Source organism: Protopterus annectens, chromosome 8.part0, assembly GCF_019279795.1.
Source record: "Protopterus annectens isolate FY-2018-M chromosome 8.part0, PAN1.0, whole genome shotgun sequence".
Taxonomy (NCBI): Eukaryota; Metazoa; Chordata; order Ceratodontiformes; family Protopteridae; genus Protopterus; species Protopterus annectens.
In genome coordinates, this window is record NC_056741.1 from 1544648677 (window position 1) to 1544720765 (window position 72089).

A 72089-nucleotide genomic window follows, 5' to 3' on the forward strand; every position below is an offset into this window, starting at 1 on the left:
GTGGGGCACAAGCAGGTAATTAGAGAAGAAATGTCCTACCAAATGTGAGAACAGCTGATACTTGCTCAGTGGAAGAAGATTCTATACTGGATCATAAACAGTGAAAGGAAACACATACAAGTAGATGCATAAGAAAGTTAAAAGATAATATTGAATGGGTAGTTACACTTCCGGAGGGCATCATATTTAAGTTGGAGGCAAACACAAAGATGAAGGATGATTTAAGTATGTAAAAATATGATAACATACAATGTAAAACTGATGAAATTCTAGGAGGGAAAGCACATATTGCTAGCCATGCAGACTTACCATTTGTCTCTGCTCCAATGAAGGCATGATGGAGGTTGCAGCAAGCTGTCCAGATATTGTATATCCCCTCAGGATTCTCCTGCATATTAGACTTAGATGCATTCATTCTGATACACTAGGCCATTTACCGTATTGAAATGTTCTGTAGGGTAGTGGGCTGCTTGGCAAGGAGCAATGTGTTATGTCCTAGCAGTCAGAGCTGAGCATTAAGGCTATCAGCTGTTAATTTGCTGCTTCTTGTGTTCCAGGATTCAATTGCCTGAACCTCATATCACTCTGTGCAATTTACTTAACCCCTCTACAATCAGATTGAGTCCGAAAATGGTCCCTGTGCATTATTGCTTGACCTAATTAACAAGTACAAATTAAGTAACTAATTAATTTATTAGATAATGTCACCTTCCCAACCCCTCTCCAGCCATGTTACATGATATCCCATCAGGAAAATCTAGTGTAAGCTGGACGATGAGCAGAAATATCATCACATGGCTCTAAGGAAGCCAAATGCAGTTCTACAGCATCCATCACTTTGTCCAATGCAGTTGCTGTGACAGCAATTCCTGAGATATTGTGTTGCCCATGGGGCAGGTGTGCATATGTATAGAAAGTCTTCAACAGGTCAGCCTGTATTATATCACATAGTGATAATTTACTGTATCTGTACGTCATTAATGGAATAATACCAAGCAGAAAACTTTCCTTAATAAACAGGCAGACAGACAAAAACACAATATTTTTTAACATCAGTTATATGAACACCCAGTCTGGCTGTGTAGTGCAAAAGAAAGGAGCCCTGACCATATGACTGGGGGAGCCATGCCAGTAGAGAGATTAGTGAAGAGATGTATTGCTTTCATCTCTCTCTCTGGGGGAAGTGTGGTGGCATACATTCAGAGAGCACATAGGGAGGACAGATCCCCCTCGTGGAGACTGAAGATACTGCCTTCTGTGTTCATGGCTGGTGGAGAGGTTTGTTTTCTGGTGTGTGTCCCTTTCAAGAACTGAGGAGCCACCCAGTACTTTCAACTCATTGCATGCACCTCCCATCACATGCCCCCTTTTCTTTGCATAACTGAACATATGCAGGAGGTAGAACATAAGAAAAAAATCATATCTCACCTTTGATGGCTACCTAGATAATGGTTCCCCTCATTGGTCATCACCCCAGTGATGAGGAGCAAATAGGGTAATTGACTGGGATAGGGGGAACTGATGGCCAACAGGCAGCAGAGGCAACACAGTATGACAAAAATCTCTCAGTATAACCAAGAATAAAAAGAAAGACAATTCATTGTGCTAGTGCATAATAATACATACATTTGATTATGATCTGAACACTGGCATTTCATACATATTAAAATATATTGAAGAGGCTCTAGTCTGTTACTCCAAAAATGAACAGTTTTGTAATGACTACCTTCTCTGTAGGTTGTGGATTTATCTGAATACTGTATGAGGGACACCTGTTCTGTGGGTTTGTGGAGGCTTTTGGTGAGAATGCTAAAGAGGAGGGCACCAAGAATTGAGCCTTGTAGTACTGTGGTGGTAGTGACTGAGAGGAATGGGGAGGGGGTGGAGTGCCATTTTTTACTCACTGATACCTATTGGAGAGGTAGCTTTTGAACCACAGAAGTGTGTGCTGAGAAAGACCTAATAAGGACAATCAACACAGAAGTTTAATGTGATAAACTGTGTTGAAGTCTTCAGACAAGTCTAGAAATAAGGAGGAAACTAGTTTGCCATTATCTTTAGCTATATTGAGAGTATCTATATAGGTTAAAAGTGCAGTGTTAATAGTATGGGAAAGACAAAAGCCATGCAGAAGATAATTTAGCAATTTTTTTGAATGCATTTTTCAAGTATTTTGAGTGGAGAGCTGTAGATCTAAAATTGGTAATGTCTGTAGAATTTCCTCCTTAGTGCAGAGTGATAATGTGTGACTTTTTCTAGAGAGACAGATCGTAGGATTCCTGGACTAACTTATTTATAAGGATTGAGACAGGGTAGGCAATGCTATCAGCTGTTATTCCAAGGTATTTACTTTGAAGTATTCACTTGAGATAGAGCATGGTTTGAGTTTGTTGTAGTGTTATATAGGATTTCTAGACAGGTTTGAAAATGAAAGTTGATGTGGTGATATGTGGCTGCCAGGCAGGGTTAGGATTAGATGCTGGGGAATCCTTAGTTAAAGTTTTTATATATCTATGAAACAAGAGTTGAACTGTGTTGTGGTTTTGAGTGATGACTTGATAGCAGAGAGTTTAGGGTTGAATTTATGCCTGTATTGCAAGATTTCTTTAATAATTCAAAAAATAATCAATAAATAAAACATAACAACATTCAGTCATGACAAATGAGCAAAATGACTACAGAATTTTCATAAGTGATGACACAATGAACATCAGATGACATTTTTATACACTAAAGAAAGCTAGTATAGTTTTGCAGTACATGTAGACAAGGTTGAATAAAAAGCAGAGTAAAAGTGATTGTGATGATATGGTGTAGGCAGTTGATGAAGACTCACTTATGCTACTTACCACTTCTGAAAGTCGCAAGTCAGTACAATTATAAACACTGTATTGGCAGTGCAAACATACCTGACAAAATTATTTTAAGTTATATCATGTATATGCAAATGTTTTGTGTGTGTGTGTGTGTGTGTGTGTGTGTGTGTGTGTGTGTGTGTGTGTGTGTGTGTGTGTGTGTGTGTGTGTATGCCTCTGTGTGGTTTTGTATGTCTATGTGTGTCTGGGTACATTTGCATACTTTTGCTGATGGTTTAATCCCACAAGATTTGTGATGTATTTTTAGATTGGCATGCCATGCAAAACTTTGGCAAAAATATTACCAGGTGTCCTGCTGTGAGGAAAAGTCCTACCATATCTATATACTGCATCAAGCAAGCAGAACTTGCTAAGTTGTATGTTAAAAAAATTGTTCATCAAACAGTGAGATGAAAAAAAGTGGACTGAAAAAAATATGTCACACACACAAACATACACACACACACACACACACACACACACACATATATATATATATATATATATATATATATATATATATATATATATATATATATATATATTTGAATTTGTGCAAATAATGTTAAATTTATCATGAATTATTTCTAGATAGGTGCCATAGACAATATCACATATTGTCTAACTGCAACGCCTTTAATGAGAGAAACTACCGTTTTCTATTATGTTTTACATATAGCTTCTTGCGTAGGTCGAGACAGTATAAAGTAAAATGTATTGCTGCTAAAAATGGACCTTACACACACATACACACACAGACACACACACACACACACACACACACACACACACACACACACACACACACACACACACATGCACACATTCTGGAAGAGATTAGAGTTATCTTGGTGCAATAAGCACTTTTTGTCATTTATATAATGTGGCCTAGATAATTCAACGTATTTTCCTGTGATCATAGTTTTGACACAACCAACTCTAGGAGGATGTGAAGGAGAAAGATTAAAGGCAGCTTCTAGAACTAATCTTTACCCATTACCTTTCCTTCAGCAATGTGCTGTGCAGGCTGTACATTAGTAAGTTCCTAAAATGAATGGAGTCAATTGGTGACCTTTGATAACGAATAATTAATCAAATGAGTAGGGAAGTGGACCAGAGCATTCATCTTGTTAGCATTACAAAGTAATTCATTAGCAAACGGACAAAGGCAGGAGGAAGGAGAAGAAGGGGACAACCTGTTCAAGTTATAGCTATTAGAAATAGCTTACACACAGTGGGGCATGTGATTAATTGTCACATAGAAAAGAAGATATGGACTATAAAGTGACAAGGGATGAAAAATTAATCTGCACTTAAAAACCACAGTGTCATTCAAAAGAATCCTGAACAGAAAATTTAATGAGCTCCATGAAGAGTAAAATATAGCATAAATGAATATATTCAGAGCTGTGAATTTCTACTAATAATTTTAAATGTATCATGAACTATTAAATGACAAAGGATACTGTAAATCAGCGGTCGCCAACCTTTTTTGCACCAAGTGCTGGTTTCATGTAAGACAATTTTTCATGGACCAGCTATCGCACAAGCATAATAAAACATGATAAAGTGCATATCTATTTATTTATTTATTTATTTATTTCACATTTGGTTACCAGGAGGTCCGACTTGACTAGAAGTACATTTCCAGCCAAGACCTGGGGAGAAAAGCTCCAAAGAACAATAAAAAGACAATCGGCAATAATTACAAAAAAAAGTGTACATTCTGATTAACAGCATAACATTGATCCACTATGGTCGAGAGGTACGTAAACCTAATGGCAACCTTATTGACTTTCTAAGTTTCTAGGAGCAATATTTAAAATCTGTCCCTATTATTTGTGGCTCTGTCCATATTTGTTGTGTGAGAGGCTGAGTGCATACCTCTCAATCTCTTAGAGTAGACCAAGAAATCTGGACAAAAATATAAATAATGGGTGGACAAAGGCCCCAAAATAGGGAAAAATTGTAAACATTGCTGTTACAAAGTTACAAAGTTGATAAAATAACAGGTTGTTTGTTAGCATGAATTTTCTGAAGGGTATGGCATTATTTTCTGACTTCAATTTTTAATGATTTGCCAATGATTTGCCAGAAAACGACAATTTTATGAAAAACAGATCCAAATATATGAGGCAAAAATCTGCACTTTTTGTGAAAATCTGTACAGTTGAGAGGTTTGGTTGAGTAGTATGGTCGAGGGCAAGTAAACCTAATGGCAATCTTACTGACTTTTTAAATAATGCTCTTAGAATCTGTTCCTATTATTTTGTTCTGTCCGGATTTATTGTGTGAGAGGCAGAATGGTATGCTCAAGGGGGGACTCAAACCTCATTGCTGCTGCTGCTACTGCCAGAGATCACTCTCACTCTTCACTGTCTCTCTCTCTCACACACACACACACACACACACACACACACACACACACACACACACACACACACACACAGTCTCCTCTGCTTTTATACACACATTCACTCACACAAGATCGCTCTCACTCTTTCTCTCTCAATCTCTCACATACAGTCTCTTTTGCTTTCATGCATGCATTCACTCACACACGCAGACAGAAACATAGACACACACACACCCACAGACAGACACACAGTCTCCTCTGCTTTCATACACACATTCACTCACACAAGATCGCTCTCACTCTTTCTCTCTCAATCTCTCACATACAGTCTCTTTTGCTTTCATGCATGCATTCACTCACACACACAGACAGAAACATACACACACACACACACACACACACACACACACACACACACACACACACACACACAAACACACTTTTTCGGTTTCCTTGACTTTTAATTTACACTCGCTATAGAGCAAAAGCGCTGCTTAGTGAGTACAAAATAACGGCTCACTTGATCACACTGCTCACTCTCTCTCTCATACATACACATGCAGTCTCTTCTTTCACACACATGCATTCTGCTTTCATCCACACATTCACTCACACACACAGGCAGACACATAAACACACTCATACACATACATACACACATTCATTTTTTTTTTGTTTCACTCTGTGCCTGGCAACCCTGTACCAAATGATCTACATCCGAGTACAGGTCCATGGCCCAGTGGTTGGGGACCGTTGTTGTAAGCAATAGCTCACATTTTGTCTTACTATGAAAACTTAATTTGAGAAACTGCACTTTTCTAGCATGTTTTACATATAGCTGCTTCAGTAGACTTCAACTGCTATGCCTGCAGAGCACCAAAAAAGGAAAAATCACTGTCACTAAACATGGACCTCAGACAGGTTTCTCTTTAATTTGTTTGTTTTGTGATATCTGCCATCTTCACCTTTGGTCTACTACTAGCTGTACTTTGTACTGTTTCTGGCAACAAGCCCAACACTAACCCATGGGGAACAAAATTGTAATCATGGTTGAGTGGGTAAGATGATTGACCCAAAATATATTGGGATTTCCCTGCACAGGTTTGAATCCTATAAGTTATGAGGTTACAGGTTTTTTCATCAAAAAGGAAAAAAAAAACACATCTTGGCATGATGCTGCTGTTGGACTTGCTCTGTAGTGCACCAACCTAGCTGCTCATTAATAGGTTTACCTAAACTAACGACAAAATCCCAAAACCAAACTAACTCAAACAGTTATAGTTTCCCCATTCCATTAAATCATTCCTTTTTAAACCATGGACCATAACTTCCAGCAACTTCTGTAGCTAGTTAAATTGCAACGGATATCTTAAGACAAACTAAACATTGTCTCATGCTTTCTGATGATCATCTGTTACTCAAACACCATAACAGAATGTGTGCGAGATGTACATATATATAATGGCACTGGAGGCTAAAATCCCATACACAGACAATTTGGGAATCAGGATCATCAGCAGTCACCATACACCACACCTCACTACACACTGCACACCACATCTTACCACACACCACTTATCACACACCCTACACCACATCCTACCACATAGCGCATACCACTCACCACACCACACACTGCACACCACACCTCACTACACCTGACCACATACTGCACACCTCACCTCACCATGACCCTCATACTACCCATACTCTTTCATATGTTGTGGTTCTAAAGATTGACTTGCCTAAACATTAAAGACCTCTAATATGAAACACAGGCAGAAAGCAACCCTCAGGGATACTGTCTACCTGTTAAACCTACCACCTCACATAGTGCAAGGAATCCCAAAATCATGGATGCTATTCTCATAAGGGAAGCTTCCTCTGAACCAAACATTCTAGTTATAGGTGACTTGATTGTAATACATACAGATATACCCTATTACCAAGCTGAGCAATGAAAGAGTGATGGTTATTTGTCTGACTGGTGACAGCATCAGTCACACTGCACATACACTCAAGCTGTTGCACAATAAGTACTGGCATGACTCTGTCATAGAACATGTGTGTGTCAGTGGCTTGAGACGTACCTCCTTGGACTATACGAACAGAGACATGATGGAGCTCTCAGACTGTGTGTGTCCAAGGCAGGTATGAGCCTAGCACTGAGTAGCTTTCTACCTTCTCATTTGTCATTTGAAGGAGGTTCAATATATGTCAGTCAAGGAGGACACGCTTTACAGACTGTGCTGATTCACTAGGGATGGCTACTGAATATTGGCAACAACATTATCCACTCCCACATGCCAACCAGATATATTACCAATATAATTTATTAAGCAAAGTAAAAGATGAATGTTTTGCTGATCAATGCCAGGTGACTAAACAAGAAACTCCACTTCCTGCAAGCCCTCCACACCCTGGAAGAAGCAGACATCTGTGCAGTGATGAAAAGTGCAGAGAGTACTCTGGTTGTCCAGGGTTATAATGCCTTCTACACTTTTAGACAAGCCAGTACTCAAGAGGGGAAAAAAAGGTAGAGGTGTCTCATACTTCATTCAGAAGAGATGAGCATCAAGGCTGGCTAAACAGCATGATGCAATAGAACTTCTTTGTGTCCAAATCACCATCAGAAAGGTCCCTTACCACAAACTAGATTCCTTTAGAACTCCTTCTGTGACACTGTACTAAGAAACATGTCAATATACCTAGTGAACCCACATTATAAGTTGCTGACTCAGGGTGTTATGGCAGAATCCTCCCATCCCAAGGGACAGTTGTCTGCCAAGAAAAAGGCCAAAAAAGTCAAGCTAGATCTGGCTGCTGTCCAGCCTCACCCAGCCATCTCTCTTGTTTCTGGTGAAAGTTATGAAGATCATCCAGTCCTTGCTTCAGATTCCTCTGCTGCTACCCTTTTGGAGGCCGGTATGGATCTGATTTCTCTCATGTCCTCAGAGGCTTTTCAAATGTCTGCACCTCACATTGAGCGGTAACTTCATCTGATGATATCTGAGGGACTGAGGGGGAATCTTCAAATTTTACTGAGGGAGGAAATTCCTACAATTATTATAGAGTGGTGTCAGGGGTCAGACCTTCTGAAGGTGTTTTGACCAGATGTTCACAGAAGAAGAAACATAAGACAAAGCATATTTCCCCTGTTATGAAAGATCCCCAGCGTGAATAGCAGGATTTTACTCAGTGTTTATTTAATGTATTGATGGCCTTGAAGTCACCTCAAGGGATCTCTGTTCCTGTTCCCCCCTGGTCTTCAACTGCAGTCAAGAGGACTAGGGAATTGGATTCCTCAGATGAGGATCAGCACTCAGGGGAGGAATCCCTGTTCTATTCTTCCCACATCCCTCTCCCCCACCTTGGACTGCAGTTCAGAGGAAGAGGAACAGGATTCCTTAAGTCCAGACTCCCTTTTGGAAGAGCTCCACTTTTTAGATACCACTGCCCTAATATTGGACTAGTTTAAGTGAGATTGTTCTGAGGTCTCTGATATTCTAAAAAGTACTATGAGCTCCTACAGATGGAATCTTCCAAAGCATCTGCTGTTCATCATGTTCTGGCTACCCTTTTAGATACCCTTCCTGCAGATTCTGTAGCCCCTGACTCTCAGCCTCCTGCAGCAAAAAAGTCAGATAAGTTATACAAAGTGCCTGAGGAGTGCATACATTTTATAAATGCCCTTCTGATAACCCTTCTGTAGTGTCAGTCTCTTCTGACTAGCCATCCAAGTTGTTTTCCCCCCTCCACCAAGCTGCTTCCTTCTGACAAGGATAGTAGGGCCATGGAATGGTGTGGCAAGAATGTTTATACTGCTGCCACTTTGCCCTTTAGGGCCATTAACTACCAGCCTCATATAACTAGGTATGTCTTAGCCCTTATTTCTCAGGTTACCAAGGTTGTTTCTGACCTTCCTGACTCTGAGGGGAAGGCTTCAGCTAAGGTGGGGTGCTTCTTGTGGCCCCTTAAAGGTCCAGGGTCTCTGGCTTCCTCATCAACAGTCAGACCATATCAACACAGAACACATAAGGGCTATTCTTCAGGCTTTGCAAGCCTTTCATTCACTCTTTCATCCTGGACAACTCAAAGTTTTTACAGTGATGTGCTATGTCAACAAGCAGTGAGGTATGAGGTCTTATCTTCTTTGCATACTAGATCTTCAGGTCTGGGATCTAACTATCCAGTATCAAGTGACTCTTCAGATGGTTTGCATTCCTTCAGAATCCAATCTAGTGGCAGACTCTTGAGGAGGTCCAGAACACAAGCACATGAATGAATGCTTTACAGAGATGTGTTCCTAGACATCATCCATCGGTGGGGTATTCCTCCAGTAGATCTTTTTGCCTTGCTCTGAACAAAACAACTTCCTCTTTTCTTTACTAGAGTACCAATTCCTCTGACTTGGAATGTGAACACCCTGTCTTTTCCTTGGAAGCAGATATTTCTTTACCCCTTCCTCTGTTATCTTGGATTCTGCACAATATCAGACAGGAGTCTCCCAAAATCATGCTGGTCACTTCCTTCAGGCCCAGACAGCATTATTTCCCTTTTTGCTCTCACTTGGCCAGAGGCAATTTCCTCACCAGTTGGATCTTCTCACAAAAGACAACTGATCTCTTGTCGATCCTTACCTATCTACTCTTTAACTAATACTGTGGGTGATAGTGCTTTGATTCCCTTTTAGGAACCCCCATTCTGAGGATGTGCTTTGTGTTCAGTAGGAGGCAAGGAAACCCACTACTATAAAATTATGTTATGTCTAAATTTAAGTATTGTGCCTCTCTTGCCATCAGGATCCCCTATCCTAGGGTATTCCTCTGGTTTTCTCATATTTCTGTGATCTGCTTCATGCTAGGTTGGCATATTATTCAGTTAAAGCTCACATGTAAGCATTTTCTGATTTTCTGCTCTTAAATCCTCCTCTGGTCTCTAGATTTGAGATCAAGCAATTCCTTAAAGGCATCATTCATGTCATGCCTCACAGGAAGCCTATTCTGTCTTCTTAGGGGCTTAGTTTTCTTCTTGAGAAATTGACCCAGGTTTATTCTGAGCCTGCTTCTTCAGCTACTTTGCAACATTGTACTTGAAAGACTGTTCTGCCTTTGGCTTTTAATTCAGCAAAGAGAGTATTTGAACTTCAGGATGTCATGGCTATTCCTCCTTTTTTGTTTTTCAAAATGACAGGGTATCTCTTTGTACTAATCCTTCTTTTATGCCTCAGGTGGTCAATGAGTTGTCCTTTAATCAGTCTGTTCATCTTCCTTCCATTTTTTCATTTTCTGCAGTCTGCAAGTGAGAATGTTCTTCACACCATGGATCTGCATAGGCAGCTCAGATATTAGTTAGATAAAACTAAAGTTTTTCACAAATCTGAGAAACTCTTTCTTTCTTCATCCCAGGAATTTGGAGTTGCTCTTTCTAAGCAAACCATCTCCTCCTGGATTTCTAAAGCCATTTTTCTTTTACTATTCTTTTCATGGCAAATGTCCTTCCTTGTCTGTAAAGCCACATCCTACTATGACAGTTGCCTCCTCTGGTGCCTTTTTTAAAGGGTCTGAACACCAATTATATCCTTGCGGCTGGTACTTAATCCTCTATTAATACTTTTGCTAAACATTAGAAGTTGGATATTGTTTCAAGGGTCAGAGCAGGCTTTAACAGGCCTATCCTGCATGGGTTTGGTTCATGGAAGGTTCTTTTCTGTCTTCCTTTAGAGCTCATGCACTGTCCCTCAGGTAAAGACTACTGCAACAGTGATAGGGAAGGTTTTAGCACAGTTGTGTAAAATCTTACTATAACAGTAGAGGTCCTTCTCTTCACTGTTGCAATATTCTGTGCTTCCATCCTTCCCTCTCTGTCCTTACTCTTTCCCTGTGTTCTGGTTGACCTCCTGGCTGAGAGGCCCTTCTTCCTTTTTCATTTTTACTTGTGGATGCACGTGTTCCTCTTTGCCCTTGAGAGCATTCTGTTCCTCTGGGACCTTTTTGATTTCTGAGCATCTGAATCTGTGGGTCGCCTTTATGCCCTGTGCTGATTGTGGGGATATGTGTGACACACAGCACCTGTAATAGCTGATGGCTTTGGTATCCTAGTCAGATGTTGAGCTATCCCTGGCAGGAGATCTCTAAGGTAAAGAATACTGCAGCAGTGAAGAGAAAGACGTCTACTTTTATGGTAAGAGTTTATCCAGCTGTGCTCTATTCCTAAACAAAAGGAAGGGCCATCCATGTTCCCAGGCAATCACAGACCCATAATACTGAGCAGGCTCTTATGTAAAGCCAAGGAATACATTATCATGGAATTAATCAATAAGGACAAAGGAAACATCCAAACACTGGTACCCATCTCAGTGTGGATGTATCAAAGACATGTCATACTTAGTTAACTTAGTGTAAGTTTTTAAAAAGTTCAGCAAAGCAATGGTCAAATTTAAAATGGTACACCCTGCCTATCTCAACCTGACCAAAACTTTTGATGCAATCTCCCACTCAGGCATAGTAGAAAAGCATAATAAACTAGGAATAAACTCCTTTGTCACCTAATTGATGTCCAACTGGCTCAGTAGTAGAATCAGGAGATCAAAAGAGGGCAAGCTACCTCCACAGAAAGACCAGTTACCTTTAGAGTCCCCCCAGAAGTCAATGCAGGCACCTTTTCTATTCACCATCTACTTCTCAGAAGTAAAAAACAATGCCAAAGGCCTCTGTCAAACTAAATATGCAGATGATTGCAAACGATCAAATCCCACAAAACTCAACCATCCTACAGGAAAGCTTATCCCAAACAAATAACTTGTTGCAGACTCATGCACTAAAGCTAAATGCCAAAAAATATAGTATTTTCTCCTATGGAAAATCAACTACCCCGAGGAACTAACAAATTTTCAAAACACTAAATAATTGAACCAGTAGTTCATGGTTTAAGAGCTAATGAGGACAGTGACCTAACTTTTGATCAGCATGTGTTTTCTGTGGTAAGGAAGTCGTTATATATTGCGCAGCTCATAAACAAGGAGATTTCTTCCAAATCCAGGGAAGTCATCCTCCCCTATTTAATCAGCCCTAATTAGGCTAATCATTGAATTGGGGGGGGTTGGAAAATGTTTAAGGTGTTTACCTTACAGACATAAGGTACAGGATTTGATTCTTGTCTTTTGATAAGCATAGCTGGGCTTAATTATCTATGAACCTATTACCTTAGAAACATACAATGCCACTTTTGGCATGTATCTATCCAGTCACATGCAAAAACAGGAACACCTGCAGAGATAAGTTACAAAAAGGATATAGGACCGAAATGATTTGTCCTGCATGGACTAACTTCACTTTTGAAGTCAAATGATATTAGCAATACTTGATCCACCAACCTAAACCTTATCTGTAATATTAACAGAAGTGCTTGAAGGGCCAGGTATATCTTGCAGATGATACTACTTCTCTGGAACAGACTTCCCACCTGTGTAACACAAAGCTCATACCCAACCACATTCAAGAGTAACTTGGATCAATGGAAAGAAAATAGGAAATTTATCTCAGGACTAATGCTCAGAGTCAACTACTAAATGTTTTATCTCAATGCATGAGCCCCCACCAAATATCTATATTTTGATCTACTAATTATCATTTGAGTAATATATAAATATAGATCTTAGAAAGGATTGTCTGAATTCAAACTCATAAAAGTGACCTCAATGGCGGTTAGCCTAGTATTAAACTATCAACCTTTGAACTTCTATTTTGGCTTCTGGACAATGAGGAATTGTTTTCCAGGAAATGTGGTTTTGTGGCAAATAATATGGTATTTGACAGGAATTCAAAGGATTCCTTTTGACTTTGGATCTAAAAAACTCTTGCAGCAGAGTAAGATATAGCTGAGATTTACATAGAATGACTCAGTATTTCCCTAAATATATATATATATATTTTTTACCAACAACTTTGTGAGTCCACACATTTTGCCCCCTTTGCCTTTCCTCATATTGCCATAAGTGACATGTATATTGCCACAGATCTCCGGGAAAAGATGTACACTTGCTATGCATTTGAAAATTTAGTAAAAAGGAGGACACATTGAATTCACATAACAAGCTATACTTCTGAGTAAAGTATAGTGACAATGGGGTAGTAGGGGGAAGACATATATGTACTGTGGTACATGGCTTGTGATACATTTGAGACTCTCATCATTGTAATAAATTAGCCATGTACATAACTTTTATGAATTTCATGGACTGCATATGTTCAGTAAATGTAGATTTCTCACTGATTATAATAAGAATGTCTCATTTGAGGGACAGAAGGATATCTCTTGGGCTATGACCCAGAAAACACTGGTTTGATTAGTCACCAAGGCAATAGGGCACTTGTCATGTGGAATAGTAACGGAGTGATTATTTTCAGTTCATTTATGCATGTGGAATGGTGTGGGTGGGAGGGACAATGGAACACATTTCCTGCTTTGTGTTTCTCTAATGGAGATTTGAACTGCTACTGGGAGCATTAACTTGCAAAACGAGTACAGCTGCCAGTGCAGGTCAAACACTTGCAGCCCATACCTCTCAACCACTAAGAGCAAGAAATGTGGACAAAGCTATAAATAAAAGTGGGACAAAGGTTCAAAAATAGGGACAGTTTTTTTAAATATTGCTCTTACAAATTTAGAAAGTTGATAGAATAACAAGTGTTGCATTAACTTGGATTTTCTGAAGGGTGTGAAGTCTGAAACTCAAATGTCTGTCATTATTTTCTAACATCAGTCTTTAATGATTTGCCACTAATTAGCCAGAAAACCACAATTTTATGAAAAATGGACCAAAATATGAGGCAAAAATCTGGACATTCTGCAAAAACCTTACAGTTGAGAGATATGTTGCAGCAGACAATGCCACCACATCGCATCTGTTACATGTTATGCCTTCACACGGTTGCTAAAATGCATGAGGGAAAATTATTTACCTATACCAATGAGCACAGTGTCACAGCATAACAGCCTTTCAACACTAGACTCTCACTATATTAGAGACAGCTGTGGCTAACCTACACGCAAGCAAAACAGGGCAATGGGATAGTGGGACAGTATGAATAGCTGTCAGCTGGGAAACCGCTGAAAAAGAAACTAAATGAAATATGTCATAAAATATGGTATCCTGATGGAAACATGGAAACTAATACACAGAAGAATTGAATTTGGCACATAAGTTGAGAAAGAAAACACTGATTAAATGAAACAATAAGCCAGTTGCTTTATTAAAGCTATAAGTGTATAAGGATTCACTTTTCTTTTCAAGCATTTTCCTGCAGAAATGCTAACTACATTTGTAATGTTGATAAAAGCCAACATTAATAGGAACTACACTGTCAGACTAAGAGCAAGTGACACTATTAGGTAAAGCCTACTTAAAGTGAAGCTACTTATCAAAGAAAAAAAAACAAAAAAGGGCTCCATTTTGTTACTGACCACAACTTTCTTCTCATTTTCTCATGCATATATTCTACTGCCTTTATTCCCTTGCATGTGTAACTGGTATCACTGTACCTGCGATAATACTGTTAGGGGTGGGGATTTTACGAATTTACCTCCTTTTTGTAACAATGGACATTCATCTTTAAACAGTCATTTATTTATTTATTTATTGAATTTGTCATTTTTAACCAGGTTGGTCCAACTGAGCCAGGGACCCATTTTCAGTGGAGACCCGAGGAGAAAAGCTCCAAACAAAAATGTATCCAACACACTTTACATAGATTCATAAAAGTACAGAATAATAAATTTAAAGCAAGAGCTGTGCACCTAAGATGCGTAGTTGTAGACACATATAAACACATTGTAAGAAGCAGTAATTTTATAAAGATATACAAATGACTGAGAAGTAAATACATACAATAATTAGATATATATTAAAATAGATAAACACGAGCAGTCATTGCAGGCTTTTTGACCAAGATGTAATGTTACTAAGGTTTGAAGAAGATAGAAGGGAGGATAAAGGATGTTATGTAGGATCTTGGCAGGCTCAGTAGTTTTGGGTGGCAAGGTAGGATTTCAGTTCTTTTTTGAAAAGATTTGAGTTTTTGATATTTTGAATGTTTTGCAGTAGCTTGTTCCAGGCCTGGGAAACCGTGCTTTTGTAAAGTAGTTTACCTATGCTTTTATTTGGTTTGTAAGTGTTAAGAAGTAGTTGGTCAGACCTGAGAAGCATATGAGTGTGTGTTTATACACTGATTCTAATGAGGAGAGAGACAGATGGGATGAGGGTTCATTTTGTAAGGAGTGTATAGTTTGTGTATAGTTTATAGTTGAGAAAGTAAAAAGAGCTGGGGGAAACTGAGCCACTGGAGTTGTTTTAGAGCATGGCAGTGGTGAGATTTATAAGGGAGATTGCTGGCAAATCTTTCAACTTTGTTATATGTTTGTTCAAGTTTGTTTAATAAGGTGGTTTGAAGATGAATACTATAGCAGAGGCATAGAGTAGGAAGGGGAGGAGGAATGCCTTTGCCTGGGTAGGTTTGCTATCAGCTGACAGGTATTTTCTATTTCGATAAAGAAGGCCTAATTTCTGATGTTTTTTTTTTAATAAATATTGAATATGGAGATCAAATTTTGATTGGTCATCAATAATAGTGCCCCAGTAGTTTAGCATGTGACTCAGGTTTAATAGCAGTGCTATCCAATGATGAAATTATGAAAGAGGTCTTATGCTGGGGAAGAGATTTAGGGAGGAAGAATAGGAGCTTATTTTTTTTAGGATTTGGGATAAGTTGATTGTCATTTAGCCATCGTTCTATGGTGAGAAAAGAGTTTTGGGTAATAGTGTGTAGATCAGAGATGTTGTCAGCAATGGAAATAAGAGTTGAATCTTCGGCATATTGTATAAGGGAGGAGTTGCTACACGAAGAGTGGAGGCTATTGGTAAAAATATTAAAAATATTAAAAAGAAGAGGACCAAGTACAGAGCCTTGAGGGACTTCAGTCTGGATCGGTAAGAAAGGGGAGCATGTGGTTAGCCAGCTGACAGACTGTAGCCTGTTGGTAAGATAGATAGAGAACCAGAGGATGGCAGCGGCAGAGAGGATAGGATGAGAGAGTTTGGTTGGTAGCTTGGTATGAGAAAGAATGTCAAAAGCTTTAGAGAGGTCTAGGAACAGACAGGATACCAGCTGTTTTTTGTCCCTAGTCTCAGAAATAGTATGACTGAAAGACAGAAGGGCAGTAGAAGTACTATGATTGGGCCTAAAACCATGTTGGGTAGGGGTCAAGATGTTTTCCTGAAATTTATATTTGCAGTGAGTAAAAAGGTCACACAGGAAAACCAACGAAGTAGATTTTTGAGAAGCTGTGTATGTATAGCTTTTTTAATGATTTTTGGAGAGGGGAGAGAATGGCTATAGGTCTAAAGTTTGAAGGATCAGTAGAGGTTCCTCCTTTGTGAAGAGGTATAGTATAAAAGGATTTCCAGATGACATGGACAGTTGATTTTTTGGTAGATATATTCACAAGAATTGAGATAGGGTAAGCTATGGAAGTGCTAGCAAGTTTAAGAAGGGGGGTAAGTTGTCAAAGGAAGGGGAACATGACTTTAATTTCAGTGGTTTAAATTTAATATAGGTAGTAGAGAGTGGTTGAAAGGAGAAGATGGTAGTATTGTTGGTTGTAGGAAAGTCTCTGTTGGCGGTGAAAGAGGTAGGGAGAGGATTTAAATTGAGGTAATTGTTTGTTAACTTGCGGATAGATTCAATAAAATAAGAGTTAAGTAGAGCGGCAATCTTTTGAAGTGTAGAGTTGGAGTATGGGTTAGGAGTAGACGGTCTACCAGGGTGGATGATTTTATTGACAGAGCTCTAGAATTTTTTAGGGTTTGAGTGGTGGGAGGATTGAGCCTCATTGTAGTAATTTGTTTTGTTTTTCTTGATTTGTTTTTTTTTTTTTTTGGTGAGATCTCTAAGTTCTTTATATATTTGCAGTTGTATAGGAGACTGAGTATCTTTAGAGAGCCATGGGGTGTGGTTTGTTTTTATCCTGATTTTACATGGTAATGCTAGAGAGTCCAGTATACTGAAGAAGGTATGATTAAATTTAAGGACTGGATCATTCAGGGGAAGATAGTGGAGACAGGACCAGTTAACTAAGGAGAGTGTAGTATTGAAGGCTTGGGCACTAAAACCAGAGAGTTTGCAGCTGTTGTGATATTGTGAGATCTAGGAACTTGGAGTGAGTATCTCTGAATGAAGATGGGGAGATGGTCACTGAGGGAGTCTGGAAGGGTATCCGAACTGTGGTACAGGTTTGGATCAGAAACTAGCATCCAGTCTAGGATGGTGCTATTATTGTTATTTTTGCATAAGTGGGTGGGTGTTGCAATTAGTTGGTTAAATCCATAGAGGTTTATACAATGACTAGGGGAACTGACAGTTTATGCCAATCAATGTTTTTATCTCCTAGGATAATAGTCTCATAGGGTATGTGAGTAACGATTTAGGACAGGATAGGTTTTAGGACTGGTATGTTGTTACCAGGAGGTATATAAATGGCTTCTATGGCAATTGTTTTTGGGAGTTTAAGTGACAATTGAGTATGCATTAGAAGTTCTGCAGGGTGGAAGTCAGGGGTAGGTATGGGTGTGGGAGATAGGTTGAATTGCTCACAGTACATGATTGCAACCCCACCTCTTTTTTTGGAGAGTCTGTCTTAGTAATACATATTTAACTGGGAGGTGATATTTTGGAGCTAGCAATGTGGGGTTTTAACCATATTTCAGATAAAGCTATGATATGTGGAGAGTGATGCACTATCCAGGAGTGTAGCTTAGATATTTTATTTACTAGAATTTGTATATTTATTGAGTAAATAGAGAGGAGTTTGGTAGTAGAGGAGCCAGGGGTGTTGGATGGTGTGGGGTGGAAGAGGAATGGATGGGAAAGAGGAGATGGTATAGGCCCAGGGTTGGGGTGGCAGTCTCTGTCTGTCATGATATTTTGGTTGGCAGGGAGGGCGTAGGAAGGTAGAAGATAGTAGAAGAGTGTTCAAGTTTGAGTTTGGAAGAGGGAGGAGCATAATATGCTAATTTGAATTGGTGAAGGTGAATGTAGGAGCAGTTGTATAGAGAGGGAGAGATAAGGAGGGATTGGAGAGATTTCTTGTAGGTTGTAGGGTTTGTAAGTCTGGGAGAAGGTTGTGGGTAGTTAAAGTTGTATGTGATAGGAGGTTAGGAAAATCAGATGCCAAGTCAGTATTACAATGTGTTTTTCATTTTTTTTACTCCTTTCTTGTTAATCTGAAATTTAGATGTAAGTTTTCCCTAGTTATTTAGCCATATCTGTATTACAATGATGCAAGTTAAGATTTAAGCTAGTAGGCAATTGCACAATGGGTTAGAACACTATGGGGTTCATACTGTTAAAGACTTTTATGTTAAGTCAGGGGGCACAGAGCTTACCTGGACTAAGAATAAGAAACCAAGAGGAAAACAGGTCCTGCAAGTGTGCACACCACTAAAAATTACAAGTAACATCTGCAAATTATGACTAGGAAGTTTAAATGTACTAGGTTGCATGGAGACTGCTATGTACATTTTCTTTCAGCAAGCTCTGCAATGTTGGGACAGTTTATTTTGTTCGCTTGACTTTTAAAGTAGTTGCCAAGACCGCAGGTTCATCTGGGACATGTAGGATGCAACCACTAATGTGAATGGAGTTTCAGGAACTAAGCTGTAAATCAAAAAAAAAGAAAAAAGGAGATATAAGCAGGAACAGAAAATAGATACATTAAGAAAAAAAGAATAAAATAAAAACAAGGGAGGGAAGAGGGGAGTATATGAAGGTAAATGTGGAAAAATGGAATGGGAAATAGAACAATGGACTGAAGACAGTGCAGGATTATCAGTGGACAGGAGTTAATTCAATAGATGGGAACAACAGCAGCTTATTCGGACAACAGTAATACTTAACACAGTTGCACTAAACTAGTTTTATTTTGCCTGTAGAATTATAAGCAATAAATACAGGGACAAGTGAGCTTGTAACAAAACACTTGTGTACATAGCAACAATTTCTAAGCTTCTTTAGTTGTCTTGTAAGTCAGAGGTTACAGAATTAGCATACAGAAGAAGGAAAAAAGAGGAAAACAGTCTCCAAGCATACAATTATCAGATTATTCACTAGAATAACATTAAACAATCATGACATGAGTTTGTTATATGCAGAATCAAGAAGCCACAGAAATAAACCACACTTACTTGGCGTGCACACAATCACTTGATGGGGAGAAAAGGCCTCTCTAGGGGTTGTCTAATTCAACAAAAATACCCATTATTCTCTCCTTTCAAGTCTGCTATTGTGTGGCATCAGCTGACTCCTGCTTTGTGTATATTACTGAGGTGCTAGAAGGTTTGCCGCAGTGCTGATCTTTTTTTATTTTTTTTTTGCTCTAGAGTGCACGTTAGTATGCCTTGTACAACTGGATCCCCTAAGACAGTTTGAGGTTGTACTCTACCTCATTCTGGCAGCTCCTGTGATGACACTGATACCAAGTCGTACTGGCCTTGCCTTTAGCATGGAGTGGAGGAACCTGCTGCTGGCCATCAACTGTTTTCCCAAATTCACTTGCCTAGGCCTGCACCCTGCAGGGGATACTCCAGCTTCCCTCTGTGAATGGTGATACAACACAGGACGTAGCAGTTACCAGTGATAATCTAATGCACTCAATTGGCAGAGAGTGAGGTGCCAGGGCTACTTCTAACAGTGGGAAAGATCCTTTGATATCATTTAGCAGCTATCACCTGCCTTACGCTGGGCAGCCCCTAGCCAAATAGTTGCTGCTTTGCCCTGGACCACTTGCTCCACTGGGTGTGTGGGGCTAGAGAATCCCCACAACAGATGAATCATTAACCATCCACCTAGGAAAACAAAAAAGCAACAAAATAAACCAGCCTTTAGGCTAGGCATATGGAAGATAAGGATGATGACTCCATGCCTTATGGAAGCTCTACAGAACACCAGTGATGCCTGGAATACAGCAGCCATTAACGAGTTGAGCAGATTGCAGATGGACATTGTGGCTCTCCAGGAAACAAGTCTGACATCCATTGGATGTCTCAGCGAGAAAGACTTTACTTTTTTTATGGCATGGGAAGCTTCCATAAGAGACCAGGGAACATGGTGTTGGTATCACAATCAGAAACAACCTCATTGGCTCAGCCATACCACCAAATATGGGAAATGAGGGACTGCTGAAAATTCAGCTCCAAACACCAGCAGCCATGATCAACATCTTCAGCATCTATGCTCCCACTTTAACTTCTACCCAGGAAGTCAAGGACAAGTTCTATGATGATCTCAGTGCTGCCATCGTTAAGGTCCCTTCCCATGAACCATTATTCATTCTTGGTGATTTTAATGCCAAAGTTGGCAATGACCACCACAGCTGGCCATCTTGTCTGGAACATTTCAGAACAGGAAAGATGAATGAAAGTGGACAGCATCTCCTTGAAGTTTGTTCCCAGTATGACCTCTGCATAACTAACACCTTCTTTAGTGTCAAGCCCCAGCACAAAGTTTCATGGCAGCATCCAAAATCAAAACATTGGTATCAACTTGGCCTTGTCCTCATCAAATGTAGCAGTTTAGGTACTGTCAGGGTAATGCACAGTTACCACAGTGCAGACTGTGATACCGACCACTTGCCCACATGTAGTAATGTGAACATCCAGACGTGAAGATTCTTTCACTATAAAAGTGAAGGGAGGCCAGACATTACACAGGCAATATCCATCACCCTTCAAAAGTCCAAAAGTTTGTTCAAGCACTTGATGACACTAACACCAACAAGAGATAGGAAAAACTATGGGATGTTATCTATAATACTGCAATATCTATCTTTGGGAAAAAGACAGTCAAGTGTGCTGATTGGTTTGAAGCCCACATTGAAGTGCTGACACCACTGATTCAGAAATAGTGACAGGCACTGGCTGCATACAAGGCCTTGCTTAATGAGAACAACTTGCAGGCACTCCAGTGTGCTCACAGTCAGCTGCAGCAGGTAGCTCGGTGGTGTACAAATGATTATTGGCCCAAACTTTGCTTCAAGGATCAGCAGGCTGCAGATGTTGGTAATATGCAAGGAGTGTATAATAGGATTAAGCAAACCATTGGTCTATCACAAACGAAGATTGCCCTACTTAATTCAGCCACAGGCAAGGTCTTGAAGGACAGATCCAAGCAGATAGAAAGCTGGGTGGAACACTTCACAACTGTATGCCAGAGAGGCCATAGGTACAGAGAGAGCCCTGAATGCCATTGAGCCTCTGCCACCTATGACTGAACTCAATGCTGAGCCCATCTTGTAGGGACTCAGTGATGCACTAAAAACACTCTCTTCAGGAACCCCCCCTGAAAGATAGTATTCACTCAGAACCCCCTAAATGTGCTAGCATTACTCTAATCTCAGAGCTGCTTGCATTACTTAGCCAATGCTGGAGAGAAGGTAGTGTACTGCAAGATATGACGGATGCTAACATAGTTACTGTCTATAAGCATAAGGGTGACAAAAGTGATTGTAACTACTATCATGGCATCTCCCTTCTCTGTACCATGGGGAAGCTGTTCGCACATGTTCTGCAGAGGCTGTACATTCTTGCAGAGAGAGTTCATGCTGAGTCTCACTGTAGTTTCAGAGCTGGGCAGTCTACTGTAGACATGGTTTTCTCCATTTGGCAAATACAATAAAAGTGCAGGGAGCAAATCAAACCTCTGTATATTGCCTTCATTAATCTGACCAATGCATTCAACTTAATCAGTAGGAAAGGACTGTTTGCAATTCTGGCAAAGATCAGCTGTCCTCTAATACTGCTTAGCATTATTACGGACTTCTATGAAGTCATGAATGGGACGTCATGTACGATGGTTCAACATCTGAACCTTTCAAGATTCTCAGTGGATTAAAGCAGGGGTATTGACTGGCTCCAACATTGTTTGGTATCTTCTTTTCAGTTCTGTTGAAATTTGCTTTTGGAACTGCTAGTGAGGGTATCTTTCTCGTAACCAGAATGGAAAGCAACCTCTAATCAAAAACTAAGGTGCTTAGGAAGCATGTAAGGGAGTTCCTGTTCACTGATGATGCAGCTCTTGTGGCTAACACTCAGCAAGAACTTTAGTCACTTATGACTCACTTTTTGGATGCATGTATAGAATTTGGTCTCATGATCAGCTCAAAGAAGACCCATGTGATGGACCAAAATGTGGGCAGTGAGCCATTAATCATGGTGAGTGACTATGAGCTGGAGGTTGTCCATGAGTTCATGTACCTAGGCTGTACAATCTCTGACAACTTGTCGCTTGACAGAGAGATGAACAAGCTCATTGGAAAAGCCGCCAGAATGTTTTCCAGGCTGACAAACAGATTATGAGCTAATAGCAAGCTCACTGTGTAAACCAAGGTGCAGGTTTACACAGCCTGTGTTTTGAGTACATTACTGTATGCCAGTGAAACATGGACTCTGCACTCAAAACAAGAGCAGTGGTTCAATGTATACCATATGTGCTGCCTTAAGCACATGCTTGGCATCTCATGGCAGGACAAGATACCCAACAGCACAGTGCTTGAGATGACAAGCACCAGCTCCATGTTCGCCCTCCTGAAACAGAGACCTATACATTGGTTGGGAAGGGTTTATATCACAACATCGAACAACCAAAATATCGAAGAAAACAACATCGAACATGTTACATTGAATGCCAATAACCTTGAAAGTTCAAAATTACGAAATCGGAAACCCCGGACTCACATAGTTGGCCCTTGCAGTGTTACACACCCTGATGTCACTGAAAAATGTTTAATGTGAATAATGTTTGCTATGTACCACTGTTTTATAGCAGGATAAGCATTAACGAGCTACTGCCACACAAAAAGTCATACACATAGTAGCAAATGTTCTCATTAAATTGCATAGTAGCTTTAATATGTCCTGTAATTATGAATTATAAATGTAAGGCGAAATGTTACATGTTACCTCCACTGTGGTTTGATCTCAGAGTTGGTATATTTAAGTGGGGAGGATGTGGAGGGGGTGAAGCCCCCCACATAAGAAATAGTTTGTAGCTTGTTTGTGTCTTTCCCGTTGAGAGCAGTAGAGTACTTCATGTATATGTTTGCAGGATACTTGCATTAGGTGGCTGGGCTTGTGTTTTGACAGTTAAGGAGGCATAGTTTGTTTGTTACAGTTAGGTTTCAGGTTGCATGGCTGAGCGGATGGCCAAGTGTTGCTTTTCGTAGATTTCGTTTTTGAAATTTTGTGCTTTCGGGTTTCTTACCATTCGATGTTTTGTGGTAGATGTTGTTTGCTTCGATATTTTGGTCATTCGATGTTGTGATATAAACCCGGTTAGGTCATGTCTCACACATGATGGATGGCCGAATACTGAAAGACTTCCTTTTTGGAGAGCTGGAGTCTGGAAAGAGGCTGAAAGGATGACCCAAATTGCACTACAAGGACATATGCAAGCATGACCTCAGTGCTCTCTCCAAATTGTACTACAAGGACATATGCAAGCATGACCTCAGTGCTCTCTCCATCAGCATGAACACCTGGTAATTGTTCATCTCAGACAAGATTGCCAAGAAACAGGAAGTAAAGGAAGCTTTCACTATATATGAAACCACCTTGGCAATGAGAGCAGAGGATAAGAGAGCCCGCAGGGAGATCCATGTCCATGATACCAGACTGTAATCTGTCTATTGCTGGCCAGATTGTGGAAAGGATTGCCACTCCCAGATTGGATTGCACAGCCACAGTAGACACTGCTCAAATCAGTCCAATACAGGCACAAGCCCATGATTATTTGGGATTGAAGGATGCCTACTACTAAGTTACAACCACACAGGTGCACGTATGTTCTGGTTGAAGTATTTTGTAGTGGGGTAGAAATCTGAGTGGAGTAAATGATATAGAGGAAAAAGTTGATTGGAGCCTTCAACATCGGGAAGGTCAGTCTGCCAATATGTCAACATGACTGATGGAGGTATGAGAAGCTAAAGAAGGCCAAATCAGAATTTTAGGAAAAATTGAGAGATTCTGAAATGTTGCTGAGGAACTTGATAGGGTGGGGGTGGGGGTCAGGGTAATCACAAGAGAAGGAGATTAGAACGCTGCAGACAATATAAGAAAAACTGAGCTAAGAGTGGAAGCAGACGGAATATATACTATTCAATCTGTGGAAATTTGGATGTATAAAGTCACTGAAGGAGTAGACTAGTTTGATAATCAAACTGACAGAACCCATCAGGTAGGATGATTTACCATTAACAGATATCACCTACTGGCAAATGCTATAATTCAGGCTGAGGGACTCGTTAGTTGCAATGGTGGCATTGAGGAAGGGTATGCATATGGCACAGTGCAAAGTTATGGTTCTAGAATATTATGCTCATCAGGTATATGATACAGTGGAAAAGTTGGTGTCTGCAAGTTGCCACATCAGACAGGCTAAGGTAGTGGTTTATTTGGTATATCCAGCTGTTTTGATGAAAAGTTGGGAAGTCAAAATATCGTGGACCTAATAAATAGGATGAAGTTATTCACATCTATTGTGATGTTCTTCAGGAGTCGTGGAGGTAGTGGCTGGAAGAGAGGAGTGATAGTCCAGCCAATAGTGATGGTACAGTGAATATGGAGACCATGATGGTTTTGACACAAGTGACACCCTGTGGAGAGTCTAGAGAAGCTGATGGAGTTCAAAATGGCAAAACAGGTGGAATGTCACCTATGATCAGGATGCAGTGGAGAGTCTCCTCCTCAGCAGATTGAAAGAAGGGTGACTCAAGGAATCAGAGCTCCAAAAGGAGGAAGAGCAATGTGGGTGAGAGGAATGAGAAGGATGGCAGGGTAATGAGAAAGACTTCTTTCCTCAAAGACAGGATGTAAAGAGGGGAGTTGTCAGAGAGAGGTATTGTTATATGATCTTCTAGAGAATTAAAAGGTGGCAGGAGAGATGGAAGGTCAGTGCATGAACATGGAATAATATAATAATTGTGTAAGGTAATTGTTGCAGTGGACAGGAAATAGAAAGGAGTGGATAAAGGTAACAGAAGTGAGGAATCGGTTGGGGGAGGATGAGTCAAACTTTCTGCGCTTATGTTTGTCTTCCTTTTCTCTTTATATTCTCTCTCTGTGTTTCTGTACTTGTGTCTTCATCGGATCATCTTTGGTGGAGTATCGTAAAATCTATGAAGAAGGTAACTAGACCAAACAAGAGACACAGCAGAAGCATCAGGTTAAGAGTGGAGATGAATGACTTAATTAGACTGCCAAAATTATGTAGCATTCAAGAGAGATGTATTTAGCATGAGATCACTATGATTGGAGTATAGCAATATGGACTGGGCCAAAATAGACAGTACTAGCGGCAAGTGAGTGGAAGATATGACCATTGGTTTACTGTGGTAATTATTTCAAGTATGTATAAATTATTATTTTTTAATTCTATATGTCAATTGTTACAAGTTAAATATACCATGGTATGGTGGGGATTATTGGTCTGTTCCTCTTTTAAATTGCTTGGATAAATAAAATGTAATATGAAATTTCATATTTTGCGGGGACATTTTATTATTGCAGTAATAAGGAATTTAACTAAATTAGTGTATCATTTTCTGGGGGTGATTGGGTGATGAACGTTAGGATAATTGTTGACCTTTGGAGTTTATTGGCAAGTATGTGAATAGGTGAAGGGCATTACATTCTTATTTTAAATATACATTTGTTTTTTCCTATTTTAAAAGTATGACTGTTAGTTTGTATTTTGTGATAGGAAAATTATGCTTTTGTTTACACTGATGTGGTAAAGGTGGAAATTATTAGAGGCTGTAAGAGGAAAAAGGGGAGTATTTGTATTTTGAGAAGGTGGTAGGAAGAAGGAAGGGTGTGAGGGGGTAAGAGGATAGTAGGATTGTAAAAGTACTGATTCTTGGAAGTTTTCTGGGAAGAGAGGAAATAATGATTGCAATTATCATGGCACAGGTGAGAAGTACTGGCTGGCATCCAGAGGTGAAGAGGGGATTATAACTCCATAAGGTTCTCCAACACAGTTGTGCTTTGAGCTGAGCTCCACAGGAGTGGCAGGGGATGCAAAATGATGAGAGTGACAGGGATTGGAATCGGGTACTGAAATGTAGGGTGGTTAATAGTCCAAATCTGACGGGCTGGATCTTGGTAAAATGTGATTAGAGTGGATGCTGAAGTATCTTTTATTCAGGAGAAGAAAGTTAAGAAGTAAGTGGTTTCAAGATTTGAGAAAATGGGAATGCACAGTTAGGAGTGCATTGTGTTAAGTTTGGACAAAAATGATGGGTAGACATAACAGTCAAGTAGAAAAAAATGGCAGGAGCAAAGTTTGGAATCTGATAATAATGACAGGTGGGTGGTAGGTAAATGGAAAAGAAGGTAAGAGAGTAACAGTGTCGGGAGACTTTTAAGGACTGAATAGAAATAAGTTCATAAGTACTTACTAGGCCATGGATCGGTGAGGAACTTAAGAAACCTTGACTTGCATTTCCATGGTAAATATTACCACTAATATATTACAATATGAATATTCAGATTGAGCTGGACAAGTTTATATTAAGGAGTTATATATTTTTCCTGTCTATAAAGCTACTGTTGCTAAAGCCAAAGTGAAGTTGTGGTTTCCCATCCATTCGTCCAAATTATGTTAGAGTAAGAGAAGTACTTTGCCTTATGTGGAGAAGACAACGGTTCCGTTAATGTAGTATTCTCTGTGATCCGTGCCTGTCCATCCAGCTTGTTTTGTTAATTTCCAAAAAAGATGGAGGTCACTTGAGTGGGACTTTATGGTGCCTTTGGACATGTAAATGTGTAATAAGTCTGACAGAATGAGGTCTATTGAGACTCTATATGTAAGGCAGAGGTTGTCTTTAAATAGCTTGTATGATACAGAGAAGACAGACAGGACAGTGTAGATCTGTATAGTTTTTTTTTTTTTTTTTTTTTAGTGAGAAAGCATTAGGATCATTCCACTTGTGATGAGCATTGGGACAAGTGCCATACCTCTCAACATCTTAGTGCAAGAAAACTGGAAAAAAACTTAAAATAATGGAGACACAAATGCCCTAAAATAGGAACAGATTTTAAATATTGTTAAATAAAAGGATTATTGTTATCATGCATGTTCTGAAGGATATGAAATCTGAAACATAAATGTATGTCATTATTTAGTACGTTTATCCATCCGTAATTTGCCAGAAACCCACACATTTAATGAGGAACAAATCAAAAATATAAGGCAAAAAATGTGGACATTCTTTTAAATCTGGCAGTTGACAGCTATGGCAAGTACTCTCTGAAGTGGGAAATATATTGTGCATGTATTTAGCAGGCTGTGGAATTGGTGATTCATCACTGGGACTAAGCAACTGCCAAAAGATTCCAAGAACTTATTTCATTGAACTACACATTAACTCTTGTAATTGTGCTATACAACTAATCTACAACACGTTGCACTGTTATAAAGCTTATTTTACAGTTTCACTGTATTTGTGTACTGTTTTATACTGTTCATAGGTTCATACTGTTTAAACTGTATTTTGCAATGCTAGATACTGGTTTTCAATTGCATATTTACTGAATTACTTAACTGTAAAGTGCTTTTTCATATTGAGAGTTCTTAACCGTAAATTGCTTTTTCATATTGAGAGTTCTATTTTCTGTTTGTGAGTTCTCTAGATGTGCTTTTGTGCTTTTTTATGAGGTTTCTGTGTTATAGTCAGGTATCATATAACTGATTTGTTTGCAATTAAAAGCATTCTCTAGAGTCTCCTTGCTATTTTATCTGTCTAAAACTTTCATTTAGTGGCTACAGCTAGTAGCTGTAACAGTGTGCATTACTGTAACTGCATTTTTACAGAATTACAAAACTGTAAACTACGTTTTTATACTGAGACTTGTGTTTTATGTTTGAGAGTGCTCTTTCTATGCATTTATTATGAGGTTTCTGTGTTCTACGCAGGTAATCCTGGTAGAGGCCTGCTGTTGTCTAGACCTGGTAGTTTTGTTTGTTGAGTTTTCTATGTTTCTGGCAGCCATTTTCTGCTGATAGTGTGTTGTCTTCATTATTATTGAAAGTAACAGGGTTTCCAGACCTTCTCTAGAAGAACTTATTGGTGTAACAGCACCTGCTAACAGGACTAAGTAGTAAGTTGAGCTTCTAGATTCTTCCATGCTTTCTGGTATATAAACCCTGTTTCTGTTAGGGGCTGTGCTTGTATTTACCAGGCTGTGGAATTGGTGATTCATCACTGTGACTAATCAGAAATTCCTCAAGATTCCAAGAGCAGAATAAGTTATTTTTTATACTTATTTCATTGAATTGCACTTCAACTCTTATAATTGTGCTATACAGCTAATCTACTACATTTTGCACTGTTATAAAGCTTTTTTACTGTTTCACTGCATTTATGTACCGTTTTATACTGTTTTAAATGCATTTTCCTTGCTAGATACTGTTTCACTACTCTGCATTTTAATTGAATTACTTAACTGTAAACTGCTTTTTCATACTGAGAGTTGAATTTTCTGCTTGTGAGTGCTCTGTGGTTTTGTGCTTTTTATGAGGTCTCTGTGTTCTAGTCAGGTATCATATACCTGATTTGTTTGAAGTTAAAAGCATTCAATAGTCTCCTGGCTCCTTTATCTGTTTAAAACTTTAATTTAGGGCCAACAGCTAGTAGATATAATAGTGTGTATTACTGTAAATGCATTTTTGTTGAATTACTAAACTGCAAACTACATTTTAATATTGAGACTTGTATTTTCTGTTTGTGAGTGCTCTTCCTGGGCATTTATTGTGAGGTTTCCTGCGTTCTACTCAGGTAATCTTGATAGAGGCTTGCTGTTGTCCAGACCTGGTAGTTTTGTTTGTTGAGTTTCCTGTGTTTCTGGCAGCCATTTTCTACTGATAGTGTGATGTCTTCATTATTATTAAGAGTAGCATTGTTTCCTGACCTTCTCTAGCATGAGTGATTGGTGTAACAGCAGAGGCTAGTAGGACTGAGTAGTAATTTGAGCTTCTAGAGTCTTCCATCCTTCCTGGTATGCAAACCCTGTGTCTGCAAAGGGATGTGCTTGTATTTACCAGGCTGTGGAATTGGTGATTCATCACTGTGTCTAATCAGAAATTCCTTAAGATTCCCGGAGTAGAATAAGTTATTATTTTCACTTATTTCATTTAATTGAACTTCTTAACTCTTGTAATTGTGATATACATCTAATCTACAACATTTTGCACTGTTATAAAACTTTTTTACTGTTTCACTGCATTCATGTACTGTATTATACTGTTTTAACTGTATTTTCTATTGCTAGATACTGTTTCACTAGTCTCATTGCATTTTGACTAAACTACTTAACTGTTAACTGCTTTTTCATACTGAGAGTTGTATTTTCTGCTTATGAGTGCTCTATCTCTGCTTTTGCACTTTTTTATGAGGTTTCTGTGTTCTAGTCAGGTATCATATAAGTGATTTGTTGCAGTTAAAAGCATTCTCTAGAGTCTCATTGCTCTTTTATCTGTTTAAAACTCTTATTTAGTGGCTACAAGCTAGTAGCTATAATAGTGTGCATTACTGTAACTGCATTTTCTGAATTACTAAGCTGTAAACTATATTTTCGGTTCGAGGCATGTATTTCTGTTTGTGAGCGCTCTTTCTGTGCATTTATTTTAAGGTTTATGTGTTCTTCTCAGGTAATATTGAAAGAGGCCTGCTTTTGATAAGGCCTGGTAGTTTTGTTTGTTGAGTTTCCTGTGTTTCTGGCAGTCATTTTCTGCTGATAGTGTGTTGTCTTCTTTAATATTGAGAGTAACAGGGTTTCCTAGCCTTCTCTAGCATGAGTGATTGGTGTAACAGCAGAGGCTACTAAGATTGAGTAGTAATTTGAGCTTTTAGATTCTTCCATCCTTTCTGGTATGCAAACCATGTGTCTGTATGAAGCTGTGCTTGTATTTACCAGGCTGTGAAATTGGTAATTTATCAGTGGGACTAATCAGAAATTCCTTAAGACTCCAAGAGCAAAATATGTTATTTTTTAAACTTGTTTCATTGATATACACTTCGTTAACTCATGTAATTGTGCTATACAGCTAATCTACTACATTTTGCCCTGTTTTAAAGCTTTTTTTACTGTTCCACTGCATTTATGTACAGTTTTATACTGTTTTAACTGTATTTTCCATTGCTAGATACTGTTACACTTCTCTAATTGCCTTTTAACAGAATTACTTAACTGTAAACTGCTTTTTCATACTGAGAGTTGTATTTCTGCTTGTGAGTGCTCTATTTCTGCTTTTGTGCTTTTTTATGAGGTTTCTGTGTTCTAATCAGGTATCATGTAACTGATTATTTTTGCAGTTAAATGCATTCTCTAGAGTCTTCTTGCTCTTTTATCTGTTTAAAACTTTTATTTAGTGGCTACAGCTAGTAGCTGTAATAGTGTGTATTACTGTAACTGCATTTTTCTGAATTACTAAACTGTACACTACATTTTCATATTGAGACTTGTATTTCTGTTTGTGAGTGCTCTTTCTGTACATTTATTGTGAGGTTTCTGTGTTCTATTCAGGTAATATTGATAGAGGCCTGCTGTTGATAAGGCCTGGCAGTTTTGTTTGTTGAGTTTCCTGTGTTTCTGGCAGTCATTTTCTGCTGATAGTGTGTTGCTTCTTTATTATTGAAACTAACATGGTATCCTGACCTTCTCTAGCATGAGTGATTTGTGTAGCAGCAGAAGCTAGTAGAATTGAGTAGTAATTTGAACTTCTAGCTTTTTCCATGCTTTCTGGCATATACACCTTGTGCCTGTAAGGGGCTGTGCTTGTATTAACCAGGCTGTGGAATTGGTGATTTATCATTGTGAGTAATTAGAAATTCCTTAAGATTCCAAGAGCAGAAAAAGTGAATTTTTACACTTATTTTGAATTGCTCTTCTTTAACTCTTATAATTGTGCTTCACAGCTAATCTACTATATTTTGCACTGTTACAAAGCTTTTTTAATGTTTCACTGCATTTATGTACTGTTTTATACTGTTTTAACTGCATTTTTCATTGCAAGGTACTGTTTTACTACTCAAATTACATTTTAACTGATTTACTTACTTGTAAAGTGCTTTTTCAAACTGAGAGTTGGATTTACTTGTGAGTGCTCTATCTGTGCTTTTGTGCCTTTGTATGAGGATTCTGTGTTCTAGTCGGGTATAATTTAACTGATTTATTTGCAGTTAAAATCATTCTCTAGAGTCTCCTTGCTCCTTTCTGTGTTTAAAACTTTCATTTATTTGCTACAGCTAGTAGCTGTAAACATGTACATTACTGTAACTGCGTTTTTATTGAATTACTAAACTGTAAACTACGTTTTCATACTGAGACATGTATTTTCTGTATGTGAGTGCTCTTTCTGTGCATTTATTGTGAAGATTCTGTTTTCTACGCAGGAAATCTTGATAGAGGCCTGCTGTTATTCAGACTTGGTAATTTTGTTTGTTGAGTTTCCTGTTTTTCTGGCAGCCATTTTCTGCTGATAGTGTGGTGTCTTCATTATTATTTAGATTAACTGGGTTTCCTGACCTTCTCTGGCATGAGTGATTTGTGTAACAGAAGAAGCTAGTAGAACTGAGTAGTAATTTGAGCTTCTCGATTCTTCCATGCTTTCTGGTATATAAAGCCTGTGTCTGTAAGGAGCTGTGCTTGTATTTACCATGCTGTGGAATTGGTTATTGATCAATAGGACTAATCAGAACCTCCTTAAGATTCCAAGAACAGAATAAGTAATTTTTACACTTATTTCATTGAATTGCAGTTCTTTAACTCTTATAATTGTGCTATACAGCTAATCTACTACATTTAGCACTGTTATAAAGCTTGGTTTACTGTTTTGCTGTATTTATGTACTGTTTTATACTGTTTTAAATGCATTTTTCATTGCTAGCTACTGTTTCACTACTCTATTTGCATTTTAACTGAGTTACTTAACTGTAAACTGCTTTTTCATACTGAGAGTTGTATTTTCTGTTTTTGTGTTTATATCTGTGCTTTCATGCTTTTTTATGAGGTCTCTGTGTTCTGGTCAGGTATCATATAACTGATTTGTTTGAAGTTAAAAGCATTGTCTAGAGACTTCTTGCTCCTTCATATGTTCAAAACGTTCAATTTGTGGCTACAGCTAGTAGCTGCAAAAGTGTGCATTACTGTAAATGCATTTTTATTGAATTACTAAACTGTAACCTAATTTTTCCGAGACTTGTAATTTTTGTTTGTGAGTGCTCTTTCTGTGCATTTATTGTGAGGTGTCTGTGTTCTTCTCAGGTACTCTTTATAGAGGACTGCTGTAGTCCAAACCTGGTAGTTTTGTTTGTTGAGTTTCCTGTGTTTCTGGTAGCCATTTTCTGCTGATAGTGTGTTTTCTTCATTGTTATTGAGAGTAACAGGGTTTCCTGACCTTCTCAAGCATGAGTGATTGGTGTAATAGCAGAGGCTAGTAGGATTAAGTAGTAATTTGAGCTTCTAGATTCTTCCATCCTTTCTGGTATATAAACCCTGTGTCTCTAAGGTGCTGTGCTTGTATTTACCAGGTTGTAAAATTGTTGATTGATCAATGGGACAAATCAGAAATTCCTTAAGATTCCAAGAGCAGAATAAGTTATTTTTTTAAACCTTTTTTCATTGAATTGTACTTCTTTAATTGTTATAATTGTGCTATACAGCTAAGCTACTACATTTTGCACTTTTATAAAGCTTTTCTTACTGTTTCACTGCAATTATGTAATGTTTATACTGTTTTAACTGTATTTTCATTGCTAGATACTGTTTTGCTACTCTAATAGCATTTTTACTGAATTACTTAACAGTAAACTGCTTTTTCATACTGAGAGCTGTATTTTCTGTTTGTGAGTGTTCTATCTGTGCTTTTGTGCTTTTTATGAGGTTTTTGAGTTTTAGTCAGGTATCATATAACTGATTTATTTGCAGTTAAAAACATTGTCTAGGGCCTCCTTGCTCCTTTATCTGTTTAAAACTTTCATTTTGTGTCTACAGCTAATAGCTGTAATAGTGTGCATTACTGTAACTGCATTTTTCTGAATTACTAAACTGTAAACTACATTTTCTTATTGAAACTTGTATTTTCTTTTTGTGAGTGCTCTTTCTGTGTATTTACTGTAAGATTTTTATGTTCTTCTCAGGTAATATTGATAGAGGCCTGCTGTTGAAAAGGCCTGATAGTTTTGCTTGTTGAGTTTCCTGTGTTTCTGGCAGTCATTTCTGCTGATAGTGTGTTTTCTTCTTTATTATTGAGAGTATTAGGGTTTCCTGAACTTCTCTAGCATGAGTGATTGGTGTAACAGTAGAGGCTAGAAGGATTGAGTAGTAATTTGAGTTTCTAGATTCTTCCATGCTTTCTGATATATAAATCCTGTGTCTGTAAGGGGCTGTGCTTGTATTAACCAGGCTGTGGAATTGGAGATTCATCAGACTGACTAATCAGAAATTCTTTAAGATTCATAGAGCAGGATAAGTTATTTTTTATACTTATTTCATTGAATTGCACTTCAACTCTTATAACTGTGCTATACAGCTAATCTACTGCAGTTTGCACTGTAATAAAGCTTTTTTACTGTTTCGCTGCATTTATGTACTGTTTTATACTGTTTTAAATGTATTTTTCATTGATAGATACTGTTTCACTACTCTATTTGCATTTTAGCTGAATTACTTCACTGTAAACTGCTTTTTCATACTGAGAGTTGATTTTCTGTTTGTGAGTGCTCTATATGTGCTTTGTGTATTTTTATGAGGTCTCGTCAAGTATCATATAACTGATTTGTTTGAAGTTAAAGGAATTCTCTAGAGTCTCCTTACTCCTTTTGTCTGTTTAAAACTTTCATTTAGTGGTGACTCCTAATAGTTGCAATAGTGTGTGTTATCATAACTGCATTTTTACTGAATTATTAAACTGTAAACTACATTTTCATATTGAGACATGTATTTTCTGTTTGTGAGTGTTCTTTCTGTGCATTTATTGTCAGGTTTCTGTACTCTACTCAGGTAATCTTGATAGAGGCCTGCTGTTGTCCAGACCTGGTAGTTTTGTTTGTTGTGTTTTCTGTGTTTCTGGCAGCCATTTTCTGCTGATAGTGTGTTATCTTCATTATTAGTGAGAGTAACATTGTTTCCTGACCTTCTCTAGCATGATTGATTGGTGCAACAGAAAAGGCTAGTAGGATTGAGTAGTAATTTGAGCTTTTAGATTCTTCCATCCTTTCTGGTATACAAACCTTCTGTCCGTAAAGGGCAGTGCTTGTATTTACCAGGCTGTGGAATTGGTGATTGATCAATGGGACTAATCAGAAATTCCTTAAGATTCCAAGAGCAGAATACGTTATTTTTTTACATATATTTTATTGAATTGCACTTCTTTAACTCTTATAATTGTGCTATACAGCTAATCTACTACATTTTCCACTATTGTAAAGCTTTTTTTTACTGTTTCACTGCAATTATTGTAATCTGTATGGAGCTTTTCTCCCCATGCCTCCGCTGTAAATGGATCTAGGTCCAGTCGGACTATCCCGATAAATGTAAAATAAAAATAAAATAAAATAAATTAATTTTGTAAAGTTTTATACTGTTTTAACTGTATTTTTCATTGCTAGATACTGTTTGACTACTCTAATTGCATTTTTAATTAATTATTTAACTGTAGACTGCTTTTTCATACCGAGAGTTGTATTTTCTGTTATTGAGTGCTCTAGCTGTGCTTTTGTGCTTTTTTATGAGGTTTCAGAGTTCTAGTCAGGTATCATATAACTGATTTGTTTTCAGTTAAAAGCATTCTGCATTTAAAGAGGTATCAAAATGCCTGATGTAGAAAGGCACCATCTTTTGACTTAGCTTTTCTGACTTGCTTCATAGGAATCCCCAGTAGTGTGCTTGCATTCCCCTCAGCAAAAGTTACATCCTGTGTCTTGGCCAACCTCCAATCAACCCAAGGCAGTCTTGTTGCCCTGCACTTTGAGACCCTGCGTTGGTGGAACACTAAAGTGCTTTCAGCTACACTAGTGTATGTTAGAGTTGTATTTACTCTGTCCTCCAAACTGAAGACTGTTTCCCCTTTCACTGTACGCGTGCACACTACTGGTCCCCCCCCCATTTCTCACTTCCTATAGTACTCCTAGGTTAATTACTTAAAACTACTTTCTCTTGGAAAAAGTTTACCTATGTACCTGCAGCCCATACTTCTTTTGTTTTTCCCTGCAGAAGTGGTGGTCCTTTTTACCACTCTTTACTAGATTAGTACTATAACATTTGTAGTTATTAGGTAAATACTGCACCACACTGACCTGCAATTAACTTAGCTTGGTTTTCCCATTTTCTTTTTAGCAGCTGGCTTACTCCAGTTTTTCTGACTCTCTACCTTGCATTACTTTGTGTCTATCCCTTCCCCACCTTGAACCTGCACACCTCCCCACCCACTTCTGCTTAATTACAGAGGTATCAAAAAGACTGATGTAGAAAGGCACCATCATACTCCTAACATTTTTATATATTTAAGTGCATCTGGGTGTTTCCCTCCTTGCTGCAAAGTTAAAGAATAACCTCCTGCTAACCTGAAGACACCCCTGAAGCTGACTCCTTGCCTGGCTTCATAAAGCTTGTACTCCTAAAGTTTTTGTACTTGTATGTTGCAAAATACCTTTTTACTACCTTTCTGTAGTGTCTATAATTGCTTGATAACCCTCCTGTGTGAGATTTAGCAGCCTATCGCAGACCCAAAGCCACTTCCTCCCTTCACCCTTTTGTCCCCTCATCCTATATCTTATCCCTTTGGAATGGCTTCTTGCCTTCCTCCCCAGCTGCTATTTACTCCCCTGACCACTAGGCGGCAGTCTTTACCTACACTATATTCTAGCAATAAAACTATCCCTCAGGTCCTACACCCATTCTTTGGCATTTCAGTACAATTCTAATTCCCCTCTCTGCACATGAGAACCTCACTCTCGCTTTAAATCATCTACACATATCTGATAAGCTTATATACTCTGCTCCCCAGTTTTCACTTTAGTTACTTCTGTATTATGCCAAACATGAAAGACAGCTGATTGTCTTTTGGCTGAACTTACCTTACTGCTCTTGTCCACAAGGGCAGTTAACCTAGTATGAACCTCTGTCATCATTCATTAAAATTTGCCTATCTAGAGCATTTGCAGTGTTTGTTTTTTAATGTCATATATATGTTGAGCTGTTCTATCCCACAGTCTCCTGTTGCTTTTCCCTACATAAAATGGCATGCAGATAGTACATTTGGCCATACTGTATATATTAAATTCATGCTATTTCAATCTGCATGGTGAGAAAATTTATATTTGATATAACGTTGTAAATAAACATTTCTTCTAGTATCCTTCTTGTATATTCTAGTAGCTAGCTATCCTTATTTACGATGTCATAGCATTCATCCAGGATATTTATATAAGAACATTTTAAAGGAAGAGTTTTGTAGATTATCAAGATTGGCATCTGACAATATCATTTTTGAACTGGAAGTAAAGGTTATGTCTGATGATTTTTTTGAGATGTGGTTATAACCAAGATGAGATAAATAAAGCATTTAATGAGATTAAACAGCATTGAAATGAAAGTATGTGTTCTTACTTTAATTCTACTGAATTGGTAAGTTGCAATGTCACTGCTGTAAGCAATACTAGTCTTCCTTACATTATGGTATATATTAATAATAGTAAGTCTTCCCTAAATCAATTCAAGCATAACTTGGACCAGTACATGGGGAAATGGAACTTCACCCAACTCTGGCACTTATCTCTCAAGAGGCAGCCTAAAATGCTTGATGACTCATACCAAAGCCTAACTATACCCATTAAAATAACACTAAAGTATCAGAAATTGTCTGATACATTTCAGAAGCATGGCTAGACTTAAAAAGGCACCAGGATTGTTGGCCTAGTAATAACTTCTGAATCTTTGAATCTATAAGTGATGAGTGTTTTTATACATATCAAAGGGGCATTATATTCATTCATGAATTTGAAAAGGGAAAAGTACAGTAGTAGTAGTATGACCTCTCTGGATACTGAGGATATTCCATTAGAATTTAACTAGGCTTGATAAAAGGACATTTATGTTTTATATTAAATGGTTCTTCCATAGAATTCTGAAACTATGTCATATTCATTAAGTACAGCAAACATTGATATAACTAAAATCAGTAAACAGACTTTTTATCATACTTTTACTGATATTCTTTTTAACTTTTGCTCAAAAGTTTTTATTCAGGGTATAATATTTATTTCTTATATTTTCTATAGTTATGCAGCTTCTCTCTAGTGCATCCTCCATTTAAAACAACTGTAGGTGTGCGATAGCATTGCCTAGACTGGAACCTGCTTCCTGGAAACACTTGCCTACAGACATAAAACATCTAAAAACTATTAAAAGCTTCAAAGATGCACCTAAGCAACATCTCTTTACTGAATCTGGCTGCAGCTGCAACTGTGAAAATAGTTAGGTAACTTAATATGTAGATAGATAGATCATTCTCAGTGTTTTAATTATTTAATGTTACTCTATATCTATTCAGTCTTAGTTTGTTCTGAATTTTGCTATATGTTCATTTTGTTTAAATTACTATTGATTGAAAGACTGATGTATTATCTGCTCTTTGAGCTAGGCATAACTGAAAATGGTTAAATGGCCAGTCCATTTAATCGATGAACAAATAGCAAATAAATATTTTTATTTTATTTTTCCCCAGTCAATAAGAACTTTTGTGATCTTACATTAACTTTTGTTATTGCTATTTGTGAATGATGCTGTAATGTTAAATTTATATTGATTGGAAGTGAAAGGACTGCTTTTGTTCTTCTCATAATAAATTGCTTAAAATTGAATAAGACGAGGCTGGGTGGAATGATATTATTGTTTCTTACAAAGACACTGCTTCATGCAGGGGGTTAAAAAATTGTTGTGCCTGTACAAAGAAAAACAGTTTTAGTCTTGTGTGTTGTGTTTTAAGGATATGGGCTTTGAAATAACTTTGATTATACAGTTTTTACAATGGCCAGCATGGGTTCCTTTTGCCTAGTAGTTTGATGATGTAGGCATTGTCAAATGAAATGTTCTGGACCCCACTTTAATTCTGAGTTTGTCCGTTTTTCAAAACTAATCATTTGACTAAGAATGAAATTGCAGTATTTTTGAAATGAGTAGTCTGAATGTATTTTATGATAAAGGTTTTCCTTTAGATCTATGTGCCATTTCTATGCCACATAATTTGAGCTTGATGTTGTTATATAATGAGGGAAATGACCACACCACTTCCCTCTGTTTTTCAGAAACACTTCTTTCTCTGATTTTCTGAACTTCAATTTGATTTCTTAGCCATATATTTTACTTTAATAAAAATTGAATAAAAATTAAGTTAGACATTTTTCCTCCTTCATTCTTTGTTCTGTGTTTTTTTAGGTAAGGTGTGTTCAATATCTTTAAGCCTCTGGATATACAATCGTTTTTAGAAGTTTTGCTTGACACTTATCTTGTGCAAAGTATATTTTATTTTGAAATTGTTCTGTCCTGGAAGTAATTCTTGATTTGCTGAGAATATTTGTTAAAATTATTTTCTTGGTGTTATATCACTAAAAAATGTTGTTGAACTCACGATTACTTTAGTATTAATCCAGTATCTGTTAAGGAAAGTTAATAAATCATAGTAAACAACGAGTGGACATCCAATGTCACAAAATACTATTTCTGTTGCTTAGATTATGATTTCATGTAATCATAAAGATCATTTAAAAAGTGTTTTGAATCCCTTAAGATCATAGATTTCCTATCCAAAACAGGGCATAAATGTTTTCTGACATACAGGGAAAATGGTTCAGTACTCCAGTTGCATTCTGCTACTATCAGTCTTAAAAAGAGATTGAAGCAGTCCTTATGGACCTTGGGGAGGCCCTGAGTAATAGGTTCATCAACCAATAGATATCTAAACAAGTCAGGATTGATTATTCTGCATGACAAACAATTATTCAAAGTATTAAATATTCTGATTTTCAATCTTCTAATATCATATATATCAATCACAGAACAGAAGACCGAATCAGATAACATCTGCTTCATGGAGTTATAGTAATCAAGTCTATCGATGATAACAACTGGACCACCTTTATCAGCTGGTCTAATCACTATAATTTCCTCATATTGAAGTTTTGTCAAGGCTGTGCATTCTTTATAACTAAGGTTATTATATATTTTCCTGCTTCTACCATTTCCATTAGCACGTCCATTGGAAGAGGTATGTAAGTCCTTCTCCTCCAATTTACTGAAAGCTTCAGTTAAGAACTGCTTACCCATTAGGCATAAATTGGGCCTTCTGAAATTATTGATATTAACCATATCAGTGTCTCCAAATTCCATTTTAAGCAAGGCATTCCTAAGAAACAGTCCAAAATTCAAAACAATATCAGTTAATTTACTTTGCTGCATAGGAATAAAGGAAAGCCCCTTTTCCAAAACACTCATCTCATCATCGGTTAATAACCTTTTAGATATGTTCCTGATTACCGTGTCCCTATCTTTTTCCACATTTTCTTTAGGGACTGGTTGGTACTCTGTTCCACAGGCAATTTCCTCTTCATACACCCTCTGCTCCTTGAGCGACTTCTGCCCCTGTAAAAATTCTGTCTGATAGGTAGAGGAAAAGTTGAGTAAACATCATTCCTGACTGTTTCAACAGCCTTGGTTACTATTTTACAAATATTGTCTCTTTCTTAGAATTCTTGGTTAATGAACGTTCTCAAGTTGTATTATACCCTTCAGATTATAATGATACATTGCTGTCAAAATACTAATATTACTGCTGAGGACATGGACAGTTAATAGTGGTTATCTGCAGATATGAAATAATAAGAGATTCTTCTAAGGTAGGGTTACATTTTCCAATGTAGTAACTTCATGTAAAACAACTTGAAAACTGAGTACTATGAGATAAACAATGAAAAAAACTACAGCAAGAGAGTATTACTTTCACAGGACATGTGTAGCTTTTAAGTGTGCAAAATAGTTTAAAATAAAAGAGAGGATGAATGAGAAGGGAATAAAGCAGTACTATAGCATGTGTTTAGGAAAAGGGCAAGAAAAGGTATGCTAAAAATAATGAGAAAACAGAACCAAAGGAATGGTGCAATAGAGGAAGCCATTGAATATCTGCCTGTAACAATACTTGTTTAATAGCTACCAATCAAATCTTTTTGAGCCTGTAAAAACCCTTTCTACCTGGAAAGCAAGTAAAGGGATGTGAAAAGCTTATTTTATATATGTACCATGTTTAATAAGGGTAAACTTATTTTATATTATTTCAAATAAATTGTGTCAGCAAGAACAAATATTCCATTGTGCAAAAAATAATAAATGATGCAAATAAAACTAACCACAGTGGAATAATGCATGGTCAAAGAAATCATAAAATACAGTGTTTAATAGAACACAAATGATAAGCGCTTTCACCTCAGCTTCATCAGATCAAAAAAATTAGTTGATTGACCATATATATATATATATATATATATATATATATATATATATACAGTAATTAAAACTGATAATAGCCAATTAGCATTGAATTGAATAAAAACATCATAAAAAGGCAATTAAGCACATACCAATAGGTTATACCTCTAGTAAAAATATATAAACAAAGACATAAAAATAACATATAAAACCGTACAAATACTGAAACAAATTGGTTAGTTCCTTAGGTTTCATCCTTTCAAAATAGGTTTTAAAGAAGCTTTCTCATTCAACCCCTTCCCTTGGTCAGCCCTTAATCTAATAATCCATCTTAATTCTGTAGTCTCAGTTATATTTCTAATATTCCCTTCACGTACGTTGGGTTTCACAATGTCTATAACTAAAAACATAAATGCATGCTATTCATTTGTAGCCATGACATGTTTTGATAAGGCCTTATTCATAGAACGTGTCCGAATATTATAAAGATGTTCCCTTATCCTGTCCTTTAACATCCTATCGGTTTTACCAATATAGAATGCCCTACATCGTAGGCAGTGTGTTAAGTAAACATGCTGTGTACAGCAGTCAGATTTTACCTCAAAAACAAACTTATATCGTGTATCAGGATGTTCAAAGCAGCCACTGTTATGTACAAAATAGCAATAACTACATTTCATGCAGGGTTGTGTAACATTATCATAAGTATATTCATTGCTGGTTGTTTCCCTAGGATAACATAACATCCTTTTCAAGCATATTTTATTCTTAAATCTAAAGTGGGGCACGTCCCCTACTATTTCCTTTATCCTTGGATTTGCTGTTAGGATGTTCCAATGTTTATTAATAATCCTTGTTATCTCCCTAGTATCACTTGTAAAATAAATGGGGATTTCAACTTTCCTTACTTTGTCCACACTCTTACGTGGGTTATGGTTGTAATGTTCTGAGAAATAAAGTCATGCAAGATCCCTCCTCAACAAAGGAATTGTACTTAAGATATCATTTATTTCCCCTGTCTTACAACCTCTCATGACTAGTCTTTCTCTAAGATCAGATATTTCAGATGCAAATCCCTCTTCAGATGCCTCCAACCTAGAAGCTCTCATCCCTTGTCCCTTTATTATATTTTTAAATATGTGAGCAGGGTGCATACTGCTCCTGTGCAGTAGTGTGTTCTTATAACAAGATTTCCTAAAAATACCTGTATCAATCAGACCATTATCAAGTCTATGTACATATACATCCAAATAATCAATTTTCACATCAGAATAAGTGATAGAAATTTTTAAAAATGTGGTAGTAGTATTCAGACAGTCATAAAACTTTTTCAAATCATCCTCATTCCCTGTGCACACAAAAAACAGATCATCAGCAAATCTGTGATAAAAAGGGATGAAGCATTGAAACCCATCCATCCTGAACAAATACTCTTTCTCCCACCTGACCATGACAGCGTAGCTATAGGCACTAGAAGTGCCCATAGCTACACCATTCTTCTGTAAATAATAATACGCTCCATCAAACATAAACACATTATTATCAAGAACTATTTCCATAAAAAGATGGGTCTATATTAAGTCAGCAAAATGGCATTACAGCGAATGGTGTTTCACCGACACATATAGAACAAAATCTGACAACAACGAAAGCTCAGGTCAGCGATTTTTTTCCCAGGGAAAAAAAAATCACTTGGCCTGAGCCATGACATTGCCCTTTACCCCACTGTAGTGAGTTGGTATATTTAGTTTGGGGGGTGGGGGTGAAGCCCCCCACTATGCAATGTTTTAAATGGTGTGTTGTGTTTTGTCGGTCTACCGATTTTTTTCGCAGGGTTGACCTGGGGTTTCACTGTTATCAGATTTCATTCTATATTGTGTTGGCAAAACGGCATTCACTGTAATGCTGTTTCGCTGACTTAATATAGACCAAAAAAGACATATCAAATCAATCATCCATTATATTCACTATGTCTGGATAGATATTCCTTTACATCCACTATTCCAATATTATTAGGAATCATAATAAATAAAATTAGCAGAAAGTAATATAAAGTTTATATTATGACAACTTGTTTAGTAAGGGAATATGAAGCAAAAATAAATACAAAATGGTAAAATGCTTTTGAAACAACAAGTCAGCAAGTTTCAGATTAAGGCTGCATGGATGTTTCAAGTGGAACTACCAAGTTGCAGCTGCATACATTATATAATTAATGCTACTTGTACATGCTGAAGATAGATTTTGCTTAAAAGTATTCATTGGAAACTCATGACTATAGTGTAGGAGTATTGATGGTAATATGTCACAGCAGACAGGATAGTTGCTGATTCCTTTCTCCAGGCATAATATTGCCGAGGCATGCTGAAGTAGTTTTTATTTTTATTTTTGCATATAATGCTAAGACTAATGACCATTAATGGTCAAACATAAATTATGAAGCCTGAAGCAGACAAATATTCTAGTTGCATGTCAAAGAGTATTAGTGTGTTAACAATCAGTCTTGAGTCATTGAAATGGTCAGATTGCTGCACTGGTAGGGAAACTAAGCACTATATCCAGCTATAGATGTACAATTCATCTAAATAAGCTTTAAAGAATGCATGAAATATATACAAATATGCACATGTACATGAAATCACAGCAACAGACTGTAACATATAAATAAATAAATGTTAGCATATATATGTGGAGGTGTCATTATTTTGCTACAGATACAGATTGACCCTAACTGGTCTTACTTTATTACTTTCTAATTGTTATATGCTTCAGAACTTGTGTTTTTTAAGGCTGCTATAGGAAAGGACAACGGACCTGATATCTTCACATATGCAGTGCTATGCTTTACATTTAAATTGTAAATATTTGAATGCCAGTTCCAAAAAGAAAATTGTTGTCTATAACCAAGAGAGGCCATTTGGGTGAAGCAGGGATATCTTAGCTAATGTATTAAACAGAATGGCCTTTGTTTTGCTGAGGTTCACTGTAAACTGTTTGTTCTAATGTCAATGGGACACAGTATCAAGATACTTCTGAAATTTGATTTAGATAGTCTCTCTGAGAATAGACATATTATTGATCACATAATCTGTAGAGTTTAAAATTTTCTGGGTACTATTGAAATTCCTTTATTTAGTAAGTCAGTATACAATAAGAGCCCTAAAACTTTGGTATTTAAATGAAAGAAATAAGTAGGGTACCATTTATGCAGACCATCGCAATTGCTGTCCAAACAGCCTGCAGTCCTTTTTAAGGATGGACTAAGTCATGGGACTTGAGATCACCACTAATGAGGGGGGCACTCAATATCAAGAGTCCTGCTATAATCCACAAACACTGCCACAATCAGAGTCCCTTCCTCTATATTTGAGTGAATGGTATTAAGAAGAGACAAAACGTTGGTGTGAGTATTGTGCTACTGTGTAATACGACAGTCTGACTGAATGATTAATTAGATTCTGGACATTTACACTAATTTTTTTGTTACATGAAATGAAACTGCTTTCTAAAGAAATTGTAAAAATAATAATGACAACAAATGATAAAATGGATCAGAGGTGGATTTAGGAATGGGAATCGTTGTTAGTTTTCAAGAGCTCAGTGAAAATGAATGCAGGAAATTAAAGATCATATGAGTAAGACAAGACAAAATAAAAGTATCTTAGGCTCTTAAAAGCAATGGCCATCACACATCTGTGCCTAGATAGTCATCAGAACAGATGCATTTTGAGTTTGTTCACCAGTTATATTCTAAAGGACAGAAAAAAAAACATTGAGTCTCTTAAACTGAACCAATGGAATTGTGTGACTGCAGGTGTATGTGGATTCAAGTGAATGACATAATTCAGCTATGAACTTGGTATATGAGCTAATAATACAGGATAGATTTGGAATTAACCCTGCATCCTTTAGAAGGAATGTTTGCCTGAAGGGTAGCTCTGCCTCTGTTCTGCAATTTTGGGTGCATTAAAGGAGTAAATGTCTTTTTCTTTTAAGAAGATGAAATTACCTATACCACAGTAATGCTTATAATCATTTTGTCATGAGGCACATGCGTCCCTCTAATGTGTTCCACAGTTCTTTAAATATGAACCATGCCCTGTTTCTTAGTATTGTAATATGGCTGATTTTTGTGTGAACCAAGGAAATGCCTGATTCCTGCATCTTGTAGATGTGATAGGAAAATGTCTTGAAGTGATAGGAAAAAGGTCCCACAAGGCTCAGTCCTGGGACCTCTCTTGTTCGGTATATATTTCTCGGAGGTACAAGCTAACACAGAAGGACTGTGGCTGACCAAGTTCGCAGATGACTGCAAACTGGGCACCATAATCGACTCTCCAGCCGACACAAGCATCCTACAAAAGGGCCTCATAGAAACAGACAACTGGTGCCAGAGCCATGGCCTCAAGCTAAACACCAAAAAGTGTATAGTCATCCCCTATGGCAAAAACAAAGTTCCCACAAATTACCACATAGGTGGTAATCCATTAAGTATGGAAGAAGTAGAAAAACATTTTATATAGCCCACCTAATCATGAAGGGATTCACATCTAGATCAGGGGAGGTCATCGTGCCTCTTTACTCATCCCTCATCAGGCCCATAATTGAGTACAATGCCCCTTTTGGGATGTACCTTACCAGACACCTGCAGCAACTGGAAAGACCCCAAAAGTATCTCACCAAGAGGATCAAAGGGCTCAAACAGATGCCATATGCTGCCCGGTTAAAGAAACTTCAGCTCTACTCAGTGGCATACACCCTGCTCAGAGGCAGTCTGTGCCTGACGTATAAAGCCATGTCCAACTAATGGACATGCTGCACCTCCGGAAATCCAAATCCCATTGAGCTACGTGCTCGAGAGACTAGAACCTCAGCACTGAAATAAATAGGACATGCTGGAGGGAGAGATTCATAACCCAGAGGCTCCCTTCACTCTGGAATAAAATCCCAGTCCAGGTTTGGAAGAGTCCCTCATTGACTCTCTTCAAGAGGAATCTTGATGAGTGGATGGGAGATAGTAGGTTTACCCCGGGTATCACTTCTGTGTCACTGTTAGACAGAGGCACAGTATACTAACCTCAAAAAAGGGCATAGCAAAATTCATTTAAAATGGGTAGCGAAAGCCAAACACACTCTGGCTAGGCTTATAAATGTCCTAGGGGAGATAGCCTAGTATGAACCTATGAACCTATGAACTTAAAAGATCATATTACTACATTTATTTACAGGAAAAAAAACAAGATACTATTGAAAATCAGCTAAGTGTGATAAAAGCAGCAGTTCAATGTTACAGGGAGCCTGTACATCATGGAAAAGAAACTGGTGCTTGCTCACTTATAATGGGGTCCTGCATGACTTGGGGTATTACCCTAGTTTCTGTGTTTGTTGATATCCAATCAAACCTGAGTGCTTATTCCTCTTACAGCTGAACAAGAGTATGAAGCCACCATCTGATGTAAACCATATTTGAGGAAACAGGTGATAAAGGCTGATTGTGTTTTCTTAAAACCATGTGCATTAAAATCCTTTAGTAATATGATGTCATGGCATTTTTCAATGAAAATACATTGCAGTGCTTAAATTTCTGTCAGTTTCCATTTTATTTATTTTAATTGCCTTGCCATAAGAGGAACTGGCTCGTCCATGTGTCTCCTTTAAGGTATATTACTATTTTTTTTTTTTTTTTGAACTTGGGTAGATGGCATTGCAGAGTTGTATTTTATTTAAATTACAGTGATTTTTGTGATCTCAAGTACAATGAGATTGAGCCAGGCTTCTAATAAATTAATTTGATTTGTGGACTGTACGCAGCTAAGACTAAACCTCTTCTAGCTATACATATGGAAATTACTTTGTTGTAGGGTTAAGTATTTATTTAGTTTGAGCTGCAATGTAGAAGTTAAGTACACTAAAACAGTGGTAAGCTTTGTGTGAAGATTTCATTAACCCAAACTGAGAGACAGGAAAGAACACATGAGATTGGTGTAATAAGTTGTGTTAGGTTGCTGTGGCATCTAAAGGGAATCAAAAGATTGGGGAATATTAATCAGTTAATTGCCTTATGGCTGTGACATCTAAAGGGAATCAAAAGATTGGGGAATATTAATCAGTTAATTGCCTTATGGCTGTGACATCTAAAGGGAATCAAAAGATTGGGGAATATTAATCAGTTAATTGCCTTATGGCTGTGACATCTAAAGGGAATCAAAAGATTGGGGAATATTAATCAGTTAATTGCCTTATGGCTGTGACATCTAAAGGGAATCAAAAGATTGGGGAATATTAATCAGTTAATTGCCTTATGGCTGTGACATCTAAAGGGAATCAAAAGATTGTGGAATATTAATCAGTTAATTGCCTTATGGCTGTGACATCTAAAGGGAATCAAAAGATTGGGGAATATTAATCAGTTAATTGCCTTATGGCTGTGACATCTAAAGGGAATCAAAAGATTGGGGAATATTAATCAGTTAATTGCCTTATGGCTGTGATACTGGAGAATATCTGAGGCCACTGTCTGTTATGGTGTGTTTAGTGTGGGTTTGTGATGGTTGACATGGTGGGACAGTAATGATGACAGAATATGCAGCAAAAGTTAGGAAAGAGAAATATAGGTCATTATTGCTAAAATCAAATTGAAAAGTTTGAGTATATTTGAGCATTAAAGAAAGGTAGGCAATGTCTTCTTCTGATTGAGAATGTCAACGTACTATCTCAGACACCTAGCTGTGAAACCGTAGGTCTGTGTCACAGTTAAATTGCGTTTCCCCATCCAAGGAATATTATCTAGATGGACATATTATTTCTACATATTCTTTGTCCATGCTAAGGTATGCTCCGGAACATTTTGAGTTAAGCTTTTCCAGTGCATTGTACAGAAGGATAAATTAAGACAATAGCTCCACTTATAGCATGACCAGTATGCTAGGGTATTTAGGGATACATCATTATCATTAAATGCAGTAGTTTACTGCAACATGCGGCTTTTGGTCAAATGGCATATTACTTTTATGACTGCTTTATTGTTCTATAAAGTAACTTATGGGTTATGCCTACAGAACATGCAGGATTTGCTGAGGATCTATCCCTAGCTCTGCTTGCTTTGAAAATTCACAAGGGACTGCTTAAGATTCTTATGGTTTGCCTGAAGAAAACATAGAGAAAACCTTTCTTTTTTGGAACTTTAAACCCAATTATTTATCTCTCTAGGTACATATTATTCTATTGCATGCATCAGAATCTTTCTATAAAATATTTATTCTGGTATGCTTAACAGACTTATCAAGTTGTTACTTATATTCCAAAAGATATTCAATTATCCACAAACAGCAGGTTTTATTACTTTGTCTTTTTAGTGTGGTGTTTTATTTCCTAGTTTATTGTTATGATTTTATTGAGTCAGTTAATGACCTTATTTGGTTTGTTGCTTTATTGCAGTTCACTGCATTTCAATTATCTGAAACCATGGTTAATATAAAGGAATGGGACACAGACAGAATTCTAAACTTAACAACTGTCAAATCACAAGTGGAACAAAATGGCTAATTGAATTCTTAGTCTGATGATTTTACACTGCCCATTTTCACAAAAAGATACAATATTTTGTTTGAAAAACAAATATTTTGTTTCAGGAGCATGTTGTTTCACTGATGCTGCAACCATCGGTTCCTTAATTATTAGACTAAACACACGGAGTGCCAGTAACACAAGTTCACTGTTTCTGTGATTTGAGGAAAATTATTGATCAAAATGTATAGTCTCTAATGATTTAGTTTGGTATGGAGAAAATAAATGCACATGAAAGCGTAGTTTCATTTGTGATGACTTTTCTTAAGTGTAGGTGCTGTTCATTTGTATTGTAATTTTCTACTTGAATACTGTTTGTGAAGACCGGGAAATATTTTCAGGTTGCTAGTGCTTGCTTTTCTCCATGATTTTGCAACCATGTATGGACTTAATGCATTACAGCAAGTATCACATAAAGGGCAAAAATGTTGTGTACTTTTTCTTTTTCCAATACTACAGGATTTATACATTGATTTGATCAGCACTAAGGTGCTTCTTTCATTGTTAGTGGGTTCAGTGATGTATGGCTCTTGTTGTTTCATTATGGGTCTTTTCATTTCCTCTTGACATTCTGCAGTCTTGGAGTTAGGCTGTTTATGAAGAGGGACAAAGAGGAAGGTGCAGTCTTCCATGGTAGCTGATGAAACTTGGCCACTCAACACTTGCACCTGAAAATGTTTTAACTTTTTTTTTTTTTTGCAGTGTGACAGTCTGGCTGCTTATTTTGGATATTTTGTGAATTAACATATGGCTATTTGAAAAATTATCCTATGCCCCAAAACAACCATTAAAATAAAGATTTTACCCACTTACTGCCTGGAAATTAGTGTAGAAAATTAAGGCAATGAGCTGTTACCTGCTTCCTGTGGCCCAGTGTTTGATCCCTTCAGCCTTTGTTTGCAGAATTTGTCTCTGATAAGTCACTTAATCAAAGAATGCCCCCGGTTGCTGAGTCTACAAAAGGTTCATGTGGGTTACATGTCCTCTATCCTGTTAAAAAGATACAGGTTAAAATCAAGTAAATGGTTACTTGACCAATACAGAGCAATGCATCAGATAGAGAAGGGAGTTGGGCTATGAATAGCAACATGACATTTACTTCTTATCTTGTATAATGACACTGCCTTACTATGTGCCGTATAAATTTCTCATATTTCTGGTGGAGTGTGTTACTGCGTAATGAAATGTTTGCATTGTATATATAGGAAGCCTTAGGGAAATCATAGCCGTGCAGCATTAAGTAGCATTCAACTTCATATCCTTACTTATCGCTTCTGAAGTCATTACACCTCTTTGCTTTCTTTTCTTTTTCATCAATTCCAGCTTCAGGCTTGAACGTATATAGCACAGAAGTCACTGCTTCTGACATAGGAACATTCTAGCGAATATCAAAAATATCAAGTGCCTTTAGGACCACTGAGTAGAAAACTTAAAACTGTTTTGGGCAGGATGGTCAGTCAGTAGTACAGCACTGGTAGCTTTGTTTTAGCCAAGTACACAATAGCCAATCAGTGACCATGATGCAGCTAAAGTTGCATTTTTAAAGAGTATTACAGATGTGTTTAAGCTATAAAATCTAATGTAGATATCTTTGATAGCTGTTGTACAATATTGTACATTTTAGTTATGATACAAGAGAATAAACTTCCTTTATAATACACAACTGCTTGCGACTTAATAATTGCCTACCTTTGTGCAAGTATTGTGTCTTGCATCCTTTTAGTGCAACCATACTGTCCATGTTTCTGTCACAAAGTACATGTGCATACACAATTATAAACACAAACAGCCACACACGAATTCTGTTTCAGGAATCACTGGCCATGAGTTAATCCTATACGTCTATACTATGAATGTTTTTCAACCTTTGAAAGAAGCTTCTTAACCCATATTTATCCACAGCATTCTTATGATGATAGCCAAACAAATGTACCTGTAGTAATACTCCCTTGTGATGATCCTGGATTTACTTGTATATGTAATAAGGTACATGCAAATAGTAATGGAAGTATTGTCTGAGTAATGGGCATACTGTTCTATATAACTGGAGTATTTCAGCACTTTATAATGGCTTAGTGACCCAAGGGATTCCTGCAAAAAAAAATTGCATTTAATTAATGTCTTCAAATATAGGAGTAAGGTGAGTCATGCCTAGTTGTTTCTCCAGGTTTAACAGCAAACATCATTTTTCCTAGTCTTTTAAATCTATCAGATAAAAAGATTCTGATTTTTTTGAACAGAAAATAAAGTAGATGTTTGCAGAATATAAAATGTGTACATTTTGACTAATCTGTAACCTAAGCCCTTCACTGACTTGGAAATGTTTCTGGCATCAAAATTATTTTAGGTATTTTATAAGCCTTCTATGTTCATGTCTCTCTGTTTGTGGTATGCTTTAAACTGACAAGCTTGTTTCTGTTACCCTTTTTGCCTTCTAAGATTTATACACTCAAATGTTTACCGTTTCTGTAGGGACTAAATACTCAGCTGCTATCGTTTTTGTAAATCAGCTTTGACCAAGTTGTTGGTATCATCTCAGAGGGCCCGTTTGGCTGTAAACTAGATACAGATTTCAGCAGCATGCATTTTCTTAATTAACAGATGGAGCAAGCACTGCTTCCTACTGTGAATGGAACATGAAGCTCCATTTTAAACATCCAGATCACACAGGCATAATGTTAATGTAAGTGCTCCGAATAAACAGTTTATTTTTATTGAATGAATAATCCTTTGTAAATGTGAACAAAAAACAAAAAACAAAAGAAGCAGCAGTAGGGAAAATAAGTAATAATGATTTAACTGTTCAGTTTTTGTGTATGGGTTTCATAATGGAGACGCATATATTAGGAAATGGCATGGAATTATCTGTGACCTCTGCTTGCACTAACCAAGTTTCTGCCCATGCCTTGGGCATTGCTCTAGCTTGAATGATTATAGTTTATAGACTGGCATCTGAAGCTTGTTCTTATAATGGAATTATTATTTTGTTGTTGTTTTTTGTTTTTGTTTTAGTAGAGCTGAATAAATGAAGAAGAAGGGGAAGGAATACTTGTATTTTCCACAGGCCGTGCAGTCTGCATTGTATACTGTTTGCAGGCTATTAAAAATGCCCTTCTCATTTAGTAAAGGAAATGTTTAATTCAGAAAATTAACCATTGTGCCATCTGTATTCACAAGGGAAGCATTTGTAATTCATACAGTTCAAGCAAATAAATCAAGAAGTGGCACGGAAGCTGTGGGGTGTTGATACCATGGTAAGTATGAATAGTAAATTAAAAAAAGCGTATACTGGTTCACATCATTGCCAAAATCGTTCATGAGCAAATTGATATCGGAATTTACTTACATGATGTGCCCAGACAGTTATTTTGGTGGCAGTATGTCCTGACCAATAGGAAGAAACTTTAAAGACCTAACGGTAGAAAATAATATTACAAAGTCAGATAAAGCGTGTAACATCTGGAAAGTGTCCTATGCTATGTACTAGTAATGGAATGAAAACTTGATTTATACCTCTCTTTTCTCTTTCAAGACAAGCAGGAGGTTTCAAGACATGCTTTGCAACATACAGTAAAACAGAGCCGGTATGGGAAGCAATGTTAATGTACAGTATAGGAGATTTGTGAAGATTTGTGAACAGAAGCCTGCACGTGGCAACATATAACTTTTGGTCACATACAGAAACTGTACAGTATCCTGCACATGCTCAAAATGCTATATATTCCTCAATTGCACAGAGTGATCTAAAATAAGTATTGCTGGGCAGAAGATTAAAATATCACATTTACATGTTCAAAACTGAAAAGTGTGCAAAGCTAAGAGCAACTAGATCTCAATATATATTAGTTCCATGACTGCAGTATCTTTGAAAGTTACCCTTACTCTGAGGTACAGTAACCTCTAAGTTAGTATACACCAGTAGCAGTGGTATTGGGGCACAGCATCTACAGCTAGGGATGTGGTGGTGTAAGGACCACCCCCCCAAAAAAGTACTTTAATGTTACAGTTTTGGCATGTTTTTGTCTCTCATCTATCCTTCTGCTTTTTCAATTGCTTCTTCTTTAATATTCACAATGAACATTAGTATATACACAGCATGCAAAAAACGCTAACAACTGTTAGTACATGTAACAACTATTCAAGTTCTAGAATGCCTTTTCCTAATGTGAAAAAATTAATATGCAACTCAGAGTGTGTGTGTGTGCGTGTGTGTGTGTGTGTGTGTGTGTGTGTGTGTGTGTGTGTGTGTGTGTGTGTGTTTCTGCGTGTTTGTGCATTTCTGTATATGTGTACAGATGGACCACATAATTCATAAAATGTTGATACTGCATGTAGCTCCTTACCCATTCAGACAACACCTGAATCTCAAGATAAATGAATTTTCTATTAGTGTCTTTACTTTAGAGCTGTTTCTATTCTACATTAGTCTCTCATCTTAGGAAAGCCACATAATTTGATCAGTAGAGTAACTGGTGAGCAAATGTGTTCCAGCAACAGTGGTAGTTTGTTTGTGTCTTTCGGCTTTTCCCGGCTAGGGGTCGCCACAGCGGAACTTCGGTCCGCTAATGATTGAGATTGTAGAATTATTTTTCTAGTTTGTTGTATACCTTCCATAGCTTGTTTTCAGGTCTATGTATATTAGTATATATAAATAAGGACACAAACTGCACAGAGCTACATGTGTACAACTATCTTTATGTAGTTCTGTATATATAGTTGTCTTTTGGCATAACATTTTGTATTTTTATTCCAGCACTGGAAGAGAAGGCACATCATGTTGTGCCATGATAAGTAGACAGCTGGAAATGGATTGCAGCTTCATTTTAGGTAACAGCATAAGTATGCAACATAACTGAATTACATTAGCACTGCTACTTATGCCCTCCTGCTTATTTGCATAAATTATAAACACTGAATGGTAGCTTGTTAAACTGTGGTCAGAGCCACTCCTTCTGTTCATTTTTTTTTTATTAAACAATGTTGGAATTTTTTTCTGTGCATTTGATATCATAATTGTCACATACACTACACGCAAGATCTTACTTAAAAACATCTTAATAAATATCTGCTCTTGATTTTGTTGTCAAATAGAGTGTTCTGAAAATTACCTAAGGTTAAAAGTTATAATTAGTCACTTCAGAATTTTAAAAAAGTTTTAATTTGTTAGTGTTTCAGTTAGAAGATATCCAAACTTTATAGTTCAACACTCAGTTGTAATATTATGTAATACTTAAAACTGAAGTGTTTCTAGTAGTTATTAATTTATATAATAACACAAAATATAAAAATCTATAATATTAAAACCACCATATCTTAATTAATTTATTAGTAGTTTTGTATGTCATGCCAATGTTTTTCATATAATTTAATGAAGTGTAAATTAAGATAACATATTGATAAAATAAAACAGCCCAGTGTTTGCCTTCCAAATGTCAGTTTTGATTGATCTTTATAGACTAAAAAAAAAGTTTTTGGTTATAATTCACATAAAATTGTAATCTAAGTTTAGTAATGAAATTAGCATATCTGAACAGTCCAATATGTGATAATTTTATATATCAGTAAGTGTTAAATGTTGTTATTTTCATAACCACCTGCACCTGCATCCAGAATATTTTCAGTGTCTTAATTTCTCATTATTTCATGGGAATTGGATATCTTTAATTTGATAATAGACCTTTCAGAATTATTGATTGATAGCAATGCATTTTTTTAAATATACTACCACTTCATGATTTAAATCCAAATCATTTTTATTTAAAACTTTGAGTAAGTTTAAAACTAATTTCCCCTTTCTGAACTTTTATTCTAAGATTTAAACCTTTATTATTTTAAGCAAGTCTTTAGCTCATTTTTTCATTTATGTATGCACTTAAAAGTTATTTTACCTTGTAGGTATATGTAAGAGCATCGCATAATAACAGTGTTCTTTATCTTGCTAGTATTATTAATTAAAATATAGTTATACATTTCTTTATCCAATTTCTTCTTAAATGTCATTATTTATGAAGGTAGTCTATCAATTATTGATTGTCTTTGTAACTGATCAGATGGGAAAATTAAATTAATCTAGCAGCATCAATTTTAGAATTTTGTCAATATGTGTCTGGCTTTAAAATTAAAAAGGATAGCATCTAAAACAAAAATTCTAGCTCAGCAAATTATTTTAACATTTTGCATCTAATAGGCAGACCATCTTTCTTGGCACATTGAAGTTAAATTATATATCCTTCCCATCACTCACAGTTACTACAAAATGTTCTCCCCGACAAATAGTAATACTTAGCCCCTCCCTTGTCTTCTCCTGCTTTTTCCCTAATTTTTCTTCATAGCTTACCAGACCACATCCCGTTTCTCCTTTAATCTTTCTATCCAAATCCCACTGAATAAATATACTGCAACATTATTTTCCTTGATGGCATTGATACCCTCGCCTTTCATCAATTTGCAATTTTCTTTTTTAAAAAAATCCTGCCATTAAAAGTATCTCTATCTTCTCTCCCCATGTCCCTTGCTTTTTATCTTCTCTGAATAAACATCACACATACCTTCTTTACTGCTGTCTTTTTACATTTTTCTCCATATTACCTTCATTGTCTTTCTTTCCATATTATTGTTGATGCCCACTACAAATGTATATTATTGTCTTCTTTTTCTCTGCATCTTCAACACTCCAACTTTTCCCATTGACCTATGTCTTCAAATATATTTTGGGCCCTTTATAATCTATTCAATAACCTCATCTGTTGATATTTTTAAAACCATCAGCATCTGCTATGTGTCTGCCAAATTCTCATTAGTCTCACATATTTTACTTTATATTATTCACCAATGCCTAAGCTTACCAAAGCCTATTGCTTCCAATGTCTATCCTAAATCACTGCATATATGTCCCATTATCTCTTTATTTATACTCCCCCAGTCATTTCCTTTTCCTCTCTTACCTCATTTTGTTCTTCTCTGGTCTTCTTCTTCTTCTGTTCTCTTCATATCAGAGCTCCTAATTACTCCCCTGTAGACTAGCCAGTCACCTGCCCATAACCTGAAATTCTCTTTTGCATGCACAAAAGATATAAAACTGGCTTCTCGTCTCCTATTATTGCCTCTGTTTATTTATATGCTTTTTATTCACACTCTCACAGCACATTGCTTAATTCTTATTTCTGCCTCCCTCTTAGTTGTTGCTGATTCTAGTGTTTTTTTTTTGGTCCTTTCATATTCACCACTTATTTCATTAACATCTCATATTCTTGATCATTCATTTTAAATATTTGTCTGAAAATGTTTGTTATCCCCTTCAGTTATTATCTTACCAAAGCTAGCATCTGGCATTGTCATTTTCCAGGCCTCATAGTCATTGTGCAAATTTCACTGCCACAGTACACCTGTACTCAGATATGCCCACCCTCATAACAACTTTCAAACCCTATCTCTCTTCTTCTTTATCATATCTCTCCTTCTGCTGCAAATGTATCTATCACATACTTTCTGTATTTCACCTTAGCTTCATTGCTATTGGTTTAATTTGTACATGTCTCAACCCATAACTTACCAGACGTAATACCAGCACTCAACACTTCTATTCTTCAATCAATATGTTTAACTACTAGTCCAATTGTTCAGATTTCTTTTTATTGTCTCTCATAACCTCTTGTAGTTCATTTTCTTGGTGTCTCCTACTATCACATATATATTCACTTCAAAATATTTCCTCATTTTTACCACAGCAACACTACTAAACAGTGTACCAATTCCACTACCATAATTATTAATGATTGAGATGATACTTTGGGCTTAATTACTTACTGAACTCTTTAAATGTCTGCAGCACCCATGGTAACACTATCCACATCATCGAATAATGATTTTAATCAGCTGCTAATAAATGCATACAACTGTTTCTACCTCTCATTCCCCAATGTTCTATGTTCTATTTATCCTATATGCTAGATTCTCCACAACCAGGCTATAAATTCCTTGGAATAGTGGAAAGACCTACCTTGTTTCTGTCTCTAACCTCACCTTACCTGACAAACCTCTGTTTGCACTAATTTGAGAACTCAGCTTCTTATATAGCGTAGTGAACTAATACTTAAAAGAGCCCTTTGTTCTCCTAATACTTATTTCAAAGTCACCATCATAAAGCCCAAAATCGCTGAATCAAACACCTTCAATATATACCTAAACACCATTCTGCTTCTTTTATAGTTTCCTCGAAGACCAGTTCATAACATTTAATAACAATCTTCAGTTATTTGTGGATGACCTACCCTTCAAAAAAAACACTTATGACTTTTCCACTGACTTTGATAAGAGCGTATCCATACTGACTGAATATATACTGATCATAACTATTGCATAAGGAAATTGGTTTAGAGTTTGTATGTTCTTCCATTCCCCTTTCCTTTGACTCAACACAGTATCTCTGCCTGAAACATTAATTTTCTCACTTCTTCCTCTTCATCAATATGATTAAATACATTTGCTAAGGTCACCCCACTCTACATTTCCACTAGTTTGTAGAAATTAATTGAGAACTCTAATGCACCTCTTGTTTTACTTTTTTCATATGTTTAATAGTTACTACTACCTTTCCTAAACTTGTATCCACATGCAAGTTCTTCAAGTTTTCTTCCTTGAGTTTTGCCCCTTCCTATTTCTCAAAGTTCCCCTCACTGGAATCTCTTTTTGCATACAAACTCTCATAAAGGATCCTAAATGTTTCTGTTATCTCCTTAGTTTTAGTAACCTGCCTACCACACTCTCTCTCTACCCCAGCCAATTATAATCTGTTAATTTGTATACTAAAGCTTCACATCATTTAATCGTTGTTTCTCCATTTACTCCCCTTCTTTCCACAATGACATCTGTTTTTCTTCTACCTTCTCCAGCTCTTTTGCTGCTCCCTGATTCTGTCCAGTCTACTCACCATCTCTTACTCTTTTTGCTCCTCAGCTTCTTCATTCATGACTATCTGTTCTGCAGCTCCAGGTCTATTTTCTCTATCAAGTCCTGCCACTATTTTTGGTATTCATGATATCCCATGATTTCTGCCTGTGAAGAACTCTTAATATCATTCCACTGCTTAATACCTACTTCAACCATTTTCTGAGTCATTCCTTTGAAATATTCTGTTGCCATCTTTTCTGAACCTCTTCACCTCTCCAATACTTCTCCACTTAACTACTCAGATTGCATTCCATGTCTCCAATCCCTCCCTGTAAAGTTTCTATAACATCATAACCAAGGAATGATTTCACACTCATTTTTCATATATGCCACTAGTCTTCACTTTTCATAAAGCTTCATCGCACATTAGACTCCTCTCCAAGTTGTTTTCTTATCTTGCTGTCTACCAGACATAAACTATTTCACCATAACTGCATTTTTGCCTTATGCATGCATATAACATGCCTATGAAATTCGTAGATTTCTTTAAAACATTTTTTATCTTTTACGTTAATCTCTACCTTACCATACAATCAGCTCTAACAGTACATTACAATCCCCTGCCCATATCACTCTATCTCCTTTATGCCTTATCCTATCAATTGCCTCTGTACAACCTATCATGCCTCTACTTCATTCCCATTCAGGCCTATTTTCAGCAGTAACTCTCCACACCATCTACAGTGACTTATCGTTGTAACAATCTCCTCCTACCAGTGACCTCCCACTTTCCTGTATTTGGTCTTCTGCTCTTCCTTTTGTTCCTCATGGAGCACAGTCCTTTCCCATCAGTCATTTTCTTCTGCATCTTCTCCAATTCAGTTTTTCTTTAAATCCAAATCTTTGTACAGCATTTTCTAGTAAATGTTCTTCTTTTAGAAGGTCGACTTCTCTGAAACTTCCTTCCCAACTCCAGTTGTTCCTGAGTTATTCTCAATCCTACCATTATTAAAGAATATATCTGTAAGGAATTTTTCAAAGACCAAACACAGTTTTTGAATACTGATAATGTATTCTTTCTTTTTTCTAATTAATAGTGCCACACATTAATTTCCAGTACCCTCCATAACCTAATCTAAGCATAGCTATGGGCTATACTCCCAAACCCTGGCACACTTCTGTAGTGATGCCAACCTCCCCCAAGCTTGTAGACCTATCAGCATTATAAGTGTGCTCTGTAATGTCATGGCACACATTATCACTGACATGATAAATCATGATATCAGAAATTTTCTTAGGCTGAACCCACATTCGTTTGGCTTCATAACAGGTAGATCATAGGTTCATAGCTAAGTAATAACCTAGCTGCCCTTATAGGCCATTTTAAGCCTAGTCATTTTTCCCTTTTGGTGCTTAATTTAACCTATTCTGCTTGGTGTTATACTGGCCTTACCCATTCCATGATCAATAATCACATATTACTCTTAGTGAGAATAACTAGTATCATACCATAGATGATTTAAGGGGACCCATGCATGGGGTAAAGCATTTAGGAGCTAGCACTTTCCATTAGTAGTACAGGAGGCAGTCCTGGGGTAAATTTTCTATTACCCAGTGTTGCTTTGGGGGTGCTTTATATATCAAACACAGGTAGCTTCTTAGCAGCCTGTTGGATACTGAATATAAAGGTAGAGCTTTGATTCTGCAGTAGTCATATTGTTTAGGCCTTGTATATTTAGTAAGGTGTATCTGTGGGCATTTAAGTTGTTGTATGTGTCTGTATAGATACACGTCAAAGGGGGGCATACACAATGGCTGTTCTAATGAAGGCTGAGTAAAAGGGGAAGTGACATCATTAAATCTAGACAAATCCCTTTGCTTATAAGCTGTGCAATATAGAAAAACTTTCTTATGACAATGGGCATTTGTTTGTTAAAAGTTAAGACACCCTCCTCATAAATTCCCAAATTCTGAACAACTAGTTCAACACATAGGAGCTTATTGCCAATTTGGTAGTTGATATGATAATGCATATTTTGGCATTTATTTTCTATCCATGATTTTGGAAGCAGTTATTTGGGGAATCAATGACTTCTCCTAGCTTGCAGTCATCTACAAACTTAGTCAGACAGAGCTGTTTGGTATTGGCTTCTACTTCAGAGAAGTAATGCCAAACAGGAGATGCCAGCATTGACCCCCTGTGGACCCCGTGGTAACTGGTCTCTTTGTGGAGAAGCTTTCCCTGTTATGAAATCCTGTATACTGAGAGCCAGATAACTATGCAGTGGGTGATAGAAGAGGGTTTATTTAGCTTTTCTACTATGTCTGACTGGTAGTTTATATCAAAAACATTGTTCAGGTCAAGATATGCAGTGTGTACCATTTTACCTTCATCCATTGTTTTGCTGACCTTTCCATTAGGATGAGTAAGCATGAATTGCCCTTGATGAATCTAAATTGAGACAGCCCAATGTCTGGAAGTTCTCTATGTCCTTATTGATTTGTTCCAGGCTATGTCTTCTATGGCTTTGCATATGTGGCTGGTCAGACTTTTGGATCTGTGATTGCATGGGTCTGTGGAAGGTCCTCCCTTATACAAGGGAATGGGTGCAGCTGTTCCCCATTTGCTTGGTATGGAGGCTGAGGGTGAGCAATGTTGTTAGCAGGGGTGACTAAATCATGCTTCATGCTATTTCAAATGCATCCATGAATATCAATGCAGCATTTTTAACTTTTGATATTGTTTTTAGGACTTGGGCTTGTGTGATAACTGGAGACGATCCAGTTTCAGCTATATCTTGTGAAAGGTCTACTTCATATGACCTAAATTTCATTTGGCTGAAATTCATTTGACCGAGACCATAATACCAAAATTTCAAAATACTGAAAACTCACTTGACTGAAACTCATAAGACTGAAACCTTACAATGCTAAATTTCAACATACTAAATTTTAAACTACAGACATGTACACTTACAAAACCAATGACCGACTCTTTCCAGAACTTAAAAACTACTTACTTACCCTCTTAACAGAAACCGGACAATATAAAACCAAACTGTGCCCCCTCACATGCCTCTAACTATATATACTAACTCCAGGATCGCACTACAGTGGGGAAAAGGGCGTATACTTTTCACTTACCTTCCAGTAGTCTACACGCTGCCACTACTATGTTGAAATTTAGCATTGTAATGTTTCAGTCTTATGAGTTTCAGTCAAGTGAGTTTTCAGTATTTTGAAATTTCAATATTATGGTCACGGTCAAATGAATTTCAGTCAAATGAAATTTAGGTCATATGAAGTAGACCCCTTGTGAGACAGACTGACATGGGTAAAGGTAGAGCTGAATTTATTGGCCGGTAGGTTTGCTGTATCTTCAGCCTCAGTGCAGGTTACATTGTTCACAATCAGCTTAGCATATTGCCATGTTGTGCTTCTCAGATTATGGACCAAATTAAAAGGCTTGACTAGCTATTTTCTCTTCATATTTGGCTTTGATGGATTTTATTAAGCTTATATATTTTTTTCAATAATGAAAGCTCTATCATTCTAGGAATTACTCTTCTTACTTTTCGACACAATTGCCTTCCTTGTATTGAACATCTTGTTGATATTATGGTTCTACATTGTGGTTTTATTTTAGGGGATTACCCCATGCTTGTTCCTTTATGGTACAACTGCATCTACACAGCCTGTTTACATGGGGGTATAGTGTAGAGGTACATGTTTCCAAGTGTTTAGTGGGCCTAACTGGGTATGATGGGGATTTGAAGCTTGTCAGTGTATCACATAGGAGTAGGTAGTTTAGAAATTTCTGACTGTACCTTGGGTGGAAATGGTCTTTGGTTCCAGTTTTATTTCAAAGGAGATGGCTTTATGGTTAGACCAACAACTGATGAATATGTAACCGATGAATATGTGCAAGGGATTGTGTAGGATGCTCCTTTATTAGTAAGGACAAGATCCAATATGTTTTTGCCCCTAGTTGAAACTCTTACTAATTGTTCCAGGACATTTGTATTGACAAAATGCATGAATCTTTCAGCTTGTGCACTAGGGGTGGTGTAGGTTTCCTAGACTACAGCTAATAAATTAAATGCCATAGGAAAATGTATTGGGTTTAATACTGAGTTATTCTAGTGCATGTAGATAGGTGTTGCGGCTTTGTCTGGTCATAGAGGGACTTCTATAGCTAGCTAATATATGGTATGGGACCTTTCTGATGGTCATTTGGACTTGAAGAAGCTCTGGTGTGTCATGTTTTTTTATTAGCCTTGATGTGAGTCTCTTCTGCATGAAGACTGAGGCTTCCACCTTTTCCCCTACTGCACAGTAGTTGGTACAAACATGTGGAAGGCATTATTGCACTATAAAGCCGGAGTTTAAACCATGTCTTAGCTGTTACACAGCTGTCAATGTCCTCGAGGGTAAGAAGGGCTTGTAAGAGAATGGAGTTTCTTGTGTAGACTCCAAGCATTGATCAGAAACATCTTCAAATTTTCCGTTGCTTCTTTCATTATGTTGGTAGGTTTATAAGGTTGGCATTGCCTAAAAAGGCACTATGGGTTTAGTCAATGTATTTCCCAAAATACTTCTAAATTTCAAAACTATATGCCAATGGCATCTGTTTCTAACTGAAAGATGTCATCATTTTATATTTTACCGTAGTTAGAACCATTATTAATATAATCTGACTGTTGTATAACATCTCACTAGTACGCAAAAAGACTAGAAAAGCTGCAAAGGTTTCTAACCAAAAAGATCTCTTCAATTAATAATCTTAGTTACCATGTGACATACTGGAAAGGCTCACCCAGATTCTGCTACAGTTTGCTGAGAGGGAAACGTTAGTTTGCTTTTTATTTGTTGTGTTTTGTATTACTTTATTGCCTTTTTCTATTTTCTATACTGTGGTTTGTTTTGTTACACTGTGTTTTACTTGTATTCTGCTTTTAACTGCATACTAAAACTTAAAAAGAGACCACAGTTCTGTCTCTTGTGAGTCAGACAGAAATCTTTTTCACCCTCCCACCCGGTTACTGCTGTGTTCTTAAACTTTACTGTCTTTCTAGTTGCTTGCCCCTTATGTTAATTTGACCATATATCTCATTTCCTCTCTGCTTTTACTGGCTGGTGTGAGTAAGTACAACATTTTGTGAAATAACTCCCCTTCAAATATTTAAATTTATTGTCTATCCTACTGTATTCCATAGTAGGAGAACACAAAAGTGACCACCCCCTTTCAATCTATCTTGCTGTTTTAAAAATAGTGACTCTTACTAAAACTTAACTTTTAGACAGGTAAAACTTAAGTTACCTACTTTCACAACTAACTCAGTGCACACTGCAGCATTTAGGGTAAACTATTTTTTTTTCATCTTACCTTTAAGCATCTATTGCAAGGCCACCAGTTACTGTAGAGCCCACATTCTGCCACTCAGTAGTCATCTTGAGACTAGTGCTTCTTTTTTCTCCTGGTGAGAGAAGGAGTACAGTTACATTATTTCCTGGAATAAGGACAACAAGAACTCCTTCTTCCACACAAAATAGAACAACTTTGTCCCCAACAAAATTCACCGACTGTGAAATAAAGGGCACAAGCAGAAAGTTAATCTTTTTATTTTCTTCTAGCGCTTTGGTGTTTCCACCTTCAAGGAATATCAAACATTGAAAATGCAAAATACATGTTCTTATATAGAAACTTCTAATTAGTAACACACACCCTGTTTCAATTAAAAAAATTATACAATTATATAATAAAATCCTGCCTTAAAGTAGACATTTCCAATTAAGCTCATTATTGAGCCCTGTGGGTGTCATAGTTTTATACTTTAAAATAAAAATACTTTCTTTATACAGCAACCTTTGTTTCAAAACACTTTCATCATCAAATAAACATTTCACACTTTCCAAAACAGTGCCTTTTAATAAAGACACATCACCATTATGAAATGTATTAAAATGTGAAGCAATTATTTTATTTTCTCTCTTATTTTTCACATCCCTAACATGTTCCATGAACCTAATACGGAATTCTCTCTTTGTCTCCCCTATATAGTAAAATTCACAAGGACACTTAAGTGCATAGATTACCCCTTTACTTCTGCATGTATGAACCTCCCTAGGCTCAAATTTTATTCCATTTATACTATTAAATGTTTTGACAATATTTGTACAAATACTACATCTGTTACAACTAATTGTTCCAAAATTCATAACCCTCTTAGGTATATCTATTTTAGGCATTTAAAACTTTCCACATACCACAATATCTTTGAGATTTCTACCCCTTTTAAATGAGAAAAGTGGTTTTAACACAAGAACAGATGTCTGTGTTGGCCTTAGGCCTTAAATTTGTACCGACTGTGCTACCTAGAGGACATATAGTTAAGCAGGAAGTTTTTAGATTTGTTAGGAAAATTCATTTGAAGTATCATTTTTCTAAGAATTCCATGGGCTTTAATAATTCGGAGGATACTTCCCTAATTAGTGAATCTGAGGACAGCTTTTTTTCCTGTGATGAAAATATAGATAGTAATACATATAATGCTTATTGTAAAATGGATGTTTCTCACATCCCTTCGTCTAATAAATTCATACCACCTTTTGTCAACCAACGTATTATTCAATTTGGTTCTATGTTAGGATTTGGTTGTGAGAATATTTGTGACAATATAATGATAAATAAAAGTGAAGTTTCTTACAATTTAACTTTAAAAGAATGGTATGCTTTGAAAGAACTGAGTGATAGAACTGATATAGTTATCAAACCTTCAGACAAAGGTAATAAGATAGTTGTTATGAATGCATTACAGTATTATAATATGTGCATGGATCACCTGAATAATACTGAGGTATATGAGAAATGCATTAAAAGTAAATATGAATATGCAATAAGTGAATATAGAAAAATATTGGATAGGAGTGTTAGATTGGGATACTTTACAGAAAGGGATGTTAGAGACAAATTGTCCAGTTGTAAAAGTGAAATAGCTGTTTTTTTCTGTCTGCACAAAGTGCACAAAAGTATGGTTGAACCACCAGGTAGACCTATTATTTCTGCATGTAATTATTTTTTACATAATGTCGGGTTGGTATTACATGAGATTTTATTACCTTATGTTATTAAATCCCCGGCTTATATTAAAAATAGTGTAGATTTTTTAAATAAAGTTTCCTCTTTGGCATGGACAAAAGAGATGTATTGGATTGTGGTTGATGTAAAAAGCCTATATACTTCCATCCGGCATAGGGATGGTTTAGAGGCTATCAAGTTTTTCTTGGAAGATAACCCTTTAACATGTTTTGTTGTTGAAATGATAGATTTTTGTTTAAAGAATAATTATTTTCATTTTGACAATGTATTATATAGACAAAAACAGGGTGCAGCAATGGGGGCAGCATTTGCCCCTATGTATGCGAACCTCTTTATGTCTTTTTTTGAAAATAAATTTTTATTTAATTTAGATTTTATTAAAAGGTATGTACAATTTTATTTTTGTTATATCGACGATTTGATTTTTATTTGTGAAGGTGGCATAGAGCAGGTAGACAAATTTATGTCGGATATACATAAGAATCCTTTTGGTCTGGCATTTGACGGACTCCAGAAAGGTAATAGGGTGATATTTTTGGACCTTATTTTGGAAGGCACAGAAAAAGGGAATATTTATTTTAAAATACATAGGAAGTTTGTGGATGGTAATCAGTATCTACATGCTTCAAGTTGTCACCCTCCTCGTGTTAGAGGCTTTACCTTATGGTGAATTGGTCCGTGTGTCGAGATTTTGTAGTGAATCAAACATTTTGGAAAAGGAATTGGAGGCAACAAATTGTATGTTTTTACAGAGGGGTTATGCACCGAGTATTTTGAAACAAGCATTGGTGAAACTAAATAAGGAAAAGGGTATAATAAAGGATGTCCCTTTGTGTATTTCGAAGGAATGAGTTTCATACCAGAATTATCTGTGAGAATAGACAGGAAGGAAGAGATACACTTTACTATGTTTCAGTGTATAATGTGAAGAGTGAGGAAGTTAAATCTCTTATAGAATACTATTGGAAGTGTTTGCTAGAGGATAGAGTTCTGGCAGGTATTCTTCCGAATAAACCGCTTTTCTCATTTAAAAGGGGTAGAAATCTCAAAGATATGGTGGTATGTGGAAAGTTTCAAATGCCTAAAATAGGTATACCTAAGAGGGTTATGAATTTTGGAACAATTAGTTGTAACATATGTAGTATTTGTACAAATATTGTCAAAACATTTAATAGTATAAATGGAATAAAATTTGAGCCTAGGGAGGTTCATACATGCAGAAGTAAAGGGGTAATCTATGCACTTAAGTGTCCTTGTGAATTTTACTATATAGGGGAGACAAAGAGAGAATTCCGTATTAGGTTCATGGAACATGTTAGGGATGTGAAAAATAAGAGAGAAAATAAAATAATTGCTTCACATTTTAATACATTTCATAATGGTGATGTGTCTTTATTCAAAGGCACTGTTTTGGAAAGTGTGAAATGTTTATTTGATGATGAAAGTGTTTTGAAACAAAGGTTGCTGTATAAAGAAAGTATTTTTATTTTAAAGTATAAAACTATGACACCCACAGGGCTCAATAATGAGCTTAATTGGAAATGTCTACTTTAAGACAGGATTTTATTATATAATTGTATAATTTTTTTAATTGAAACAGGGTGTGTGTTACTAATTAGAAGTTTCTATATAAGAACATGTATTTTGCATTTTCAGTGTTTGATATTCCTTGAAGGTGGAAACACCGAAGCGCTAGAAGAAAATAAAAAGATTAACTTTCTGCTTGTGCCCTTTATTTCACAGTCGGTGAATTTTGTTGGGGACAGAGTTGTTCTACATTATTTCCTGGAGACTGCTGAACATCAGAAAGCTTAATAACTGCTTTATAGGTGACAGCTTAGAATCTGTGCTTATATTCTGATCCTGGTGAGCGTAGGAGCAGAGTGCATTGATTACTGACTCTTTCTGGTTGGATGGTGAGTGTCTGTACTTAACATACCTGATTGGTCTGGTTGCTATTTGAGGCATCTACCAGAAAAAGGGTACAAGCCTGTAGACCCCTGCATCATCTGCGACAAGACTGTGGATCACCAAACAGCCTGTGTCCTGCTTCTCCTTGGAATTGGTGCTAAAACTAGCTAGTTTTAGCTAGAACTGGGCAGTTTTTTTTAGTTTCAGCACTCAAAACTGTTTCCTTGCACTCAGCACTTGCTCAGAACTTGTTGTAAGCACTAAATAAACTACAAATTACTATAGCACTTGACTTGCCTCACTTGTCAAGAGGAAAACAGTTCTTAGTACTTAAATTAATAAGCACCTATCCAGGCATGTCCATGGGTCAGCTCCCAGTGTTTTCTCCTATCCACCTGATGAATCTGGGCTTCTTGGGGCAATGTAACAATTGCCGCATGTACACTGACAACCATCTTCTCCTACCACCCAACACTACAACCTGTGAGAGATGCACTTATATAGCCAAACTGAAAGCCAAGCTCTCTCCAGCCAATACTGGACTAGACAGTCAAGAGGAGAAGGTTAACACCTGCACCACACCACACTCAACACATACTCCTTCAAAACCCACACTACCAAAACCCAAACATAGAAACACAAAGCACACACCCACATTCACGGAAGATCTCAATAGCTGAAATGCAGACAACCACCACTCCCCAACACTACCCAAATGACATATAGCCCACAAAATCAGTGTGCCACTCAACCTCAGCTCATAAGGCAAAACAATGTACCCAAAACACTAGTCATAGGTGACTCTATAGTCAGGCACACTGATGTCCTACTCACCAGGCTAAACAAGGAGAAAGTTACTGTCAGCTGCCTGTTGGGTGTCAGCATCCGCCACCTAACACATGCACTCAGGTCACTCCACAACAAGTATAAATATGACTCTGTCATTGTCCATGTTTGTGTGAATGACCTGAGATGCACCTCCCTGGACTACATGAAAAGAGACATGGAGGAGCTCTTGGATCTTGTACCCCAAGCAAGTTTGACCCTAGTCCTGAGTAGCATCCTGCTGTCGCCCTTAATGATACCACAGTACAAGGACAAAATGATTGACTTCAACAATTGGTTAAGCTTCTGGTGTCATTCTAAGGAGATCTAGTATCTGTCCAGTATCTGTCTGCCTGGGACAACATGGTCGACAGACCACGATGCTTTGCCAGAGATGGCCTGCACCTGTCGCCCCTGGGATTCCAGATACTGGCTAAGGCTCTTGCCACCCCTATAGTGCATTTAGGCAAGGTTCAAATGCTAAATTCACCACTGTAACAGGTACAAGCAAGCAAACTCTGACAGTAATGCTAATCAATGCTAAAAGAATGATACCACAGTACAAGCAGAAAATGATTGATTTCAACATTTGGCTAAGTTTTTGGCGTCATTCTAAGGGATCCAGTATCTGTCTGCCTGGGATGACACGATTGACAGACCTCGATGCTTTGCCAGAGATGGCCTGCATCTGTCACCCCTGGGCTTCCAAATACTGGCCAAGGCTCTTGCCATCTTTATAGTGCCTTTTTAGGTGATGTTCCAAAGACCAAATTACCACTGTAACAGCTACAAACAAATGCAATCTGAGGGTCATGCTGCTCAATGCTAGAAGTCTAAACCTCAAAATGCACTCCCTTGAGGCACTCCTTAAAATGGAGAACACTGACATCTGTGCAGTGACAGAGACCTGGTTCAAGGCATTAGAGTTCACCCCTGCATTACCAGGCTATAATTCATACCACACCTTTTGGCGACCTAACCTGGACCATTCACACCTCCAGGCTAGTTGCTCAACATAATGCATTTGAAATTGTCCAAGTGCTACTAAAACTGGGCAAGACTGCAATCCAGGTTGTAGCTAATTACGGATCCCCCACCATGCCCCAGGATTCCTACTCTTCATTTCTTAAGATACTGGAAAACATTAAGGTACAACCCAGTACCTTAATTATGGGTGATTTCCGCTACCCCACCATCAACTGGAAAAATACTCATGTACCAACTCAGTTGCTTAATGTTTTCTGGAATTCATAAATTCCAATGCCTTGGATCAGCTTATCCACACCCTCCTCCAGGGGCAACAATATCCTGGACCTGGTCATTACCAATATGGGTTACCAGTGTTCCACATCAGGGGTCAACTCCTTGCTGGTCAAATCCGACCACAAGCTAATCACTCTAGACATCCATATTCCACCCCCACCCCCCCCATTAAGGAAACCACTGCCAAAAACTACTCCAAAGCCAACTTCATGCTTCTTAAGTCAAAAGTGGCAGACTTCACAACACGCATGCAGATGGAAAATAGAGGTATGACTGCTGAATCTTACACAAATGTACTGTATAAGCACATACATGAGTGCATTGATTGTGCCATCCCCAACAGAACCAAGATGCTATCCTCCAAAAAAAGGAAGCCAATCTGGTGGTCCCCTTCCATAAACAAACTCTACAACAGAAGGAAGAAGCTGTTGCAAAAAAGAGTAAAATCCCAAGATTGGTGGAACTCCCTGGTCAGCCTCAGCAAGAAACTGAGATCCCTCATAAAATCCTCCAAAGCCAGTTATGAAAATAAAATCACCACTGATTCCAAAGACAACCACAAAGCATTCAACAGTTATGTCAAGAATCTCAATGGCAACACTCAGATCTGCTCTGATCTACAGCACAATGGCACTAAATATACAGAACCAACAGATACTGCCAACATCCTGGCAAATAGGTTCACCCTCCAAAGGGCTTATCTTAATACCAGAAGAATGCAAAGCCCCTGTAATAATGGATGAACAAGTAAAGACTGTACTCTTCAAAGCCAAGAACACAGCATCCATGGGACTAGACAACATCCCAGGCTGCATACTGCATGAACTACAGAACAAACTGGCACCCCACCTACATACCATGTTCAATCATAGCCTCACCTCAGGCTATGTGCCTACTGAATGGCTCACAGTGACAGTTATCCCACTCCACAAAGGGGATGCCACTATGGACCGTGGAAACTACTGACCCATTAGCCTGATGAGCCTGGTCTGCAAGGCCATGGAAAGTATCATATTGGAGCTTATAAATAAAGACATAGGTAACCTCCAAATCTTGGATGCCACTCAGTTTGAGTTTCTAAAAGGTAGATCATGTCTATTAAACCTGATTGACTTATTTGAAGCAGTCACTAGAGCCATAGATGAGGGCAAGGTAGTGCACACAGCCTATCTTGACCTTGCCAAGGCTTTTGATACCATCCCCCACTCTGGCATTATAGATAACTTACTAAACTGGGCATAAATCCCTATGTCACAAGATAGGTGGCCAACTGGCTCACTGACAGAACCCACACAGTAAAAGTAGCCGACTCCAAGTCCAACTTCAGACCAGTGAAGAGTGGAGTACCACGGGGTTTGGTCCTGGGTCCCCTCCTATTCTGCATCTACTTCTCTGAAGTGCAGACCAACAAAGAAGGTCTTTAGCTAACAAAGTTTGCAGATGACTGCAAACTGGGAGCCATAAAAAAATCACCTAATGATGTAGACATTCTAAAAAAGGGCCTCACAGAGACATATTCTTGCTGTCAAAGTCATGGCCTCAAGCTCAATGCCAAGAAGTGCATTGTCATCCCCTTTGGGAAATTCTCGGTACCCATAAACTACCACATATGTGGTAGCTCACTAAATACTGAAAGTGTGATAAAAGACCTCAGGACACTGGTGGACAGTAGTCTCTCCTTTGATAACCACATCACCACAGTAGTCAGGAAATCCTTCTACGTGACACACCTCATCACAAAAGGGTTCTCCTCTAGAAAAAAGGAGGTCATTGTTCCTCTCTACTCATCTCTCATATCAGACCCATTATAGAGTACAATGCCCTGTTTGGCATGTATCTCACAAGGCACCTATGACAATTGGAAACGTCACAGAAATACCTCACTAAGAGGATTACCGGCCTCAAACAGATGCCATATGCAGGGCATCTCAAAAAACTCCAGCTCTACTCCGTTACATATCACCTACTCAGAGGAGATCTCTGCCTAACATACAAAGCTATGTCAAAGCCAGAGCTGTTGCACATGCTACATTTAAAGAAATCCCAATCTCTCCGAACCACATGCTCCAGGGACCTAAACCTTGTCACCACAATAAACAGAACATGCTGGAGGGATAGATTCCTGTCCCAAAGACTTCCCAAACTCTGGAACAAACAACCCATTCATGTCAAGCAAAGCTCCTAATTGGCCCTCTTTAAGAAAAACCTTGACAACTAGATGGGAAATAGAAAATTCACCCCAGGGGATCACTTCTGCAGCACTGCTTTATAGGGGCACAGGAAAATAATTTTCTTGGGTGGCAAAAGCCAGGGAACATTTTTGGCTAGGCTTATATAGGCCCCAGGGCCAATAGCCTAGTACCTACCTATGAACCTATGAAGACTGGAAGCCCATCCCTGTACTTTTATAGTCTGCTGAGGAGAGATTTCCTCTGCTAACCATGCCCTTATGGATTCTGCTATCCTTGATCCTGCTTTTTCTTAGTAATTCAAATAGTGCAACCAGTACTAGAACTGGAGATCTTAACCTACATCAGAAAAAAAATCAAAATGGAGGACAAGTTCATCACCCATCACTTTGCCTACTCTGGAATAAACTTCCTCAGCAGGTCAAGCAGTGTGATTTCTTAACCTTTTTCAGTTGTAGCTTGGACATCTGCCCTTATATTCACACCAAAACGTACAGGCATCACCCTCCTTGAAAAAGGTGTCACAGCTTGAAAGTGGTTATGGACAAGATGCACATGGCCTCTGGGGTGATTGTCTTGCATATCCTATGATCATATGATACTTAGATATTTAAACAACATTCTTTTTTAAAATTAGTGTTCAGCCCAGTAAAATCCAAAGGCAATAATGATAATTTATCATGGCACTTACTTTAAGACACTTCTCTTATTTTTCTTATCTCTCTGTTATGAGCAGGATAAGCCATGTTTAACTATAAACAGCTCAGTTTTTTTGTTATTTTCTGATATGACAAACTGTAAACATTAATAATCTGAGTAGTACACAATTAGAAGAAATAGAAAATCTAAGCATTGCCATATAAGACAAACTCCTTAGTTATACTATGGAAACCTAAGATTTGTATTTCAATTAGAAAGACAAACAAACTTCTTAGTAACCTAGTCCCTATTAGCAGTCTAAATTACCTACACTCTAAAATATCTTATCCCTGATGCGTCTACAGAGAAATAAAGTGGAGACTGGATCATAAAATAAAGGCATAAGAGCCCAAAAAGAAGGAAGAATATATTCACCTATGTTCCTCATAGTGTATTATTACTGGTTTTGGTGTTATACAGTTTTTAACTATGACATGAGAACATATTAAGAGTTTTAGTAACACATTTTCCACATTCTGCTTATTTCATTAAGAAGTCTTATTTATACCTGTCTTCTTAATGTATGGCAATAACAATTTATACTAGATAAAATTAAATGTCATTAATAATGCTGTTTATCTCTTATACCATAACCATGAAAAAGAAAGATGTATGCAATCTTATGTTCTTCATTATTTTAATCGGATTTCCTTATCATTGTTAAGAGATGTAATTATTCAAAGTACATCTCAGTCAACAGTGAATAAAGCTGTACTCTTTGTACATATCTTTAAGGTTTATGCCTGACTCTAGACCTTTCTTTTGCAAGGTGATTAGAACTTTGATATCAATCATGTCAGAAGGGAAAAAGGAAACATTTTCTTAATTTCTGTGGCATTATATTGATTTTAAA